A 65,505-nucleotide genomic window follows, 5' to 3' on the forward strand; every position below is an offset into this window, starting at 1 on the left:
TTGAAAAATTAGTTCAATAGTCTTTGCAAACTTTTAAAAACAAAAGACTTAATATTTAAATTGAACAAAAGTATTTAAAAATTGAACATAGATTTCTTTTGTCCTTACTTTAGACTTACCTTCAAACATTTACATGACATAAAGTCTCTTATTTTTTATTATTTGTTGAATTTTATTTAAATTTCAGATTTTGATAATTTCTTGAAATCCAACTTAGTTATAGCATATATGTGATTAACAACATCCATTATGAACTATAATGTTTTCTTCCAAAAAGAAGAAAAATAATTTGGTTCTAGAGACATAAGTCATATGAAAAATAATTTGGTTCTAGAGACATCAGTTATATGCTACATTTATTCTTTACCGAGATTTTGATGAGGTTACTTATAAAACAAAGATAACTTTTAAAGAAAATTTTATACTTTACAATATTTGTAGATGTCAATTCATTTAAATTATACAAAGTATGTTGAAAATAGGAAGAAAATTAATTCTTTTTCTCAATATAATTAAACTTTCCTTTTACTTTCTAAAGTTATGTAATGAGAAAATGACATTTTTTTCCTTTTGGTAGTTTAAGTGGAACATTATTTTATAAAATATATAATTTGATTATTTTCTCAAACACAAATGAAGCTTCAATGCGGAATGATCCATTTAACCATGTTTCACTATGCTAACAAATACTGCCTAACATTTTTTTACCCCCTCCCCTTCCCCCTTCCCCCCCCAAAAAAATGATACTCAAAATCACAAAAAAAAACTTACTCTCTTTTATCACAAGTTGTTTGACATTACTACTACTTAACTAAAAAATTATTTCATTAGCTACATATTTTTAAAGCTGTCCTCAACATTTTTAACTACTGCATTAAGTTTGGATTATAGTTTCTTTTTATGTAATTTTTAAAGTGTAAATTTATATTAAGAAATATATTTATGAATTCATACCGCGAATTTAGAAACGAAGGGAGGAAGGGTCAAGGGGGTTCATCCGAACCCCTTTCGGTTGAAAATTACACTATTTATATATGGTTAAAATTATTTTTTATGTATATATATTAGATGTTAAACCTCCTTTGGCTTCTTTGTGTGCTTACTTTTTCATATTTGAACCCCTTAGTGAAAATCCTGGATTCACCAATGCGCGTAGTACGCCAGACACTATTTTTTTGTAGGTGAATGGAGTATAAGCTACATACATTGTTCATTATGTTATCATTTTAGAAACTATGTAATATTTAAGTACGCATGAACGATATAGCTAATCAACGTACAAACCAAATAATATCCGAAAAAAGTTAATTTTGTTAAACATGAACAATATAGCTAATCAACGTACAAACCAACACAACACGGTGATGAAAAGATTCAAATTTCAATATTGTTAACAAATAATTTAGATAAAAATAAACAAATTATGTAACAACATCTAATTCAAACGAAGATCAATTTTATCTGTTAAATTTTTAAAGTTTCTCATTGGACAATTAAATTCAATTCTTGTGTGCAATACATGTTTAAATTAAGGTAACTGCAAATGTGGTGCATTTTCCCATTCAAGTTACACGTACTGGTGTTTTTGTTTTTTAATTAACATCATCGCAGTTCACAATTTCTTATAAGTGTTTCAAGAGGAGCTTGAAATTTTTTAAATTTGGGTGTGGCACCCTAAGTAATAAAGAAATATAGTAGGAGTAAAAATATGGCATATGAAAAAGCTAAAGTACATGTCACATCATCTTTAAAAAGTTAGTCTAAGGGATTTTGAATTACCAAAAAAGACTTGAAAGTGTTTAATTTTTATATAATACCTTATAGTAGATGAACTAATAAAAGACAAATAGGGGGGCAAATTTGGAAGAAGGAACCTCTTAGTTGGTAAGGCTTAGTTGTAATGTAACTAAAGTCCCCAACTAAGTACTAAAAAAAAGTTGGATTGACCCTTATATAATATAGTAAAGTAAAGTAATATGTTGAATTTTCTTGGCTTTTTTTTATAGTTACTTAATTTCTTTATGTTTTTTATCTCTTAGTGAAAAATTAACACTAGCTTAACTACAATGAAAGATTAGGCTGACTCACTAATCAAAGTCGTAAGAGCCATGCACAGATCGACGCCTCATGTCTGTCCAATGGCAAAAGGTCAAGAAAAGTTGGTGACCTGATGATATGAGAGGAATCCTTGTACCTATATTATTATATTCAATTAATGAACATGAAGAGGGAACATGGTATTTTAGCTCTATTTTGATTTTCATAATAAATGTGTGTAATAATTTTCATTGTATGATCATCTTTTCATGTAGGAGATCCTCATTGTCATCATTATTTTCAGCCTTTTGGGAGATTTCCTAACCTAAATCAGCCTTTTTGTCTTGCTCCTAATTGGCATCGTACCATGTTCTTTTGCCACCTTACAAATCAAGCTAAAATAACAACATATATACCTTTAACTTTTTCAAAAGGTTGTCGATGTTGACTAGGAATGACGAGGATCTTTCTTTTTTCATTTTATGCTATACCAAATGTGATGGTAAAAAAAATTTAGTTGTACCCGGTGTTTATAACATATCGATAGATGTATGATATATGTTTAATAATGAATTACGATCATTTAATCATGATAAGGTAATATGATTTGATATAAATATTATCGTGTGCGCCCTGCGGATAAATATTTATCCAATATAACTGACAATATATTTTAATTCCTCAAGATCCAACGTCCTCCAATTAATAATCACCCTATTTTAATTTCTTGTCTTTTTTCTGTTTTTTATTAAATCAATTTTTTTTCTCATCATGCTGTTGATGCATCACATAATAGTGACTCGTGCACATGGAGAAAAATAATGAGAGGAAGCATTAGATTGAAAGGCCTTTTTCTATAATATTTTGTCAAACATATTAAGGCTATATATATCGTACTAAAAAATTAAAAAGCAATAAGCAAGATGAAATGGATGGTAATGAGTCATTGTTGCAGTGGGGGTATCATATTTGTCTCAAATTCTTTCAACACTGATGGAAGTGGGGTTCACTGACTTGATTTGTTTTGCTGATTTGCTGGCATAGTCAACTTACTTTTTCCGGTTAGGTATTTGGCATTTGAAATATGTATTAATCCGATTAATTTAAATTCACGTTAAGTAATATTATCAAGGGACAAAGCGCTATCTACCAAAGAAGTTCTCCATTTCTATTATAAACTATTAGATTACATTACCAGATTTTTGTTTTCCAAGAGAACATCTATTTCTCTATATATTTAAGTATAGTCATGTCTTTGATAACTTTCAAGTCTAATGTGAAGGAACAAGTTGAGTAATATCCCATCGAACTGAGTTTTGGAGGCTCATTTTATAGATAACGAGCGAGGTACAAGCACCTACTCCTATCAAAGTGAAAAGCCGCTAGTAGAACGAGTCGAATTGAAAATACAAGATGGAGCTTCACATGTTTGAACTTCCAAAAACCACTGCAATTATAGTTAGAAAGCTAATGAGCTTCTATGGAAACATTATGGCTACTTATAAGAAGAGAGAATGATAGAAGAACTAATAAAAACGGCAGCGCAGTGCAAGATCCATCTGTATAGATATTATCATCTACATCCAAAAAGTCATATGCTTTGAAAGAAATTTGTACAGTCTGAGAAAGGGTTCTGATTGATCAAAAGAAAAATCTATTTCAACCGACATGCCCTTAACCACAGCCATACATAATGTAGAAGTCGCACTTGAATTGGATCGACAATTAGCTAGAGCAACGGGTGAGATGGGAACAGAGTCGTGGAAAAAGCTAAAAGCATTCTTTACATACGAAAGCACCAAGTACATTTGCTTATGAATGAAGATCAACTTATTATGTAATAGATTTTCAACCTCCTCGCGGTAAGTAAGAGCAATTTTGCCCTGCCTTGAGCCAGTTGCCACAACCATAGTGATGATTCCGCGGCTTGAACCCGTAACTTATAGTTCACACAAAGAACTAATAATATGACAAAATTTGCTCAATTATTTCCAAGAAATAGATTAAAGAATGATGCTAGTTTATTCACAAGCATTAGTCTCCTCTACCAATTTAAAGGACCTAAGGTGAACCAGCATCCTAGCCCAGCTACTAAATGAACAAAGACTGCTCTGCACATCAGCTGTTGGTACACAACAAGCTTCCAGCCTGCATTACAAAATTGTTGTCTTCAAGCTACAACTTTATCCGCCTCAGACGCCTGATTCTCGACCTTGTCAAAATTGAAGCTTTTAGCAACATCAAAGAAGTGAGCAACGGCTTCTTCAGGCGTACCGACGAGCACACCGTGGCCAAGATTGAGGATGTGACCCGTGGTCCCCGCACTCTCGACAACCCTGTCCAAGAAAAGTAGTCAGATCTTTTTTCCAGAACTAGAAGAGACGTTGAATGCCCGGCGGGCCCCTTTAATTTCTGAATGAAGCCTTACAAACAACTATCTAAAACCGACCCCCTCCCTCCAATTTTCGTATTTTTGGGTATGGAGAAAAAGATAGAAGATTTACTTGTCATGAAGTCTAAAAATCATTAAACCGCATGGACCATTAGCGTCAAGATGAAGTGGTACATGAAGAAGGCATTAACAACTTGACATGTCATACCTCTAAAAATCATTACACCAAAGAAAAATATTTTTCTCAAAAAATATTCAGGAGTCTACAACATGAAACCATGATCAAAACTTTCTACACTGCAGATTAATATCATTGTTCTAAATTATTCTAATTAGCATACAGTTCTAAACATATTTTATAAGTAAATTAGTGTTTAACTATTAACCATAGCGATGACTATAGCATAAGGTTCAGTTATGCAACAAACCTTTCAATTTCATGAGTCAATGCAGGAAGAGGACAAAACAAGGTAGCAGGATCCACATTCCCCTGAATACCAATATCCGTTCCCAGTCGCTTCCTTCCATCCGCCATATCCACTGTCCAGTCAAGTCCAATTACATCAACTCCAGTTGTTTTCATCCGTTCAAGAAGTCCACCATTTCCATTAATGTAGAGCACAAGAGGTGTTTGTGGGCACTTTCTCTTAATTAAACTAACTATCTGCATTCAAAAATCTGAGAGGTGTTCAAAAAGGAAATAGAATGAGAGAAAGTTTATGTAATGACTAATAAAGGAATGACATTTCGACACAACCGACTACTAAAGCACTCAAAGAATCTCCCTCTAGTCCAAACATCCTCCATGATATGTAACACTTATTGACCATAATCTGTGAACACTTCCATGCCTAATCCACCAAATACTATAAGGACTCATCAGTTATATATAAGGCATCAGATATCGGATGCAACAGTTACTTCCTAAATCACATAACTTTTAACTGAATACCAAGACATGTCTTGAAAGCATTATTGAGCAACTCAAACCTTCAGGATGTTTCAATGTTATACAAATAGCCTGTTTGGCCAAGCCACTCCAAGGCCAAAAGTGTTTTTACATTAAAAAAATGTGTTTTTTTCAAAATTGAGGTGTTCGGCCAAAGCTTTTAGGAGAAGAAAAGGTGTTTTTGAGTAGAAGCAGAAGCTGTTTTTGAGAAGCCGAAAAAAGTAGCTTCTCCTCAACGTACTTTTGTGAAAAGCCCTTTTGAGAAAATACACTTAGAAGCACTTTCTAAAAGCTTGGTCAAACTCTAATTTCTGCTCAAAAGTGCTTTTCAAATTAATTAGCCAAACACTTAAACCGTTTCTCAGCAGAAGTGCTTTTTGGAAAGCAGTTTTCAAAATAAGTTGCTTTTAGAAGCTTGGCCAAACAAGCTAAAAGTTGAAAATCCAGTGAACTTTCGCTATTGACCTCCCCATCCAGCCTACGCCCCCAATTTTTTTTTGACAAAAAGGTGCTATTTGAGCAGAAGGACATTTGGTAATTTCCCTGACTAACAAAAAAAAGTTTCTAGCTTACCTCATCAATATAAGGCTTTGACCAGAGGTCCCACATATGAGGTGGGAGTTGTCCACCCCATGAATCAAATATCTGGATGCAATGAGCTCCAGACTCCACTTGATAAACAATATACTCGGCAATTGCTTTTGACAAATGAGATAATAGAGCTCTCAAAACATGTGGAGCGGTATGGCACATGTCCTTAATTGTAGTATATGTGCGAGTTGTACCTCCTTCAACTATGTAGGTAGCAATTGTCCAAGGAGCTCCAACAAAACCCAAAACTGCAGCTTGCTCTCCAACCTGACATTTTGTCGGAGGGAAATAAATCCTTTAGCTTTTATTTCTTTTTCTGAGAAAATGACAAAAATGGTCCCTTATGTTTCAGGTCAGGTCCAAAATAGTCCCTAAGTATGCATAGAGCAATTTTGTTCTTTTAAATTTGCCAAAAGTTAGTTTATGCTATTTTTGATTTATTTCTATAATCTGGTGCAACATTTTGAGGTATAAGTCTTGCTACTTTTTTTTAATATCTTTTTAGTGTCTAATGTTGCATATTTTAGGATTTGATGTGACTTTCTTGGTGTTTATGGTTAAAAAGGGTTTCGGTTGTTTCCGTCAAATCTAACAAACATAAATTGTTAAATATTTGACGGAGACTAATAGTGTTAACTTTTGACAGACTTAAAGGTCCAAAACTGTTTAGTACATACTTAAAGGACTATTTTGGACTTACCCTCAAATGTAAGGGACCATTTTTGTCATTTTCTCTACTTTGTCCCATTAAATTTTACATGAAGAGACATCATAGTAAGAATCCTATAAGTAAGAAAACAGCATACCTCTTTCCGCAAAATCCTAAGTGAGTCTCCCACAAATTGTAGTTTCTCCAAGTCAAGGGAGTGCAATGATTTCAATCCCTCTTCGGAACGAATGGGAGACTGAATGACTGGGCCTCTCACGTCCTCAATGTCGAATTGGACACCAAATGCGGGTAGAGGGGTAAGTATGTCCGAAAAGATGATTACTCCATCTGGACGAAAAGCTTCCCAGGGCTGCAAGGAAATTTCCACGATGAGATCAGTTGTCTCTGATCTCTCTCTGAAGGATGGATGTTTCTCTGCAAGCTTTCTGTAAACAGCCATATACCTTCCCGCTTGACGCATCATCCATGCAGGCGGACGACTCACCCGTTCTCTTCTTGCAGCCTTCACCAAAAGTGGATCTGAAAAACATTTGGAAGCACAAAGTTGAGTCACCCACAAAGAATCTAGATGATGAACTGAAGTGAAGTGCCACATAAACCTGATAGCTTGACCTAACCCCCATCCTACCCCCATCGCCGGCACAAAGCGACGAAAGAGCTTATATGCATATAAAAAACACGCAGTCTTACAACGAGAGAGCTTTTGCATTATCAGGGAAAAATTAATCGATCTACTAAACACAACATTGATTTCTTCCCATCTGTCTAGCCAGCCTTGGTCGACAGAGTTACCTGGTACCTGTTGTTGTTGCTGGTGGGGGATAGCAGGTATCCCGCAGAATTTATCGAGGTACGTGCAAGCTATCCTGGACACCACGGTTATTAAAAAAAAAAAAAGGACGATCTAGTATGCAGTTTTTGGACCTGATTAGACCAAGTAAATCAATAGCAACATGGTTCCACTATGAGTGGTTAACACCTTGAATCGGTGACTAGTGAATCCTTCTGAGTTTATCTCGGTATTTGCTTATTATGAAAAGAGGGGGTAAATTGAAACTCTGAGGACACTTTCTTCAACACTACGAGGTCAACAAAATTTAACCTAATATTCTACCAGAGGCACAATCATAAGCTAGTATCCAGAGGGATAAAGTATGTTATACTTATACCATCGTCTTCTCGAAAGTGTCTGCAAATATATTACCTATTTGATAAGAAGGTACTAATATGAAATAATCAATACACATGTCATAGTGATCAAGATATAACTGTAAAGGTACTCTATTTTTTACACCAAGTTTTAAGAGTGCTAATGTAATGCTACACAGCAATGATCAAATTGATATTTGCTAAGATGGTATATCTTACACAATAGAGACAATACCCCACAAACCCCAGCTGCAAGCACACAAAGGAACATAATACAAAAGAGACAGTATCCATACGTTCCATTCTGAATCCTGACTAAAAAAATCGCAGCTTGCTTGCAACTACAATCTTAGGACAACTGAACAAAGTGATCAATCTTCTAACAACTTCTCTAGCATGTCACTTTTTTCACAGATACCATAATTAAGCACTACAGTCCATCTTCGTAAAAGTATCCACTTGTACTTCTCTCTCTCTCTCTCTCTCTCTGTGATTTCTTGAGCTTGAGGAAGCTTGATTCTGTAAGAAGCTCCTTCTTCCTTTCCATCACTAAACATGATACATAATTCCATCCACCTCAAAGTACATTTGCTAAGGTGTAAGATCCTGATTTACACTACGTCACTATAGCAAACCAGAACCATAGTTTACTAGGTCTAAGGATCTTAGCAAAATTTATACGAAAAGGTCAACGGATTCTACTCCCTCCGCTTTTACACGACTGAATTACTATTACATAGACAAGCAGAATTTTCTTTGACTATGGTTTTTCGATATTATTTAAACATCATTTCACAATAGTACCATGATCTAGTTCCTAAAATTTAAACTTCATCCAAAAATTACGGAATCATGACCAAATGCACACAAAAAGTTACGTACTTCGACCCCCTCCTACACCTACTATACCAACACCAACAACAACAATTACGCCCAGAGGCGGAGCCAGGATTTGAGGTTTGGGGGTTTGGAATTTTAAGACAGGACAATGACCTCAAGTTAATGTATAACAACCGCCAAACTAATGAACAAGTACCGGTAATTAATATATTGAAATAAATATATTAAACAGTCGGATGTTTTGTTTTAGAGCAGACGTTGCTTTTTTGATTTTTTTCAATTATTAATTTTATGTTTTGTTTTTTAAAAATAAAAACCTACACATAGGAAAAAGAAAAAAAAAAAGCTTACGATTTAAGCCTAGGGAAAAACTAATACAGGAGTGAGCCATATTATTTTATTGTTTAAAAAAGAGAGCATATATATAGCAAAATAGGAACTAGCGTAAAAAATGAAACATGTGGGTCTCGAACCCACATCTCGGGGAAACAAAGGGCCTTACAAGCCGCGCCTCAAACCACTGAATCATCAGCTTGCATTTGTGTGTGGGTTCGGATGCAAATAAATATATAAGCTTACTAGATTTTCTAGTACAACTATAGGGTCTACGCAAAAGTTACTGAGTTCAGCCGAACCCCCCAGTTACACTGTAGCTCCGCCCCTGATTACGCCTTAGTCCCGGACACGTTGGGGTCGGCTATATGCAGGGGCGGAGCTACAGCCCACCAAGGGTGTTCAGGCGAACACCCTTCGCCGGAAAATTATACGGTGTATGTAGGTGAAACACTGTCTTATATCATGATATATGATATTCTGAACACCCTTGAATCAATTAGAGAAGTTGGTTTAGCGGTAAAGGCTGTTCAGAAGGTCTTGGAGGGCCCAAGTTCAATTCTCAGCAGCAGCCAGCGGCTTTACTCTTTTAAAGAGCAAAATTACCTGTACCAATTCACAACATCTCTATTTGACTTTTCTTTTTTACTTTTTAGTTAATCTTATTTCAAGTAAACAAATCTTAAAAGTCATTTTTGAACTAAATATATCATAGTTTGATTTAAAAATTTTGGTGCACCTATTTATTCTTTTTAAAGAAAATTTACTTGGCTAAGTTTGAACACCCTTGACAAAGTTTCTGGCTCCGCCATTGACTATATGAATCCTCACTTCTTCATTCATGCTCATTTCATATGATCATACCAAATAACATTTTAAAGTAAATAATCAAGTAACTATAAGCAACAAAAACATTCGAGCAACGTGAAAAAATATACAAGTATATACAGAATCAAAAAAAAAAAAAAAAAAAAAAAAAAAAGTCAACTATATGGGCCTGTAGATATATACCCAAAGAAGAGGAGCAGGCCCTTAAAACTTTAGTAGCATTGAGCTTTGTAGGTTTAGCAGAAACCTCATTGGAATGAAACCCTAATTGCACAAACAAACTTGATGATTTCCAGCTTAATCCAAGATTGCAATAACTACTACTACACCCACTGCACAATTAAAAAAAAAAAACATTACTTTAACAAATAATGTACAAATCAAGAATTGGCAAAAACATAAAACTACTTACAGAGAAATGGGAAAGTGCAAAAAGTGAAAAATTTTGTGTAAAAAAAAAAAAAAGCTTAAATCTTGTTTTTAAAAATACATTACTTTAAAAATTTTGTACATATAAAGAATTGGGGAAAAAAATGACTTATTATAATAGAGAAATGGAAATATGCAAAAAGTGAAAATTTGTGTGTAAAAAAAAAAAAAAAAAAAGAAGCTTAAATCTTGTTGTTAATGGAGAAAAAACCATAAAATGCATTACTTTAAAAAATTATTTAGAAGAAAAAGAATTCACTAATAAATGAGAAATGGAAAGGTGAAAAAAGGAAAGCAGAGACCTTGTTGTTGTTAAGGGAGAAAAACCCATGGCTATAAAGAGAGAATTTTTTGAGGGAGAAATTCTGATATCCTTATCTTTCTTTATTTCCCTTTACTATTAACTGGCTAACTGCCAAAAATGGGAGAAAGATGAAATGGTTATAAGTGCAATGGTTAAAGTAGTTAATTTTTGGTAAAAATTGGTTTTCTTTTTAAAGTAGGCGTTTGGCTATCGAAATCAAAAACTTAAAAAAAAAAAAAAACTTTTTCATTTTTTTTGGAGTTGGAGTTGTGTTTGGCTATAATTTTCGAAATTATATTTTTATTGTTGAAATGTACTTGTTTTGGTTGTGAAAAAAGAGAAAAAACTTGAAAATCAGTTTTTTTTTTTGTTTTTCAAATTTCAAATACAACTTCAAGTTGTATTTGGAATTTTCATGGCTAAACGTTGATTCTGGAAAAAAGTGAAAAAAAAATATGGAAAAAAGTGAATAATTCTTATGGCCAAACGGTCCTGTCCTAAGTTTCTTAAGAATTACTAATTACTAACACATAAAAAATACTAATCACAATATTTTATCCGTATTTGAAAATGGTTGAAAAACAATAATTAAACAAACAAAAGATTGGTTAATTTTGTCATGTATACTAAATTAAGCAACTTTGTCATCTGTTAGATTTTTGGTTAAAAAAAGTCTTGGTTTTGCCCTTGGCCCTAACAAGGTGAGGGCTAAAGTTAAGGGAAAATGACCTAATAATACTACTTTAGACTCTATATTACAAAACATAAGGATACTTTTCCTTATTTACAAAACATAACAACTTAATTACAAAACATATCAAATCTGAAAAAATTAAAAGCCCACCCTTCCTTCTCCTTTTCCCAGCCGCACACGTCCTTTCCCTTCCCTTGCCCTTTTCTCAGCTGCCACCCTTCCCTTCCCTTTTTCGCTGTTTTCATTCCATGTTTTTACAAAATAGTAGTTGTAGATCTGTGTTTATGGTGAGATTTTCATATTATATCTCTCGTTTTCGACACCTGGCGCCATTCATGGATCTGTGGAAAGCTTTTCTCAATTGGATATATGAGTTGTATTCTCCATTTGTTTTGATTGAGAAGTTTAGAATTTGAACGAAACAGAGCTTTCTTGAAATATCAGAACAATGAAGATTGGATTACCACTTGACGACGGTGTACTGCGACGATGACAAAGTCTCTCCCTTTTGCCTTGATTTTAATTTCCGGTTTTACCTCATGGATTACAAAAGAAAATCTATTTTTTCTGATTTTGTTAGATCTGTATTAGTATTATATGAAAGTTGTATATAATGTTGTTGTAGTTGTATTCAATTTCATTAGAATTTCAAAGCGAGATTCAAAATTGCATTAAATTTGTACGAATATTGTATGAAAGTTTTATACAACGTTGTTGTAGTTGTATTAATTTTCCAAAAACCTAACATGGACTTTTTATAAATTTTATACAGTTATATACATATTTCATACCGTTTCTATACAATTTTTATACACGAAAAATGTAAAAATTCTAAGCCTTGGGTGAAATATACGTATTTCATACACAAAATATTGAGTGAAATTTTAAGCCTTGAAGCGAGATATACATATTTCATACACAAAATTTTGAGCGAATTTTTTAAGCCTTGAGCGAGATATACACATTTCATACAATTTTCATATATAAAATTTTGAGCTAAAATTTAAAGCCTTAGACTGAAAATTTCATATATATTTTGTAAGAAATCTATCATTATTTTTTATAAACTAAAAAATATCATCATATTTTGTAAATATACCCTATTTTTATGTATATGTACGTCATTCTCCCTAAAGTTAAACCATAATCAAAAGTTGATTGCTAAATTTGGACTTATTCTCTTGCATAATTTGGGCGAGTGAAGTCCACCTAGTTCACTTTAGAGCTTTAATATTTAAGGGCAAATACACGATGAATTGCTAACAACATGAGTATGAATGAATCAAAAGTGTAACTATGAATGAATCAAAAGTGTAACGGAGGATAAAAGTGAGTAATTCCGATAGCCTTGGAAAATTAACCATTTTATTTAATAGTAAAACTGTTTAATTGAAAAAAGCACATATAAACTACAACAAAAAAATACTATAGCCATATTTATTTAAGTACTTATCCTTTCTTAATTAAAGGCTTTTGATTTGAACCCAGAGTATGAAGTCACTATTAGTTGAAACTTGAAAGTGTTTTATCCTCAAAGTGGGACAATCAATCATAAGATTAGTAAGGTTACAAAGCAGGTATCAAATACCGAGTAAAAACCAGAAAAAAAAATAGAGATTGTTTAACTCTTTTATTTCTACCTATTGTAATTCTATACATACCCTTCCATTATTTTTAGATGGAGGTACTTACCCTTCCTTTTTTTTTTTTTGCACTTCCATTTTTGTGACAAGGTGATAAGCCAACATTGAAATAGTCTAACTATAATGAATCATCTAAATAGTAAATTCGAATTTAAATAGAGCTGAATAGATACATTAGATTTATATAGTCGACCTCAATTAGTTTGAGATTAAGTCATGATCAAAATGCAATGACATATAATAACAACAGAAGTAATCTGAGTATCAAGTAGTACTTATTAAAGGAAGGCCTTTTCAATCTCAAGTTCTCAACACAAATTTAGACCATATCTGATCAAAGTTGATCCAGGAAACAACGGATTCTCCCATTCGGAACATAGGATTACAGATCAATAAGATCATACTTGCTCCCTCTAGATCAAGATTTAGCAAGTTTTAAAAACAATACCTTAGAATATAGCTCGAGCTAAAGAGAAGATAAAGTTCCAAAATATAGCTTTTGTTGCTTCTCAACAATATAGCTTTTGTTGCTTCTCAACCAGAAACATTTCCCTTTGAACCAATAGGAAGAGAAACATATTATACTTTTCTCAAATACCAGAACTGCAAATGAAACTACGCTGGAAATGCCAAGTCATTGGAAGGCGAACACACATTCCTCATTGTTAGGGTCGGGAGTCCGGAATAGTGTGGAATTAGACAAAGCAAATAATTAGAGACAATAACAAAGATAATAGGAGACAAAGATTTAACGTGGCTCGGTCAACTTGACCTACATCCACAATCAAAAGAGGAGCAAATTTACTAACACCAACAGATACAAAAGAGAGTACAAAACAACAAAAGAGAGTACAAAATTAGAGTAATTAAATACTCTAATATCCCAAAACCCCAAGAGAATAACCTCACAAGATCACTCCAATAAAGGGTTCACACAAGTGTTTCCTAACACAACTCTCTTACAAGTACTCTCTATAGAAGAACACAAACTCAACGAAGTTCTTCTCAAATTGGTGTGTTCTTGGAATGAAGAAATAACACTCCTTTTATAGGAGCAAAACTTGGAGCCCAAGTTCTATAATAAAGAAACTAATAAATGGTCAAATTTTCTCCAACAAACTTGGAGCCATAACCATGCTTTGGCTCCAACAAATATTTGTGACCAACTAAATTGGCACATGCCAAATAAGGCCACATCTTACACTCATGAACATGTAGCTAGGGTGAACAAAATATAGAAATGATACTGAAGCAGGAGCAAAGAGAAGCCACCAAGAAAGAAGGCATCTAACAAGCTCTCCAGGATGGTACGCCTGTAAACTTTGACAAAGATGCAAAATTTCCTCGTGTTTGAAGAAAGATACACAAGAAAAGATAAATACGCAAAGTCAAATTTTCGAGACATATTTTTAGCAAAACAGCATATATTAACGAAGTTACAAAGTTTACAAGTGCAAGAAAAAAGAGGCATTGCAGTAGTGCATTTGCATCATAATTAGAAGACCATGACACAGTTGCCTACTCCAACCACATAGAGAAACTTCATCAGCAAGGAGAGAAAGACAATGGAATTGAGAAAAGTCAGATATAATCATTATCATCAATAAGATGAGATTGCAAAAAGACCCTTCAACCAGGAAGAGACCACCGTTTGCCAATCCTCAAAGGCCAATGAGACCTACTACTTTTTCCGCAGTTATTCCTCATTTTATCATAAAGTATAGTGTAATTTGAGCTGCTTATGTTCCTGGAGTAGCAGCACGAATCTTCGTTATATTTATATACTTGTTGGGTACTCCCAAGTCCTTTGACTACTAACTGGCCCTTTACAAGCATATAGCCCTGCGCTTTTTGTAAATTTTTAACAGAACTAACCAAAGATCCAGACTTGGAAGCCTTTACCCTCTTCTCATCTAATCCCAATGTCAGATTCGATATCGAGGCATAGCTTTGGTTTCCTTGATCGACATTATCAGAGTACCACCGAAACAGATACTTTTTGAAGGACTTAAGCGAGTGAACAGAAGAAGAAACAGTATCATTGAATTCAATTATCTGATCCACTATTTGCAAGTTCCCTTCATTTCCCATGACCATATAGTTTCTATAACTTAAACCTTGAGACGACTTTGTAGTGATCGTTCCATAGGACGACTTTACCCTTCCGGTCAATTTGACCGACCTACTAGCATTTGTGATAAAGGATCCATCAAGTCTGGTAAAATTGGTCCGCAGCGAAAAGGAAAGGGTCGAGCAACTGTATTTCAACAACTGTCCTTCCGTTTTCTTACTTTTTCCATCCAACCAAAGATGCAAATTTGCATCAACGTACCACACGTTCAGAGCATCCGCGACCCTAAATGAAATCTTATGAGCATTCCCGTCTAAAATATTTCCTAACAATGGCGTAATTTCAATGTCATAAGAAGGAAGATCAAACGAGCCAATTCCACTAATCGGTCTCCAAAAGAGGGGATTGGCTCCGCCGGTATAAATCACAGTAAACGGCCAAACTACACCAACTACCATTTCATCCAAACTAACCACCACTTCCCTAAAAGCTCCATTCCCCGGGATGGTGAGATTATTTGAACTTATATACTCATTAGGCGGATTTGCATACCAAGACTCATCATTCTCATGAAATGAAACATAAACTTCCAATACTGCTCTATACACATTTTGGGGAATCTTGAAATCTTTCAACTGTACATCAGTCGAATTTTCAATCTCAAACCACAGCCCATCATTCAACTGCGAATTTCTTGAAATGGGTATAATCAAATCAGCCCCAGAATCAAGATCACCCAATTTTTCTTCAGCAGGATAGAAGTGAACAAAAACTTTCACATGGTAAACCCCGGTATAGGTACTATCAACAATGTTCCCAAGATAAACAGCAAGAGTCTGATCTTTCATAAGCAAAGAAGAGTACCTATAAACACCAAAGAAAGTCCCATCAAATCATAAAAGATGCAGCACAAAAAGCTACACCGACAGTAAAAAGATGTAAAAGAGCAGAAATGACACCTCAAAAAGCTGCACCAGCCTCTAGAATTAAATTAAAAATAGCAAAAACTACAAATATTGTAACTCTAAATGTGAGTTCCCGCTAATTTTTTTTTCATAGTTCCACTCAAATCTAAAACAGAGTTTGGAAAATATTTGACGGAGACTAAAAGCGTTAACTTTTGACTAACTTAAAGGACCAAAACATTAAGGGGTTGTTTGGTTGCTAAGTTAGAGTTATGCAGCTATTAGTAATGCAGGGATTAGTTATGAGAGAATCTATGTATTATTTAATGCAGGGATTAGTTATGCAGGGTTTGTTATTCATGTATTAGTTATTCCATCTTCTATACTGCATAAAATAATACATAGATTCTCTCATAACTTATACATGTATTAGTTATGCGAGTTTCTAAATTGCAAACCAAAAACCATATTAGATGTGTTGAATTTTATATATAGCAAAAGAATGCTACCAAACATGGTATTACTTATGCAAGATTTAATACACGAATAACTTAGCTCCTAACCGGCAACCAAACGACCCCTAAGTGCATACTTAAGGGACTATTTTGAACCTATCCTCAAACTTAAGGGACCATTTTTGTCATTTTCTCTAATCAAATCAGCCCCATGATCAAAATCACCTAATTTCAGCTCATTATAGAACTGAACAAAAAATTTCACATGGTACACACAAATATAGGTACTATCAACAATGTTCTCTAAATAAACAGCAAGACTTTGATTTTGATTTTTCATAAGCAAAGAAAGATACCTAGTAATGTCCTTTTTAACAGTCCAAACAATCCCATTTGCAGTTGGTTCAGCAGTACAACTTCTAAAAATCTCAACCCCACTAAGCCAAACACCAAAAATTCTATCAAATTGCCTTCCTTTACAAGTTGCCCTCCATTCCAACACAATCTTGGAAAATTTCTGAGATGAGCAGTTTAAAGGGGGTGTATAATTTGCAAGAACTGGTGGTTTTCCATAAGTAAACCCAAAGTCATGTTCAAGAATTAGGTGTGAACAAGGTTTGGTTTTTGGTAGTTTTATAGGCTTTGTGACTTCAAAAAAAGTTGTTGGAGTGGCATTATTTGATAAGGAATCTAGTTGATTGATGAATTGGTGTCTAAGAGTTGCTGTGGAAAATAAGGGTAGCAAGAAATAAACTAAGAAATGAAAAGAGATAGCCATTGATGAAGAACTTTGAGTATCAGCTGGTTAATATATGGATTTTTTAGAGTGAAGAATGAAGTATTGTGATAATTAGTGAAGTCATTTTCTGGTTTGCTCTGTTTAGTACTAGTGCTTGTTCCAAAATAACTCATTTGTTATGAAATAAAAACTATGAAGTAAATAGACAGAAGAAATATGTAGAGAGAATATGTAGAGAGATATAAGATTATTTTTCTTCTTATTTCAATTCTACATAAGACCACTATTTATAGAGGAAAATATATGCTTAATGGCTAAGTAGCTTAATGGTTAAGTAACTTAATGGCTAAGCCATTTAGGTGGCTAAGTAACTTAATGGACAAACATACTCATAACACTCCCCATTGGATGTCCATTAATTAGATGATGTGCCTCGTTAAAACCTTATTAGGATAAACCTTATTAAGAAAAAAGAGTGCACATATCTAGTAATACGCTGTGAGAGCTGTCTCATTAAAAACCTTACCAAGAAAACCCAATGGGACAAAACTTGTTTAAGGAAAAAAAGAGTACAACGCGTATTTCACTCCCCTGACAAAGACCAAGATTCAGATGTCGGAGTCTTCGCATTCCAATCTTGAATATCATCTTCTCAAGAGTTGAAGTTGGCAAAGATTTGGTGAACAAATCTGCAGGATTGTCACTTGAACGAATTTGTTGCACATCAATATCACCATTTTTCTGGAGATCATGTGTGAAAAATAACTTTGGTGAAATGTGCTTCGTTCTATCTCCTTTTATGAAACCTCCTTGTAATTGAGCTATGCATGCAGAATTATCTTCATCTAATACTGTGGATATTTTTGTATCACACTTCAAGCCACATCTTTCTCTGATGAAATGTATCACTGATCTCAACCACACACATTCTCTACTTGCTTCATGAATAGCGATTATCTCAGCATGATTTGAAGAAGTAGCAACAATGGACTGCTTGGTCGATCGCCATGATATAGCAGTACCTCCGCATGTAAACAGATAGCCCGTTTGAGACCGAGCTTTATGTCGATCAGATAAATAACCTGCATCTGCATAACCAACAAGATCTGTACTACCTTTGTTAGTATAAAACAGACCCATATCGCTAGTTCCCTTCAGATATCGCAATATATGTTTAATCCCGTTTCAATGTCTCCGTGTAGGAGAAGAGCTATATCTTGCTAGCAAATTAACAGAAAATGCTATGTCAGGTCTTGTAGCATTAGCAAGATACATAAGTGCACCTATTGCACTAAGATATGGTACTTCAGGACCAAGTAGCTCTTCGTTTTCTTCCTGGGGTCGGAACGGATCTTTGCTCACTTCAAGTGAGCGAACAACCATATGAGTACTTAAAGGATGCGCATTGTCCATGTAAAATCGTTTTAAAACTTTCTCAGTATAGGCAGATTGATGGATAAAGTTCCCTTTAGCGAAATGTTCAATTTGCAGACCAAGACAGAGTTTTGTCTTTCCGAGATCTTTCATCTCAAATTCTTCCTTCAAATATTCAATCGCTTTTTGGAGCTCTTCTGGAGTTCCAATGAGATTTATGTCATCAACATAAACAGCAAGTATAATGAATCCTGATTCTGTTTTCTTAATAAAAACACATGGACAAATGACATCATTTATATATCCTTCATTTATCAAGTACTCACTTAGGCGATTATACCACATGCGCCCTGATTGTTTTAAACCATATAATGATTTTTGTAATCTGATTGAATACATTTCCCGAGACTTTAAACCAAATGCTTCAGGCATTTTATATCCTTCAGGAATTTTCATATAAATTTCATTATCAAGTGAACCATAAAGATAAGCTGTAACCACATCCATCAGATGTATTTCAAGGGTTTCATAGACAGCTAAACCCATGAGGTATCGAAAAGTTATAACATCCATAACTGGTGAATATGTTTCTTCATAGTCGACGCCGGGTCTTTGAGAGAATCCTTGTGCAACAAGGCGTGCTTTGTATCGCACAATTTCATTTCTCTCATTTCTTTTCCGTACAAAGACCCATTTGTGACCAACTGGTTTTACACCATTAGGCGTTTGGACTACAGGTCCAAAAACCTCACGCTTAGCAAGTGAATTCAATTCTGATTGAATTGCTTCTTGCCATTTTGGCCAATCATATCTTCGTCGACATTCTTCGACAGATTGAGATTCCTGATCCTCACTGCCTTTCATAATATTTAGTGCAACATTATATGCAAAAACATTATTCACCACAATTTTCGAACGATTCAAGTTGCCCTCATCACCAGTAAAACTTAATGATAGTTCTTTACTCACTGGAGTCTCGGGTTTGCTGATTTCTTCAGGAATATCAGAATTAATCAGATTTTGAATCTCTTCATGAGATCCTTTCATAATGTCATTCGGATCATTGTTTGTATTTCTTTTTCTAGGATTTTTATCCTTGGAGCCCAATGGCCTACCACGCTTCAGGCGTGGATGAGATTCAGAGGCTATGACACTAGTAGATTGTCCCTTTGGAACATCAATTCGAATAGGCACATTCTCTGCAGGGATATGCGACTTAGTTATTCTTTTCAAATCAGTAAATCCGTTTGGCATTTGATTTGCTATTTTCTGTAAGTGGATGATCTTCTGGATCTCCTGCTCACAGATAGGGGTACGTGGATCAAAATGAGATAGTGATGGAACTCTCCACGCAATTTCTCTTTTGATTTCTTTTCTCTCTCCCCCTAATTGTGGAAAATTTGTTTCATCAAATCGACAATCTGCAAGTCGGGCAGTGAATAAATCTCCCGTCAATGGCTCAAGATAGCGAATAATGGAGGGTGATTCAAACCCAACATATATTCCTAACCTTCTTTGGGGGCCCATCTTAGTGCGCTGTGGTGGTGCTACAGGCACATATACAACACAGCCAAAGATTCGGAGATGAGCAATATTTGGTTCATGACCAAATACTAATTGTGACGGGGAGTATTTATTATAATGAGTCGGTCTGAGACGAATAAGAGATGATGCATGTAAGATAGCATGACCCTAGACGGTTGTAGGCAACCGTGTTTTCATAAGTAATGGTCTTGCTATCAATTGAACACGCTTAATAAATGACTCAGCAAGGCCATTTTGGGTATGAACATGTGCTACAGGATGTTCAACCTTTATCCCAACTGATAAACAATAATCATCAAAAGCTTGGGATGTAAATTCTCCAGCATTATCAGGACGTATAGCCTTTATAGGATAATCTGGGAACTGTGCCCTTAAGCGTATTATTTGTGCCAATAATTTCGCAAACGCCAGGTTGCGAGACGATATGAGGCACACATGAGACCATCTCGAAGACGCATCTATTAGAACCATAAAATATCTAAATGACCCACAAGATGGGTGAATAGGTCCACATATATCCCCATGTATACGATCTAGAAAAGCAGGGGATTCAATGTCAACTTTCATTGATGATGGCCTGGATATCAATTTGCCCTGATGACAAGCGACACATGAAATTCACTACTTTAAAGAATCTTCAGGTTCTTAAGTGGATGCCCATTTGAATTTTCAATAATTCGTCTCATCATTATTGATCCAGGATGACCCATTCGGTCATGCCAAAGCACAAAAGTTCCTGAATCGTTAAACTTCTGGTTTACGATTGAGTGCGCTTCAATTGTACTAATTTCTGCATAGTACAGGCCAGAAGACAAAGTTGATAATTTCTCCAAAACATATTTTTGGCCGGAGACATTCTTTGTAATAATGAGATATTCATCATTTGTTTCATTTAATGTCTCGACATAATACCCATTACGGCGGATATCTTTGAAACTCAACAAGTTTCTTGGGGATCTAGAAGAGAATAATGCATCTTCTATAACAAGTTTCGTCCCCTTAGGTAGAAATATAGTAGCTCTTCCGGAGCCTTCAATTAATTTCGAATTGCCAGAAATTGTATTAATATTTCCCCTTTTTCTACGCAAGTAAGAAAAGTATTTCTCATCTTTGAATATAGCATGCGTTGTTCCACTATCAATCACACAAATATCTTCATGATTGGTCATTGATCCAAATAATATTTGAGGATTTTCCATATATTCTTCAAAACGAAAGAATAGGCAAAGTAAACATCGAAGTAGATATTATGATTAGACAAAGTATTACACACACTTTATTTCATATATTAGTATGGAAACATAACCACATTAGCTAATACAAACGACATGTATGAAATATCTAAGCTAATACAGATCCATCACCGATCAGATGATCTATTTTCCCTTCAGGGAGTTCAAAGAAATCTGCCACATCTAGATGCATGGGCTCAACATTATCTTCAGAAATAAAATTTGCTTCGACATCATTTTCTGCCCTTTTGGGGGAGGCTTGATATAGCTCAACTAGGTGTTTTGGCGTACGACAGGTACGTGAACAGTGCCCTTTTCCTCCACATCGGAAGCATTTATTTTCTGAATTTTTCTTTTGCACAGCTTCATGCTTTTCATCCTTCCTTTTACACTGCTGGTGGTGAAGGGTATTATTTGGTTCAAGACGAGAATCATGATTAAAGTTCCTTCCTCGACCACGACCATGACCACGACTGGGGCCACGACCTCTTCCACGCCTAGAATGGCGAAAATTTGCCTCATTCACTTCAGGGAATGGGGCAGTACCAGTGGGTCGGCTTTCATGATTTTTCATTAATAATTCATTATGTTGTTCAGCCACTAGAAGATGTGAGATTAGATCAGAATATTTCTTGAATTTCATCTCTCGGTATTGCTGCTGCAGGAGCATACTCGAGGCAGGAAAAGTGGAGAATGTTTTCTCCAGCATATCAAGATCAGTAATATTTTCACCACATAATTTCAATTGAGAAATAATTTTAAACATTGTAGAATTATATGCCTTAACAGATTTAAAATCTTGGAACCTTAAATGGAGCCAATCAAAACGTGCTTGTGGAAGTATGACCATCTTCAGGTGATCATATCTATCTTTCAGATCATTCCACAGCGTAAGAGGATCTTTAACCGTGAGATATTCCATTTTCAAATTCTCATCAAGATGATGGCGGAGGAATAGCATTGCCTTAGCACGGTTTTGGCTTGATGCCTCATTTTTATCTTTGATGGTGTCTTCCAGACTCATCGCATTAAGGTGAATCTCGGCATCAAGAATCCAAGACATATAGCTATTACCGGATATATCTAAGGCTACAAATTCACGTCTAGAAAGATTTGCCATTAGTAAAGGAAAACAAAGAAATCAATACCTTCGAGGCTTTTAAAGTATTTGCTCGAGATGACAGAGTCTCGTGCTAATAACGTGTTATGAAATAAAAACTACGAAGTAAATGTTGACACCTAATTTTGGCTCGACGTGCTTAAAATTAACGTTTTGGGGGGCCCTGATTCGTTAAAGAGCACGAAATACATTTTTTACACATTTTTACATTTTTTCAACAATTTATTGATGATTATCCTTATTTTAGGAATTTTCTCAATTTATTGTCATTTTTTTCAAGAATCATTATTTTGCACATGTACAACGTAATACTACCATTTTTTGTGCAATTAATAATTGTTTCTTAATTTTATAGCAATACATTTTCATATCATGGACATTAATGTTTATATTTTATACTTGCGTTATTATTTATACATGTATTAATTAACTATATTTTAGTACAGTCTGGCAGTGCAGAGAAAATCAGGGTAATTAATTTTTAAACGCAGAGTAAAATTTGGTCAAGTCAAGATCTCATTACTTCTTTTTTTTTAAAAAAAAAGAGTTAATTGAGATGATGGGTTGGGGACAAAGGGGTATGGCTTCATTATTTTTGGGCATAAAAGGGGGTGTTTGTTTATATTATAAGAAAAGGGGGGGGGGGGGGGTTAATTTAATGATGGGATCCAACACATATTTACACACACCACAACACTTGAACACTCAGATTTTTTTCCATCTCTTCTGAAAACCCTAAACATTTTTCTCCCCCCCCCCCCCACTTAAAACAGCCGCCGCCGCCACACCACGCCGGAGCTCGGAGCTCCGGCAACGCACCCAACTACACCACCATTTTCCTCCGTCCTCGCCAACCCAGTACCGCCAATGATGCCACTGCCCCATTTCTCTCCTCCCCTCACCCCTCTTTCCAGCCGCCTCTCCGCCACCTTCTCCGGCGAACTCACGTCGCCGGAGCAACCCAAAATAGTCCCCCCCTTCTCGCCTCCTTATCCTTCACCTCCACCACCAGGCGGAGCAGCCAACCGAACCCCGTCACACCCCTCTCCACCACCAGCCATGAACCTCCACTGCCCCACAAATTCCCCTTCCTCCTCTTCACCCACAGCCGCCGACCACCACCTCACTCCGCCGGCTGTGAACTCCGTCAACAACAACAACAAACCACCACACTGCAACCAACCAGCAGTCCTTTTAACTCTTTCCCTCTTCTCTATCACTGTTTCGATGGGCTGCAACCAGCCACCGGTAAACTGGGCAAAATCTTCCTCCAACCAAACAACCTCCAAACACGAACCAAACGACACCAATTAGCCCCCTTCATCTTCTTCGCTGCTCCAATGAACTGGAGCAGCAAGCAACCACGTCCCCCCCCCCCCCCCAGTTGTTGCTCCCACTCGCTCCTTTCCTCTCATATTTTCATTTTTTGCGTTTCTGATTTTTAAGATTTTCCACCAGAAAACGTATAAATCTAGACGGAATCACGACATAGCATGTGACCTCTTTTTAGTTCTGTGTATTTTGTGTATATATGTGTTTGTATTGTCATATCATTTTCTCCATTGATTTACACTGGAAATATGGAGCTGGCTGAGGAAAACAAAGCTCCGACGACAACATTTCTACTATGTTATTGTTTTTCCGTTCTCACTCGTACAATCTCTTATTGGTGTGCTTGATTCTGGATGTTTGGCCTGATCTTAATCTCCGGCGAATTCCCGTTATCGTTGAAGCTACTGTGTTCATTATTATGTTCTCGTCAGAGCTTCGACTTTGGCTCTTGCTCGCTGCATTGTTCTAAGTTTGTTTTGGACCTTTTCATGCTAGTTTAATGGCTTAATTTTGCCGATGAACTGCATCTCATCTTTGCGTTTTTGTTGCTAAGTTAGTGTGCATTTTCAGACTACTTTTAGCATTCTTTTTTTTCTTTTTCTTTTTCTAAAATAAATGTTTGTTTTGTGCCCGGAAAATACTCCCTGCGGCCAACGACACTTTTATCCTTTTTTGCATTTATTTAAATTCATTTGGGTGAATACTAAACCCAAATGGCCGATGAAGAAATTTCCGTCGATTTCTAAGGCCTTCCATGTACAAAGACGGGTTTTTTTTTTATTTTAAGTTTATTCATTATTTCTTTAATTCATCCGATAGTTATTTATTTTCTTACTAACATTTTTTATTAAGTCTCATGCAGGTATCCGGAGTTACTTTTTGAAGATGACACTCAAAAGAAGTTCAAATAGCTTCTTAAATTCTCTGTTTATATATATATATATATATATATATTTTTTTTTTTTTTTTACATTATTAAATTATACAAGCATAAAATATAGTGAAACTTTACTTTTGTTAGGGTGCAGGTTGATGGTATTTATTTATGATCTGCTTAGGTGATTTAAATTTTATGTGTTTTAGATAAATCAATATTAGGCAGTTATTATTTTCGTAGCTAATATTTTTATAGTTATCATGTTTCGCTAGAATTTTAATTCAATAGCTTAGCACACTTAAGTAAATAAATAGGGTGATTTGCCTCAATATTTAGGCTTTAGAATGTACTCTCATAATTAATTGATTAGGCGTACATACTTCGCTAGTTAAATTAGTTAACTCACCTTGAGTGCAAAATAATTTCATGTCCATTCCTTATACCCTTTTCACATACCCAAGCTTCTAAGTTGCAAATAACTTTTTTTTTTAAAATAATTATTATATCACATATGTATAAAATACGTATTGCACGATTATTTATGTGAATAGTCATATTAGTTATTCTTCAGTCTAAATTCTACTAATTTTTGTAAATAATAATCAAGCCTTTTTACACATCCCTCGTATAGTTAAATTGGTCCAGCCGGGAACCACATTTGTGGATTCTGAAGGATGCCTAACACCTTCCCTTCGGAATAATTTGAACCCTTACCTAGAATCTCACTTATTTTCGTAGACCATGTTAAGCTGCATATATTAATAATTTATAGGTACCCTAGTATACCTTAAATGCTAGGTGGCGACTCTGTACATAATTAATTATTTCAGAGCTCCATAAGTTGTGCTTTGTTTAGCCTTCGGTAAAAATGAGGTGCAACAACATGGCGACTCCGCTGGGGACACTTAGGTTCTAACCATATGGACTCAATTTGTTATTCGAGGTATGTTGTCTTTATTTGAATTTTTCTTTATTTTACTTGCCTGTATTTATTCGTCATGTATATCCTTTCCCTTGTTCCCTTATTTGTTTACGTACATATCTGCTTTTAATTTCATACACTGTATTATTGCCTTTTTTACTAGCAAGTTTTATTTACCATACTCATTTTTTACTTTATTGTAAATTATGCATCTTGCTTTTACTGTTTCTCTTTGATTGCTATCTTTTGGTGGTTTTATATTAATATTCATATGTGTTATCGGTTTATATAAAATGGCATGCCGTTCATATTTCCTCCACTTCTGGAAAACTCACACTATCACACGTACACGCGAGGTGTGTTTTGCGCACCCGCGATTTGTTTTTTCGTAGAATTCAAATTTTAGGAGAGTTGGCGTATGCGCGGGGTGCCCGAGTAACGGGGACCGCGTAGCCTTCTCACTCGAGTAGTCCGCTCGGGAGCCTTGTGTCATAGGAAAACCAACTCTTAGAATTCCTAGGTTACTGTACATCCCATTTTGCAGTTATTTTTAGCTAGGTTGAATTTTATCTTTTATTTCGAACATTTTTTTCATTTTTCACATACTCTTTATTTGTTACATGTTTTGTTTTTAAATAAATATTGTTGTTATTTGCTTTGCACTACCTTAGCACTTTATCTAACTATTTTTTAGTTGACTTGCGTTGAACCCTGCATTTTGTAAAATGTTTTTTTCTTCAATCATGCATTTTATACCCTATTTGCAAGAACTACACACACCTGATTATCTTCTTTGATGAGATACGTAGGCAGCCCTTTTGGGTTCGGTATTCATTATTTAAAAAATCACAAAAAAAAAATCCTTTATTTTGAAAAATCACAATTTTTTTTTATTTCTTTCTATCCTATCTGCAAGAACTACGCACACCTGATTCTCTTCTTTGATGAGATACGTAGGCAGCCCTTTTGGGTTCGGTATTCATTATTAAAAAAATCACAAAAAAAAATCCTTTATTTTGAAAAATCACAAAAATATTTTATTTCTTTCTATCCTATCTGCAAGAACTACGCACACCTGATTCTCTTCTTTGATGAGATACGTAGGCAGCCCTTTTGGGTTCGGTATTCATTATTCATTATTCATAAAAAAAAAAAAAAACTTTATTTTGAAAAAAAATCACAAAAATATTTTATTTCTTTCTATCCTATCTGGAAGAACTACGCACACCTGATTCTCTTCTTTGATGAGATACGTAGGCAGCCCTTTTGGGTTCAATATTCATTATTCATTATTAAAAAAAAATCACAAAAAAAAATCCTTTATTTTGAAAAATCACAAAAACATTTTATTTCTTTCTATCCTATTTAAACGAACTACGCGCACCTGATTCTCATCAAAGATGAGATACGTAGGCAACCCTTTTTGGGTTCGGTACCCCTATTCAAAAAATAAAAAAATATTTTTTAGATTCATATCTTTGACTTGGTTGGTACCAACACAGTTAGAATGTGCATAGGAAAGAAACAAGTAACAATCAATATGATGGAGAGGACTGACTTCGTGGTAAACTATAGATTCTTTTGGTACCTCTCATTCACACTTTAAGTGACACTTGAAAAATTCTCTTGCATGCTTGTAAGACAAGAACAAAACAAACCTCATTGTTTCATGTGCATTGTGTGGTGAGCTTTAGATATCGTTCAATTGCATTGCATTGTGATCTAGAACTTGGCCTGAATGTCTGTTGAGGCGAAATTATGAGTAACACTAAGCATAGAAAAGGATCGTAGGCCTTCTTTGACCCGTTTGAGCCTTTCTAGCCTACCAAATGACATTATCCCTAGTATTCCCCCTTTGAGCCTAAAGCCTTTTTTTGACCACCACATCATAAGCCTATACCATTTCTGAGTGCTTACATGCACTATCTCTCTCTTGGCCCAACCTCCCTGAGCGCACTAAAAACGTGCAACCGCGGATAGAGATCTGAGCTGAAGCTTCCAAAAAAAAAGGGATTCAACCGTCCCAGAAAAACAAAGGCTAAGAACGACCCCCAAAGCAAGAAGGAGCCCACACAAAAAAAAAACTCAGTCATTTGGGATCTCGGACATACAACCCGTTATTTCTTTTTATTTTTCACACTCAGGCATACAACCCGGAATTATTATCAAGACCTCGGGCATACAACCCAGGTCAATTCTCTTAATCCCCACAGAGTCTTGGGCATGCAACCCTAAACTCAAAAAAAGAAAAAAGAGGAAAAAAGGGCTTTAACTTGCAAAAGATGTCGCACAAGTACAAAAGAAAGGGACAATAAAACAAAGTAGATCAGCGTCAGAGCACAGAAATACTAAGCACAGACATAGTGCAATGCTTAGGGAAGGATTAGTCACTCCTTACCCAAATAATATCCTACCCTTTTCCCAAGCCTACATTACAACCCCATAACAAGCCCTACGTGATCCTATGCTAAGGTTTCTCTCATTAGTGGATACTTACATGACGGCCAAGCTTATGGTATCACAATTGCAAGCATTGAACATCTTTCTCAGTTTGAGTGTACTTCTCTAGACGTCCCAAAGTTCAAAATACTGAATACGTGTGAAAAAGGACTTTCTTTCTGGTGAGGGCACTTGAAACATGAGGATAGGTATAGTTCAAAGTCTTTGTTTGAAACAAAATGAACCAATCTTGTCGATCCTTAGGTATGTCTGAGGTACCACTTGAAGTTGTAGAAATTACCAATAAGTCGATCTTGGTTTGTTGGACGATAAATAATGGCGAATTCTTATGCACAATACTAATTGTTCGTACCAATTGAAGTCGAGGCATGTTATATAAATCATTGTTATTTAAAAAAAAAATATAAAAAAAAAATAAATCATTTTTGCTAGATTTTGCTCTCATGATTTTGCTATTTTTCTTAATTTTGTTTTTTATCGTTGCAGAGTAAATATAGTTCAATGTTGTTGTGTTGTTACTAACTCTACGAGGTATCGACATCTGGTCTTACCATGAAAGATCCTCGTATTTTTTTTCGCTGAAGCATGAAATTGGGAGAACATTTTTGAGTAGCTTAAAAAAAAAAAAAAAAACCCCGCAAGTGAACATCGCATTTCGCGGGAAGTATGCAAATCTTTGTTTGTTTTCTAAACTGGGACAGAATTTTTGAGGGGGCCCTAAAAAATTCCACCAATGGCGCATTTCGAGAGAAAAGGCACGGGCTCGGCCAGCCCCACAGTAGGACACTGCATTGGCTCGTCCAGCCCCACAATAGGACACCGAGGGCGTCATAGTCTAAAGGCATCATTCTCATCGCCTAAAGGCACCATTTCATGGCCCAAGGACCTTACCTTCTGCACTTCATTCGCGCCGAAGCAAAGGCATTACCCTCCACACCTGCATTGCTTTATTGTTTTCAAATGCCCCTGCGTATGCTCGCAGCCGCATTGCACTGCACCTGCATTACTTTATTTATTTTTCAAATTCCCCTGCGTATGCTCGCGGCCGCATTGCACTGCATCTGCATAAGGCTGAGCACCGCCTTCATATGTTTCATGGGCTGCGCACCGCCCTTTGTAATTTCTGCATAAGGCTGAGCACCGCCTTTCATATGTTGCATGGGCTGTGCACCGCCCTTTTGAAAATTTCTGCATAAGGCTGAGCACCGCCTTTCATATGTTGCATGGGCTATGCACTGCCCTTTAAAATTTCTGCATAAGGCTGAGCACCGCCTTTCATATATTTCATGGGCTGCGCACCGCCCTTGGAAATCTCTGCATAAGGCCGCGCACCGCCTTTCATGTTGCATGGGCCATGCACCGCCCTTTTGAAAATTTCTGCATAAGGCTGCGCACCGCCTTTCATATGATGCATGGGCTGCGCACCGCCCTTTGCATCGCTTTCATATATTTCATGGGCTGCGCACCGCCCTTGGAAATCTCTGCATAAGGCTGCGCACCGCCTTTCATGTTGCATGGGCCATGCACCGCCCTTTTGAAAATTTCTGCATAAGGCTGCGCACCGCCTTTCATATGATGCATGGGCTGCGCACCGACCTTTGCATCGCTTTCATATGTTTCATGGGCTGCGCACCGCCCTTGGAAATCTCTGCATAAAGCCGCGCACCGCCTCTCATGTTGCATGGGCCATGCACCGCCCTTTTGAAAATTTCTGCACAAGGCTGCGCACCGCCTTTCATATGACGCATGGGCTGCGCACCGCCCTTTGCATCACTTTCATATATTTCATGGGCTGCGCACCGCCCTTGGAAATCTCTGCATAAGGCCGTGCACCGCCTTTCATGTTGCATGGGCTGCGCACCGCCCCCTTGAAAATTTCTGCATAAGGCATCGCACTGCACCTGCATTGCTTTATTATTTTCAAATGCCCCTGCGTATGCTCGCAGCCGCATTGCACCGCACCTGCATTGCTTAATTATTTTCAAATGCCCCTGCGTATGCTCGCAGCCGCATTGCACTGCACCTGCATTCTTCGCCGAAGCAAAGGCGTTACATAGCACGACCGTTCTTCATCCTACACTTGCTAGGACCATTCTAACAACACTGGGGCAAAATTTTGATTGGACGATCAAAATTTGCCACAGCATCCATTAGTTATCACCTTTCGAACTACATTGACCTGATTCTCGTGATTGACGAGATATGTAGGAAGTTCTATGCAGAGTTCGGTCACATCGGGGCGAGAATCATTCTTTCCCCAGCAAGTATACAATCCTTCCCTTTTTATCATTTTTCTTTTTATCGCAACCCTGCCAACAAACTGAGAGTATTGTCAAAGCTCTACCAACGTCTGGCCTCTTTCTCCGTACATATCCTTTTAGCAATTCTTTGTCGAGCCAAAATAGGCTAAATGTCAACGTCTTCGTCCGAAAACTCTTTCATCGTCTCCGGTCGAAGAGGGACAAGTTGTTGACACCTAATTTTGGCTCGACGTGCTTAAAATTAACGTTTTGGGGGGCCCTGATTCGTTAAAGAGCACGAAATACATTTTTTTTACACATTTTTACATTTTTTCAACAATTTATTGATGATTATCCTTATTTTAGGAATTTTCTCAATTTATTGTCATTTTTTTCAAGAATCATTATTTTGCACATGTACAGCGTAATACTACCATTTTTTGTGCAATTAATAATTGTTTCTTAATTTTATAGCAATACATTTTCATATCATAGACATTAATGTTTATATTTTATACTTGCGTTATTATTTATACATGTATTAATTAACTATATTTTAGTACAGTCTGACAGTGCAGAGAAAATCAGAGTAATTAATTTTTAAACGCAGAGTAAAATTTGGTCAAGTCAAGATCTCATCACTTCTTTTTTTTTTAAAAAAAGAGTTAATTGAGATGATGGGTTGGGGACAAAGGGGTATGGCTTCATTATTTTTGGGCATAAAAAGGGGTGTTTGTTTATATTATAAGAAAAGGGGGGGTTAATTTAATGATGGGATCCAACACATATTTACACACACCACAACACTTGAACACTCAGATTTTTTTCCCTCTCTTCTGAAAACCCTAAACATTTTTCTCCCTCCCCCCACTTCCAACAGCCGCCGCCGCCACACCACGCCGGAGCTCGGAGCTCCGGCAACGCACCCAACTACACCACCATTTTCCTCCGTCCTCGCCAACCCAGTACCGCCAATGACGCCACTGCCCCATTTCTCTCCTCCCCTCACCCCTCTTTCCAGCCGCCTCTCCGCCACCTTCTCCGGCGAACTCACGTCGCCGGAGCAACCCAAAATAGTCCCCCCCTTCTCGCCTCCTTATCCTTCACCTCCACCACCAGGAGGAGCAGCCAACCGAACCCCGTCACACCCCTCTCCACCACCAGCCATGAACCTCCACTGCCCCACAACTTCCCCTTCCTCCTCTTCACCCACAGCCGCCGACCACCACCTCACTCCGCCGGCTGTGAACTCCGTCAACAACAACAACAAACCATCACACTGCAACCAACCAGCAGTCCTTTTAACTCTTTCCCTCTTCCCTATCACTGTTTCGATGGGCTGCAACCAGCCACCGGTAAACTGGGCAAAATCTTCCTCCAACCAAACAACCTCCAAACACGAACCAAACGACACCAATTAGCCCCCTTCATCTTCTTCGCTGCTCCAATGAACTGGAGCAGCAAGCAACCACGTCCCCCCCCCCCCCCCCCCCAGTTGTTGCTCCCACTCGCTCCTTTCCTCTCATATTTTCATTTTTTGCGTTTCTGATTTTTAAGATTTTCCACCAGAAAACGTACAAATCTAGACGGAATCACGACATAGCCTGTGACCTCTTTTTAGTTCTGTGTATTTTGTGTATATATGTGTTTGTATTGTCATATCATTTTCTCCATTGATTTACACTGGAAATATGGAGCTGGCTGAGGAAAACAAAGCTCCGACGACAACATTTATACTATGTTATTGTTTTTCCGTTCTCACTCGTACAATCTCTTATTGGTGTGCTTGATTCTGGATGTTTGGCCTGATCTTAATCTCCGGCGAATTCCCGTTATCGTTGAAGCTACTGTGTTCATTATTATGTTCTCGTCAGAGCTTCGACTTTGGCTCTTGCTCGCTGCATTGTTCTAAGTTTGTTTTGGACCTTTTCATGCTAGTTTAATGGCTTAATTTTGCCGATGAACTGCATCTCATCTTTGTGTTTTTGTTGCTATGTTACTGTGCATTTTCAGACTACTTTTAGCATTCTTTTTTTTCTTTTTCTTTTTCTAAAATAAATGTTTGTTTTGTGCCCGGAAAATATTCCCTGCGGCCAACGACACTTTTATCCTTTTTTGCATTTATTTAAATTCATTTGGGTGAATACTAAACCCAAATGGCCGATGAAGAAATTTCCGTCGATTTCTAAGGCCTTCCATGTACAAAGACGGGTTTTTTTTATTTATTTTAAGTTTATTCATTATTTCTTTAATTCATCTGATAGTTATTTATTTTCTTACTAACATTTTTTATTAAGTCTCATGCAGGTATCCGGAGTTACTTTTTGAAGATGACACTCAAAAGAAGTTCAAATAGCTTCTTAAATTCTCTGTTTATATATATATATATATATATTTTTTTTTACATTATTAAATTATACAAGCATAAAATATAGTGAAACTTTACTTTTTTTAGGGTGCAGGTTGATGGTATTTATTTATGATCTGCTTAGGTGATTTAAATTTTATGTGTTTTAGATAAATCAATATTAGGCAGTTATTATTTTCGTAGCTAATATTTTTATAGTTATCATGTTTCGCTAGAGTTTTAATTCAATAGCTTAGCACACTTAAGTAAATAAATAGGGTGATTTGCCTCAATATTTAGGCTTTAGAATGTACTCTCATAATTAATTGATTAGGCGTACATATTTCGCTAGTTAAATTAGTTAACTCACCTTGAGTGCAAAATAATTTCATGTCCATTCCTTATACCCTTTTCACATACCCAAGCTTCTAAGTTGCAAATAACTTTTTTTTTTTAAAAATAATTATTATATCACATATGTATAAAATACGTATTGCACGATTATTTATGTGAATAGTCATATTAGTTATTCTTCAGTCTAAATTCTACTAATTTTTGTAAATAATAATCAAGCCTTTTTACACATCCCTCGTATAGTTAAATTGGTCCAGCCGGGAACCACATTTGTGGATTCTGAAGGATGCCTAACACCTTCCCTTCGGAATAATTTGAACCCTTACCTAGAATCTCACTTATTTTCGTAGACCATGTTAAGCTGCATATATTAATAATTTATAGGTACCCTAGTATACCTTAAATGCTAGGTGGCGACTCTGTACATAATTAATTATTTCAGAGCTCCATAAGTTGTGCTTTGTTTAGCCTTCGGTAAAAATGAGGTGCAACAGTAAATACACAGAAAAAATATGTAGAGAGAATATGTAGAGAGATATCAAATTATTTTTCTTCTTATTTCAATTCTACATAAGGCCACTATTTATAGAGGAAAATATATGCTTAATGGCCAAGTAACTTAATGGCCAAGTAGCTTAATGGCTAAGCCATTTAGGTGGCTAAGTAACTTAATGGACAAACATATTCATAACATCATTAACTTATTAGATGAAATGGTCAAATAATGTGACATGATGGGTCAAATGTAATCCAAACTTAAAACACATAAAATTTAATCTAGGACCATGTCGAGACAGGTGAGATTATAACTCATTTTCTTATTCATTTTTCATTTTGATTCAAGCAAACTTTGAGAGTTTTGTGTAAATTGGATCATGACTCATTTATTGATTAAGGGAAAATGTCTAAAAATTTACAGTTGAATTTTGCGAAATAGTCCAAATATGTCATCCGTTGATAGTTGAGGTTAAATATAGCTCTATTATTAAATTTCAACCTCTACTGGAACTTCATCACTAATCCTTTTCGGATCATCAATAGCGATGTCATAGCTCCACATCAACCTCCTATTTAGCTTCTAAATCATTTGCAACAGATTATGAGCCCGTTTGGATTGGCTTGTTTTAGGTGCTTTTAAGCTAAAATTGTTTTAAGTCATTTTGTAGTGTTTGGGTAAAATAAAGAAGTGTTTTTAACCCAAAATGACAAAAATAAGTCAAACGCCAAAAGCTAGAATTCCTAACTTATGGTTTGCGATTAAAAGTCACTTAAAAATAAGTAAATTCAAACGGGCTCTATGGCTGTCAAGGTGGAGTTATAATAGTTGCGGGTCTGTGATATCATGCATAGGTGACACCGTGACAAGGAAAAATGACAAAAATAAAGGGTTGGAACTGATGTTTCAAAATGGGTTGTCTTGTGTGAATTGTATTTATGTTCTTCCGTGAGTATCATCGGATGGAAATGACAATGGAGTAATGATGATTTTCAAGTGGTGTTTTGGAGAGGGAAGAGAATCAATTATTATAATAATGAATTATTATAATAATGATTGATCGATGGATGGTGGCTTAAAAAATAAAATCTGCATAATTTCGCTAAGTACATAAACAAATTTGGACCATATTGTATAATTAAGGACAAATTTAAACCTTTTCCCAACTTTGAAGCTCCTGTAGTCGTTAGTGAATAAGTATATATATGGATCATTTGATAATGATAGGGGTATATTTGATCTCAATTACTAATAAAAGATAAATTAGAATTATTTTATAAAGTTAAAGGTCAAATTTGAACCTAAATTTTTCCCTTTTTTTGCTTAATTAACCACGCTTTGTTCATTTCATTGCTCGCAACCCAAAGCAAGTAGTACTAAATACTTGTCCCTCAATAGTCTACGACACAGCACAAATCCTTTTTTCAGTTGCCACTTTCAAGAACATAATTTTCTTCAACACAACTGATGATTTCACTCCATAACCCTTAAAGTTTCCATCAATTCTCTAACTTTTCAACAATATAATCCCAAAACCTTTTGCCCAAATACTTCAAAAAAAAAAATGTCCCCTTTTCCAATGAATCCATATGATGAACAAAGATTAATTCAAGCAGTTCATTATCTTCATTCTCTGTGGCATCAAGGTCCCCCACGCTCCTTCGTATATATTACGTAACTGAAATAGTCCTTGATGTATGCGAAAAGTGATCACTTCCGTCCTTTATATATACACCGGATAATCGAAATAATCCTTACTGTATAATAAATGATCATTTTAGCTCTTCATATATATATATATATATATATATATATATATATATATAATAAATATATATATATATATATATAATAAATATCCATATAGTCCTTAATGTATGAAAAAGTGAGCTGAAATTGGGTCAATTTGATTAGAGAAAATAACCAAAATGGTCCCTTCATTTTAAGAGTTGGTTAAAAGTAATCCCTTAAGTATGCATTTAACAGTTTTGGTCCTGTAAGTTTGCTAAAAGTTAACACTTTTAGAGCCCGTTTGGATTGGCTTATAAGTTGCATATAAGTTGCTTATAAGCTGTTTTCAGTTTTTTTGAGTGTTTGGCTGACCAGCTTAAAGTCATTTTGTGCTTAAAATAAGCTCAAAAAAATAATTAGGCCCATTTGACTTAGATTATCTAAAGCAGCTTATAAGCTGAAAACAGCTTATAAGCCAAAAAAAATAAGTTAGGCTACCCAACTTATTTTTTTTAGCTTATAAGCTGTTTGCAGCTTATAGGCATAAGCCCATCCAAACAGGCTCTTAGTCTTTTTAAATATCTATCGAACTCAATGTGTTATTTTTGACAGCAACTGTGAAAAAAAGAAAAAAAAAATAACAAAACTCACATTTGAAAGTTTAATTTATAGTATAGCGAACAAGTAAGAGTGAACGAACTGAGTATTTTATAAAGCTTAATGTCAAATTTGGACCTCAATTTTTCCTTTTCTTGCTTAATGACTCTTTGGTTATTTCATTGCCAGCAACCCAAAGCAAGGAGTACTGATACTAGTCACTCCAGTAGTCTACAAACACAACACAAATCCCCTTTTCAGTTCTTCAAGAACCCATTTTTCTTCAACAGTACAACTGATGATTTTTGCTTCACAACCCTTAAACTTTCCATCAATTCTCTAACTTTTCAACAATATAATCCCAAACCCTTTTGCCAAAATAGTTCAAGAATGTCACGTTTTCCAATGAATCGATATGATGAGCAAAGATTAATTCAAGAAGTTCATTACCTCCATTCTTTATGGCATCAAGGTCCCCCTAGACCCCACCCCCACCCCCACCTCCCTATACCCACCCACCCAACTCCAATTCCTCTACAGCCCTCAAGTTCAACAAAATTCAAGAAAAGGAAAATCAAGAACCCGAAAAAGCTCAATAAGGAAGCTATAATAGATTCAGGTATTGAATGGCCTTGCCCGAAACCTGTCGAATCTCCACCTGTAACGGAATCAGGGTGGGGCAGCTTTAAACCACAACCAATTTTGCAACCCCATTTGCCCACTGATCAAGAATTGGCTAATTTCGCGTCGAACAGGGCCCACCAAGGGGCGTTAAAGGCGGTATCGGACTATTTTGAGTACTCGATCGATGCTGAGGAGGATGACGAGGAGGATGATGATGATGAGGAAAAGGGGGAGAAAAGTTATGGTTTTTTCGCGAAGTTGTTTGAGGAGGATGGTGTGTTGAGGGAGTATTATGAGAAGAATGGGGAGAGTGGTGGGGAATTTAGTTGTCTTGTGTGTTGTGGGGTTGGTAAAAAAGGGTGGAAAAAGAGGTTTAAGGATTGCGTGGCGCTTGTTCAGCATTCGATTACTATAGCTAATACGAGGCAGACTCATAGGGCATATGGTCAGGTCATTTGTAAGATTCTTGGATGGGATATTAGTAGGCTTCCATCCATTGTTTTAACTGCAGGTTATAAGGCAAGTGAATCTTCTGATAAACCGGCGGAGGGTCAGGTAATTTACTGTTATTCCATTGGGTTTATCAAGGCATAATCATTGTTGTTAGGGGTCGTTTGGTAGGGTGTAAAAGAATATTACTGAATGGTAGGGTGTAAAAGAATATTACTGAATAGGGAGTATTATTAATGCTGAGATTAGTTATGCCAGCATTATTTTTTATCGACTGATTGGTTTGTTGAATTGAATAACCTGCCTTGCATAATTTTTAAATAGTACTAATTAGGGTGTATTAGAATGGGGAATAGTATTGGTATTGTTAATGCCATGGTTTCGCGAAGTTGTTTGATGAGGATGGTGCATTGAGGGAGTATTATGAGAAGAATGGGGAGAATGGTGGGGAATTTAGTTGTCTTGTGTGTTGTGGGGTTGGTAAAAAGGGGTGGAAAAAGAGGTTTAAGGATTGCGTGGTGCTTGTTCAGCATTCGATTACTATAGCTAACACGAGGCAAACACATAGGGCATATGATCAGGTCATTTGTAAGATTCTTGGATGGGATATTAGTAGGCTTCTATCCATTGTTTTAACTGCAGGTTATAAGGCTAGTAAATCTTCGGATAAACCGGTGGAGGCTCAGGTAATTAACTGTTATTTGAGATTCAAGGCATAATCGTTGTTGTTATAGTTTACATTATGTATTATAGAGATTAGTGTGCATAGAGAATCTTAAGTTTAGTGAACCTGTAATTTGTCTTTATACGTATTGGAATGAGATGTGCTTTAAAAGAGTGGAACATATAGAGAATTCGTATTGTCCACCAGTGTAGTTTGGGTTAACTGCTTGAATAAGTTGCACCAAGGATGTGGCATAGATGTCAATGAAGTGGTTTCAGAACCATGAGGTCTTAGGTTCAATTCCCCGTGGAGGCAAAAATACTAGGTGATTTCTTTTCATTGAGGGAGTATTATGAGAAGAATTGTGAGAGTGGTGGGGAATTTAGTTGTCTTGTGTGTTGTGGGGTTGGTAAAAAAGGGTCAAAGAAGAGGTTTAAGGATTGTGTGGCATTTATTCAGCATTCGATTACTATAGATAATATGAGGCAGGCGCATAGGGCATTTGGTCAGGTCATTTGTAAGATTCTTGGATGGGATATTAGTAGGATTCCGTCTATCGTTTTAACTGCAGGTGATAATAAGCCTAGTGAATGTTCTGATAAACCGGTGGAGGGTCAGGTAATTTGATGTTTTTTCATTGGGTTTATCAAGGTGTAATCTTTGTTTGTTATAGTTTGCATTATGTATGATAGGGATTACTGTGGATAGAGAATCTTTAGTTTAGAGAATATGTTATTTGTCTTTATACGTATTGGAATTAAACACGGCCCAACAAAGTGGTGTATATAGAGGATTTGTAGTATCAACCCAGATAGTTTGGGTTAATTGATTGAATGATAGTCATAAGCTTAGTGTATATATACTGTTGTTCCATTGGTTTTATCAAGGTGTAATCTTTGTTATTATAGTTTGTATTATGTATTTTAGAGATTAGTGTGGATAGAGAGTCTTTAGTTTAGTGAACACCTAACTTGTCTTTATATGTACTGGAATGAAATGCGGCCCAAGAAAGTGGAATATGTAGAGAATTCATATTCTCGACCCGGGTAGTTTCCGTTAATTGATTGAATAATGGTCATTACCATTTGTCAGTGAAGAATTTATCATCTTTTGAGTCCGGATGTCAAGATGCTGGCAATGTTGAGAAGTTTAGATCACTTTCAGAATGAGAGATCTTTTGTGGTTCTTTTTTTTTTCGGGCGGGATTTTTGTGTGTTGGGGGGGGGGGGTGGTGCGAGAAGAAGAAAATAGAATTATACTCCCCCTGTTACAAGTTATTTGTCTTAGTTTGACTGGGCACAGAGTAAGAAATTAAAGGCGACATTTGAATCTTGTGGTTTTAAACATAAGATGTGTGTAATGTACCAAAATGCCGTGTACATCTTGTGGTCTTTAATTTGCCAATAGGATCTTAGATTTAAAGAATTAGTACTACATATATAAAGTGGCATTATTTTTAAACCAGGCCAACAAGGAAAGTAAAACATATGAATTGAAACGGAGGCAGTAATATATTTCCTTTATTGTCCCCGTTTACAAGAAAATAAGTTAATATCACCATGGTCAAGTTTCCATTATGATTAATCCATGAAGGTATAAACTCAACTATTCTAGTTTGCATTGATTTGGCCGAGCAGAGTGACATAGTGGCTGTTCACGTATTGCATTGCCTCATAAATTGAATGTGTGAACATTTTGAATTTTGAATTATGAAAGCACCAAGTATCAAACAGGAAATGAGAGAGAATGGGGGAAAGCCCTAGAAAGTAGACAAAACTGATTATCTGTCAATTCTAGGACAGTCCAAGACTTTGTATTTACGCAAAATTATCATAATCAGAAATAATATTCTGCTTGAACTCGGGTCTCTCTTCAGGTATTAGGCTGCGAACTTCAGACTTCAAATTTGGCTAATTCGAATGACGGCTCCAATATAACATTGCAGGGGAATGAGGATGACGGTGGTAAAGACGGTTTAAGCAATACAACAGATACTGTAAATATTGGCAGTGATGAATTATCTCAGCAAAAACAATCTTTTAGTAATGAAAACCAACAAGAAAATGGTGGTGGCTCCACAGCGTTAGAGGTTAGTTTTATGCAGCTTCTATATGCTTTGGTTTTTGAAAGTATTGGATGAGATTATGTCTGTGGTGTAGCTGACTTGTATTCTTTCTTTAGCACAACTCCGCTATTGAAGCCAGTGTCAGCAATGCTATTCCCGAAACAGCAAAAGAGAACACAAAGAATGCATCCAATTGTCCTGTAAGGCTTTTGGTCTGATATTTTTTATAGAAAGTTGGTCCCACGAAAATCTACTTCTGGATTATTTATCTTATGTAGTTTGTGCTTCTGAGATTAATTATATGTGAACTACTACTTCCTTATAAAAAAGAATAAAATTGTGAACTACTCCAGTACCCCTACCACTTTGTTGTGAGCATTTCTTCCAGTAACTCCTGTATAAAAAGCAATAGCCATCTGTTTTTGCACTGCCCTGTCACTGACAAAAAATGGCAACTATTCCTGAATATGAAAGGTCTGAATAGACTATGCCTAGAACAACTAGAGGGAGAGAAACTCAAGATGTTTTGAATATATTATCAGCACTGAGCAGAAGATTAAGATGAACTGTATTTTGTTTATTTTCAGTATTGGTGTCAAGAAGGTTTCTCAGATGATGCAGTTTCTATTTTAGACACCATAGGGTCCTTGTGATGGGCTACAAGACTTTTTTGTTCTTGGTCTTATAAATGTTTTTCCTACTCTTGGCACTCCCTTTCTTCTAATGATTTATAATATGTTACCTTTACTTAAAAAAATTATTCTGGCATTGTGTAGTAAAAAATTATATTGCATTGTGAAGTTAGGACAATAGTGTTTTTTGGCTAGCTGGATGTTGTTTGTGGTTTATTTGTGCTTCATTTTGTATATTAGCATCGACGTCCTGTACGCTGATAACTTTACCTTTTTTTTTTTTTTTTTTGAGAATGGTAACAATTAATCTATATATCCACAGGTATAACTACATCCAAATGTGTATTACAGCTTACATTGCCTTCCTATTTCCACTAAATTACAACCAGTCAATAGCTGTTAAAATATCTTCTGTTTGATCTAACATTTCCTGTTTACACCAAAAATAGTAAATAGCTAAACAATTCATCTTCATTTTCTGCATGCTGCTCTGCTTATCTTCAAACATCACTGATGTCTCTCCTTCCAAACTGTCCACCATATGCTTGCTGGGACATCTTCCATCTCTCCTCCTCCTTTGCTGCATTGCCATCTCTGTTCCAACACTTCATTACTTCTTTTATACTTCCTGATTTCACCCAGTTGATTTTTTTCATCTTGAGAATGAACTGCCTCAACTGGTCTGTCACTTTTCAATGCAAAAAAAGATGGTTGACTGTCTCTGCTTGTTCCCCACATAAGTAACATCTAGAGCTAGGTGAAATCCTCTTTTGTTCAGGTTCTCAAAATGAAATATAAAAAAAGGGCAGCCCAGTGCACTAAGCTCCCGTTGTGCGCGGGGTCCGGGGAAGGGCCAGACCACAAGGGTCTATTGTACGCAGGCTGCAACCTTACCCTGCATTTATGCAAGAGGCTATTTCCACGGCTTGAACCCGTGACTTCCTGGTCACATGGTAGCAACTTTACCAGTTACTCCAAGGCTCCCCTTAAAAAAATGAAATATAAAATCAGGGCAAATTGCATTTTGCAAATTTACTTTTAAAGATCTGATTAATGGTCTTGAAGTACTTAAAATATCAATTCTCTCTGTCAGGGCCGTAGTAGATGTGCCAGGAGAAAAACTTATAAAAGGCGATGGTTGAAAGAGATGGCCAAACTTAAGGAGAAGAACATAGTTGCTGAATCAGAAGGACTGGTAAGTAATCAAGGGCACAGATATGCCAACTATTACTGACATACAATGAAACTAAAACTGCTCAATTGATACTTAAGGGACTATTTTTGAACCTACCACCAAATATAAGGGACCATTTTTGTCATTTTCTCTCAAATCAGCCCCTGAATCAAAATCACCTACTTCAGCAGGACAAAAATTCACATGTGAACCCCTGTTTAGGTACTGTCACCAATGTTCCCTAAATAAATAGCAAGGGTTTGATTGTTCGTAAGCAAAGAAGAATACCTAGAAATGTTCTTCTTGACAGTCCAAAAAATCCCATTTGTAGTATCTAATTGCATTGCCTCCCGTTACAAGTTGCTTTCCATTCAAGCACAATCTTGGCAAAATTCTGAGATGGGCAATTTAAAGGTGGTGTGTAATCTGCAAGAACTGGTGGTTTTCCGTAAGTGAACCCAAAATCATGTCGAAGGATTAGATGTGCACAAGGTTTGGTTTTGGGTAATTTTATTGGTTTTGTGACTTCAAAAAATATTGTTGGAGTGGCCTTATTGGGTAAAGATTCTGGCTGAGTGATGAATTGCTATCTAAAGAGAGAAGCGTGGAGGGTTGCTGTGGAGAATAAATTTGTTGGAGTAGCAAGAAATAAAGTAAGAAAATGAAAGAGGCAGCCATTGATGACGAGTTTTGAGAATCATTTTTTTTTTTGGATAACCGTGGTGTCTGGGCCAGCTTTCGCGCACCTCGGCTAATTTCACGGGATACCTCCCACCTCTCACCTCCCACTAGCAACGTGTACCAGGTAACTCTGTCCACCAAGGCTAGAACAGATGGGAAGAAATCACCTAATGTTTTGTCTCTGCTGGAATTGAACCTGAGACCTCATGGTGCTCAACCCACTTCATTGACCACTAGGCCACACCCTTGGGTGCGGCATCAGCTGGTTAATATACTGTAGACTTAGTACTGTTTGGCCATAGATCTAAATATTATTCACTTTATTTGAAATTGATGAAGTTGGAGTTGTGTTTGGTTATACTTTTTGCAAAGGAGAGAAGAGAGCACCTTATTTGAAATTTATGAATATAAAAAAACAAGTTTGGAGCACTTCTCCAAATTTGGAATCCAGCTCCAAATTGAATTTGGAAATTTTATAACAAAATACTGATTTTAAAACAAAATAAAGAACTATTCCAAAAACGATAAACTCTCTGAACAACGACTTCTTAGAGTAAAGTATGAAGTATTCTGATAATGAAGTCATTTTATGGGTTGCTTTGTTTACTGCATTGCCTTGTTGATTTAAGGGGTTGAATCCAAAATAACTCGAATAACTCAACTTATTAGATGAAAATGGTCAAATAATGTGACTCAATGGATCAAATACAATCCAAAAACATATAAAATTAATCTTGGAGCTTGAGAGGTATACAAATTTGGAAGAATTTAGACTAATAATTGAAGAAAATTGCATTTTTCATAATTTTTCACCAAGCAAAATAAAAAAGAGGAGAGATTCGACCATGTCAAGACATGTTAAATCAAATGTGTAAACAGTTTAAAATATGAGAACACCAAGAATCAAACAGGAGATTTAGAGAGAACAGGGGAAAGCCATAGCAAGTACATGAGAGAGAACCATAAGGTATTTCGTAAAATGAACAGACAAAAGTTATTATCTGTGTTTTCTAGAAAAGTCCAGGACTGTTTGTATTTACACACAAATCATAAACAGAAATAATTTTGTTTTCGGACTCCAATAAAACATTGCAGGGGACTGAGGAAGATGGTGATAAAGACGGTTTGAGTGGTCTAAGCAATACAACTGATACTGTAAATATCGGCAGTGATGAATTATCTCAGCAAAAACAGTCTTTTAGTAATGAAAACCAACAAGAAGATGGTGGTGGCTCCACAGCATTAGAGGTTAGTTTTTGCAGCTTCTATATGCTTGGTCTTTGAAAGTATTTGAGATTATGCAAGTGTTAGCTGACTTTTATTCTTTCTTTAGCACAACTCTCCACTTGAAGCCACTGTCAGCAATAGTATTCCTGAAATGGCTAAAGAGAACACACAGGGTGCATCCAATGGTCCGGTAAGGCTTTTGGTCTGGTATTTTTCGTAGAAAGTCGGTTCCAACGAAAATCTACTTCTGGGTTATTTACCTTATTTAGCTTGTGTTTCTGAGATTAATAATTTGTGAACTACCACTTCCTTATCAAAAAAATAAAGAAAATTGTGAACTACTCCTACCACTTTGTTGTGAGCATCTCTTCCAAAAAATCCTGTATAAAAAGCAATAGCCATCTAGAGGGAGAGAAACTCAAGATGTTTTGAATATATTATCAGCACTGAGCAGAAGATTAAGATGAACTGTATTTTTTTTAATTTCAGTTTTGGTGTAAAGAAGGTTCTCAGATGATGTAGTTTCAATTTTAGATACCATAGGATCATTGTGTCGGGCTACAAGACTTTTTGTTCTATGCCTGTTAATGTTTTTCCTACTCTTGGCACTCCTTTTCTGATAATGATTTATAATATTGTTACCTTTACCCTTATCAAAAAAATAATAATATTGTTGCCTTTACTTAAAAAAATTATGCTGCCATTGTGTAGTGAAAAACTATATTGCATTGTGAAGCTAGTACAATAGTGTTTTTTGGCTAGCTGGATGTTGTTTCTGGTTTAATTTGCTTTGGTTAGTACATTAGCATCGACGTCCTGTACGCTGGTAACTTTACCTTCATTTATCCAAAATGAAATATAAAATCAGGGCAAATTGCATTTCTTAAATTTACTCTTAAAGATCTGGTTAATTGTCTTCAAGTAACTAAAATGTCAATTCTCTCTGTCAGGGCCGTAGTAAAGCTGCCAGGAGAAGAGCTGCTAAAAGGCAATGTCTGCGAGAGACGGCCAAAATTAAGAAGGACACAGTTGCTGGATCAGAAGGACTGGTAAGTAATCAATGGCGCAGATGCCAACTATTACTGCCATACAATGTAACTAAAACTGCTCAGTTGATACTTAAGGGACTATTTTGAACCTACCACCAAATATAAGGGACCATTTTTGTCATTTTGTCTCAAATCAGCCCCAGAATCAAAATCACATTTTCTTCAATAAAACATTGCAGGGGAATGAAGATGGTGGTAGAGATGGTTTGAGTGGTCTAAGCAATACAACAGAGACTGTAAATATTGGCAGTGATGAATTATCGCAGCAAAAACAGTTTTTTAGTAATGAAAACCAACAAGAAAATAACGGGGGCTCCACAGCGTTAGGGGTTAGTTTTATGCAGTTTCTATATGCTTGGTCTTTGAAAGTATTTGATATGATTATGTAAGTGTTGGCTGACTTGTATTCTTTCTTTAGCATAACTGCCCAATTGAAGCCAGTATCAACACTGATATTTCTGAATCAGCAAAAGAGAACACAGAGGGTGCATCCAATTGTCCGGTAAGGCTTTTGGTCTGGTATGTATTTTTCGTAGAAAGTTGGTTCCATGAATCTACTTTTAAGAAAAGCTTGGGGAAAGCAAAAGGTAATACTGTCATATGACCCGTTGATTAGTGTAATCAATTAACTGTCTTAAGGGGTGTGCCACACCCCAAAAATTCACTTATTTTGGACCAGAGGGAGTAATAGTTTGTGAACTATCACTTTGTTGTGAGCATCTCTTCCATGAAACTCCTGTATAATATTTTATAAAATGTAAGTAACTACTTATATTTTAAAAGTTAAATATAAGTTAGATTTATGGATTAATAGCTCGTCACAAATAGGAGTTTATCCTAGACAATATTGTGAAGGTAGGTTACCCGTGGCCCGTGGGTATGGTTGTGAGAAAGGCGGTAGGTTCTCCGACCTGCTTAGGTGTCCAAAAATCTATTGCTGTCCACAAACCCCCCTGCTGAAGAATTGGCCCGTTTTGTCGTGAACTTGGCCCAGGCTCTGAAGGCTATATCTTTTTGTTTTTGATAAGGTAAACATTAGGCTCTGAAGGCTGTATCTGAATATTTGAGTACTCAAATAATGCTGAGGGGTGTTATTTCTATCAATACAGATAAAAAAATGCTCTCAGGCACTTCTCCCAAGGTAGAATTCCAAAGGCCCCTTGGGGCCTGAGGGACCCTTTCCGGTGGCTCTCTACCATCGGAATCTTCCACCATGGGTGACAAAATGTTCTTTATTTCTGGTGATAAATCTTTTGAGCTTAAAAATTTAGGAGACAGACAGTTCAGATGGTATTCGTTGATCGAAAGGGGCAGGAGATACATAAGCAAAGTTACAATGGACGCCTACAAGCTCAGATGGGTGTGTGAAGCCCTCAAACAAGCATCAAAAGGATCGGGGAAGCTATACAGAAAGTGGGGAAGGAAACAACAACAAAGCCTATACAGGGTCTATCAAACTACAATGTTCATGGCAGATTTGTGAGAGTAGAAGTTTGGCATGGTTCCTTCAAAGCGGCAGTGATCATCCCAGAGTTGAGCTCCAACAGTGGCTGGTCTGATATTGCGGAGAAAATTCTTCGATTTCTCGGTAACAACATTTCGGCTCGATTTCCACCACCGGCCCCAATGACTAAATCCTATAAAGCTGCTGCTAACATTGAAAGCTGGCCAGATTTAAACCAGAAACTAGGTAACACTCTCGAAAGCCATCCACTCCACAGAAGTCTGGTAGGCACCTTCAACGATCCTTTCCACCATAGCCCAAACCACGAAATCATCCATAAATGGTTTCAAATCAGGTGGGGAATCACTGCTGGATTCAAAGTCATCCCCATGGACCACAATCGATTCCTCTTTGAACTTCCTTCCAGACATGAAGCAGCGAGAGTAAAGGCGGGGGACTGGTTCTGGAATGGCAGGCACCTCTCCCTTGACTGGTGGTCGCCGGGTATCAGTTCTATCCAACAAGAAAGATCGGAAAATACCTGTGTTAAAGTTTTTGGGATTCCATTGAATGCTTGGTCACTGGATACGTTTCAACAAATTGGGAATCAACGTGGAGGCTTCATCGGTGTTGACGAAGATACGAAGGAAATAACCCATTTTTTCTGGGCTCGTGTCTGCATCAAGAATACCGGCAAGCAGATTCCGGCGAGTTTGAGTATTGATTTGCAAGATTGGAAATTTGAATTATCGATTCTCCTGGAGATCCGGTCTCCTCCATTATCCACTGGGTCTTTGAATGGGTCAGAAAATACTGTACGACAGAAGGAGCCAGAGTCCTCTTTACACACTATCGCACGTGAAGGGCACAGGGGCTGTTAAAACAAATAACAAATTAAGGGTTTTACCTCTTAATGGCCCGGCCCAAAACAGGGGAAATAAAATCAGCAGCAACAAAGGAAAAGCCCACAAAGGGAAAGCCACAAGAGATCTAAACAACGGCTTTTATTCCAAGGGCCCAACCAGAAGCAGACAAACGAAATTACAGAGCAACGCAAATATGGAGAGCCACTGCCTCCAAAATTGATCCTTGCATTCTCAGACCTCCCTCTTCTTCTCAGGCAGCGGTCTCTTTTGATCACTTCGAATTGGAAATTCAAGCATCCAAACTTAGAGATTGGGAGCCTTCTGATGGAGCAATTTCACAATTAGAGGCAGACGATGAAGCAGACATGTACAGTATGCCCGTCACACCATGCAAAACCGAATCCATCCTTCATTCAGATTCTCCTTGTGAGGAGTCAGATTCGGGTATCACTGCTCACTCTTTCAACAGTTTCTTACCACTTCCTTGGCATTGGGGTGGTGAGCAGTTGCCAATTGTTGATACACCTGTGGTGGTGGAAACTTCTAAATGGTCGAAATTGACAATGATGAAAGCTTGCAAGTTGCAAGGCTTTGGGGGTGAATGTAATAGGTTTCAAACATGAAATTTTTGACATTATTCTTAGAATGGAGGAAAGGAGAAAACTACAAATGCAAGAGCAAAAGTTGAAAAATGGGGATTCTAGGAAAGGGAAGAACAAAGCAGATGCTGAACTAAAAAAATTGGCTTGGGACTTCAAGAGGGCAGTAGAAAGAAGGAAAGGGGCAGGTCTCTCAAGGTTCTTTCTAGATGAAAGTCAAAACAATCATCTGGAATGTGCAGGGGCTTAACAATAAAAATAAGAGAAGCACCTTGAAATCTCTTATCCATAAATGGGGGGCAAACATCATCTGTTTACAGGAAACCAAAATAGATGAATGGAATACTACTTTAATCAGACAAATTTGGGGAAATAGGTGGATAGCTTGGGCTGAACTTAAGGCAATTGGTACCAAAGGGGGAATCCTGATAATGTGGGACAAAAGATTATGGAATTGTGTTGACTCTGAAGCTGGTATCTTTTCCCTTTCTTGCAGATTTGAGAGTCTTACTGAAGATTTTAAATGGGTTCTTTCAGGGGTTTATGGGCCTCACACAAACCCAGAAAGAGATGAACTTTGGATTGAACTAGCAGCTATTAGGGGTCTGTGGTCTGATTTGTGGGTAATTGGAGGTGATTTCAATGTATGTAGGTTTGAGGAGGAAAGAATGAATTGCACCACAAGATCAAGAGCTATGTTGGGCTTCTCTGACACCATTCAAGACTTAGAATTGATTGATCCTCCTCTCCAAGGAGCGTCAAGAGGGGAGGAACCTATCCAAGCCTTAAGAATTGACAGGTTTTTAATCTCACCCGAGTGGAGTGAAATGTTCAATGCTATTAAACAGTTTCCATTGCCTAGAGTGTTCTCTGACCACAAGCCTTTTGTCTTGGAAAGTGGGGACTGGGATGCTTCATCCTCTTACTTCAAATTTGAGAACATGTGGCTTCAATCAGATGGATTCCTAGACATGGTAAGAGATTGGTGGAATTCGTACATTATTTTGGGCACTCCTGACTATGTCCTGATCCAGAGGCTTAGACATCTAAAGAGGGATATCACTAAATGGAACAAAGAGGTTTTTGGTAAGATTGATTCTCAAAGACACAAAGCCCTCACGGAATTGGGAAGGCTAGACCAAATTGCTGAACAAAGACCTCATACTACGGAGGAGAATTTGAAGTCAGTTAATCTCAAAATTGAGATTCAACAGATTGCCATTGCTGAAGAGATCTCATGGAGGCAAAAATCCAGATGTTTATGGCTGAGAGAAGGAGATAAGAATACTAAGTTCTTCCAAAGAATGGCCAACTCACATAGAAGAGGTAACTGCATTGACAGATTGAAGATAGAAGATGTTTTAATTGAAGACAAGGGGCTGATAAAGGCGGGTATTCTTGATTATTATCAGAAGCTGTACCAGGAGAATGAATCATGGAGACCCTCAGCTGTTTTCGAGGGACTCTCCACTATCAGTGCTGAAGAAAAAGAGGTGCTTGAATTACCCTTCAATGAACAGGAAGTTTCAGAGGCCCTAAAGTCACGTGCTCCAGACAAAGCTCCAGGACCAGATGGCTTCACCATGGCATTTTTTCAGAGTTCATGGAACTTCATGAAATGTGACATAATGGGAGCACTCAACTTCTTTCATCAGAACTGTCAAATGGTGAGGTCTTGTAATGCTTCTTTCATTGCCCTCATCCCAAAGAAGAAAGGAGCTTTGGAGCTAAGATATTTCAGACCTATAAGTCTTATAGGTAGTGTATACAAGATACTGGCAAAGACCCTAGCTGAGAGGATTAAAAAGGTGGTGTGCTCTCTAATCTCTGGCCAACAGAGTGCATTTATGAAGAATTTGCCTGATGCTTCCATGATTGCAAATGAAGTATTAGACTGGAAATTCAAAAGTGGAGAATTTGGGATCCTATGTAAACTGGACATAGAAAAGGCTTTTGATCAACTAAATTGGGCTTACTTGATCAACATTTTGAAGCAAATGGGGTTTGGAGATAGGTGGATTAGGTAGATCTTTTTTTGCATATCAACAGTGAAATTCTCAGTATTAGTAAACAGGAGCCCTGTTGGATTTTTCTCTTCTAAAAAAGGGCTAAGGCAGGGAGACCCACTCTCCCATTTCCTCTTTATTTTGGCCATGGAGGGACTCTCTCAAATGCTAGCAAAGGCCAAAGAGCTACAGTGGATTCAAGGATTCCAGGTGGGTAGAGACCCTGCTACCACAGCCAATGTTTCTCATCTACTTTATGCAGATGACACGTTGATTTTTTGTGGAGCAGACAGTCAACAAAGTCACAACCTCAACATTACCCTTATGGTCTTTGAATCCATTTCTGGTCTACACATCAACATGCTCAAGAGCATTATTTATCCTGTTAATGAGGTTCCCAATCTAGAGGAACTAGCTGATATTCTAAGTTGCAACGTAGGCTCCTTTCCCATCACTTATCTGGGCCTACCATTAGGTGCTAACTTCAAATCCACTGTGATTTGGAATGGAGTAATTGAAAAGATGGAGAAGCGACTAGCTACATGGCAACTACAGTACCTATCTATGGGGGGGCAGACTCACTCTAATCAATAGTGTATTGGATAGTATTCCCACATATTTTATGTCTTTATTTCCTTTGCCAGGTTCAGTCCTGAAGCAGATAGACAGGTTAAGGAGAAAATTCTTGTGGGAAGGTAACAGCCAAAGTCATAAGTTCTCTCTGGTGAAATGGCAGAAAGTTATGCTATCCAAGGCTTAAGGGGGGTTGGGAATTAGAGACCTAAAGCTGCATAGCAAAAGCTTGCTTATGAAGTGGCTTTGGAGATATAGGCAGAATGAGGCAGGGTATTGGAGGGGGTATTGGAGGGACATCATCAAAGCAAAGCATGGATCTCATGACCATTAGAGCCCAAAGAAGAGTACAGAACCTAATGGTGTAGGAGTCTGGAAACACATTAGCAGTTTTCAGGATGATTTTTTTTCTAGAAAGTCTTTTTCAAAGCTGGTAATGGAATCAAGATAAGATTCTGGTTAGACAAATGGATTGGGGACACTACTCTGAAGGAATCCTTTCCTAGGCTGTTCCAGATAGCTACCAACAAGGAAGCAACAGTTGCACAATACAGAGTTGACAATGCTTGGAGCCCAATCTTCAGAAGGAACCTGAATGATTGGGAAATTAATGAACTTCTTCTTCTACTACAGACACTTGAAGAATGCAACTTAGATGCACAAATCTCAGATAGATTACTTTGGGGCAGCACCAAGCAAGGGGTCTACACTGTGAAAGAATGTTACAAGTTTGGGTGTGCCCAGAATGGCATCCTTGAAGATTTTCCCTGGAAACATATTTGGAGGACAAGACAACCTCTTAGGGTCTCCTGTTTTACCTGGACAACCCTTCATAAGGCTTGCCTTACTCAAGACAATCTCAGGAAAAGGGGCATCATTCTCATCAATAGATGTTTTTTCTGCAAACAAGACAATGAGAGTGTCAATCATCTTTTTTTGCATTGCCCCATAACAGCTAACATATGGCATTTCTTCTCTCTTTGTTTGGCCTCCAATGGGTGATGCCCTTTTCCATCAAAGATGCTTATGTTAGCTGGATATGCTGGAGAGTTGACAAGACTATCAAAAGGATCTGGAGGATGATCCCAGCAACAATCTTTTGGAGTATTTGGAAAGAGAGAAATTGCAGATGTTTTGATGGAATATCAACTTCCATAAGTATCATTAAGGCTAGATGTTTAGTTACTCTTTTCAGTTGGCACTTTTTCTCCCCTGTAAACAGTGTGGATAATTTTTTGGATTTTGTTAGCTCCCTAACTCTAGCATAGTAGGGTCTTAGGGGATATCTTTTTGGATCTTTTGACTGGTTTACAGATTTTTGCTTAGCCAGCTTCATGTTAATTCTTGTTTGAAGCAGCTCTATGCTTAGTTGTAACCTCTGCATCTTCTTGATGCCATTCTAATACATTTTAATTACTTCACCAAAAAAATAATAATGCTGAGTATGAAGATGGTACTGAAAATGATGATGATGATGTCACGGAGGTGGAACAGGGGGTGTCAAGATTATAACTTTTTTGTGAAATCGTTTGCGGTGGATGCTGCATTGGGATAGAACTATGATAAGAACCGTGATATTGGGGAATTTAGTTGGCTTGGGTAAGAAAAGGATGGAAGAAGAGGTTTAAGATTTTGTTTTGCAGCTCTTGTTCTGCATTCAATTGCTATAGCCAACTGAACAAAGGCGGGCACATAGGGCTTATGGTCAGGTCATTTGTGAAATTCTTGTACGTGACATTAATAGGCTTCTATCCATTGTGTTGTCTGCAGGCGATAATTGGTGAATCTTCTAATAAACTCTGAAGGCTCATGTTATTTACTGATCTTCCATTGGGTTTAATTGGACATAGTCCCCACCCATTAGGATTGAACACAACTGTTGTCATAGTCCCATTAGGTCTTGCAGCGGTAAGTGGGAGTAGAGAAGATTTAGTGTAGAGAACCCCAATTTGTCTTTATACTAATTGGAATGAAAAATATCCCCAGTAGAATGGAAAATATAGAGAATTCATATTGTCGACCTCGACCCAAGTAGTTTGGGTTGAGGTGAGGTTGATTAATTGATTCAATGGTAGTCATCACCAAATTGACAGTGGAGAGGGTGGCTAGAACTAGGAGATAGATTTATAACAAATTTCTTTTGTTGTCCCCTTTTACATTAACAAGTTAACATTAGTGTGGTCAAGTTTCCAACATGATTGACGATGAAGGTATAAGCTCAAAACCGATATTAGTTTGCACTGATTCGGCGAAGCGAAGTGGAACACTGGCTGTTCAAGTTATTATATTTAGTGCCATATAAATTGAATCTGTAAACCTTTTGAAATATTGCAGGGGAATGAGGGTGATGGTGGTAAGAACAGTTTGAGTGGTCAAAGCCATACCACAGATAATGTAAATATTGGCAGCAATGAAGTATCTCAGCAAAAAGAGCCTTCCGGTAATGAAAACCAGCAAGATAATGGCGGTGGCTCCACAGTGTTAGAGGTTAGTTCTATGCAAGCTTCTATATGCTTGGTTAGATACCTTATAAATTTGACATTATTGGAGGAGATTATGTTGTGGTAGCTGACTTGGTATTATTCTGTCTTTAGCAAAACTCCACGAGTGAAGTCAATGCAAATAGAAGCTGGGAAGATGTTAGCAATGATAAACCGGAAACAGCAAAAGGGAATGCAGAGGGTACATCCAATTGTCCGGTAAGGCTTTTGGTCTAGCATTTCTTCATAGAAAGTTTGTTCCGTTAAAATCTGATTGTGGGTTGTTGCCTTATTTATGTTGCGTTTCTGAGATGATAATTTGTGAACTGCCACTTCTCTCGTATGTCTTCCAGAAACTCAGTGTATCCATCTTCTAATATTTGATTAACATATACTTAACTAATAATAAAAATTTCTAAATGTAAGATCTGTAGATCAGAGACACTAATAACAAAATGGAGTCAATCCTAGACAAAATTTCTATGTTCCTTCTTATTCTGTTAGACTTACAACAATTTCCCAGAGAACCAGTTGTATCATAGTTTAGCTACTAGTTCCTTCTTATTCTGTTAGACTTACAACAATTTCTATGTTCGATTTCGTTACTTTTGATCTGAAAAATGGATAATATTTGTCATCCAGGAACCGTCGCCAGATGATATGATTGTTGCAAATGAAGAAAACAATCGTCAGAAGCATGCAGTTTTGACAGAGACAACAATCGTTAGTGACAAAAGTTGAACGTTAATGGCCGTGTTATTTAAGAACTATGACAATGAAAGGTGAAATGGTTTATGCTATCGAGGATATCTTGTTCCAGGAGATCATCTCTTTCATGATAAAGATGCTTGTTAGATGAATTAGGAAAAAAGTTTAGATTAATGAGCTAGGTTAGGCGAACCAGTTTGTCTATGAAGACATTACTGTTATTCTGATGATACCTTGGTTATTTCTCTTTCTTGTGGAAGTAAAAATTAAGAAGAATACTCATCAGTGGCTATACTGTGTTTAGGAACTTTCTGTACTTGGGAGGCCCTATGCTTTAGTGGTTCTCTCTTCCCCCATGTTCAATGGTAGCACTATTATAATGGATGAATCAATCAATTACCCTTTACAACGACAACTATAACAATAACTACGTCTCAGTCCCATACAAGTTGACGTCTTGATTTCTTATTTTCCTTTGTATTCGAGTTCATTTTGTTTTAATACTAAATAGATGTACTCCCTTTTCATTTCGTGGGAGATGCAATACCAAAGGAATATGTCAAGAGCTGTATCCATGCATGCTAGAAGATCTAGGTTGGATGACCAATGTTTTGAAGTTAAATAAAACCATATCCACCAAAGGTCGCTACTACTACCAATCCCCTCGATCACTAGTCACCATTGCCAACTTTATACAACATTATATAAATCAATACCGCTGCGAATATTTTTAATTATTTTATTTTCTCATATTTTGCCTTCTATATCAGACTTCCATTGTATAATAACTACAAATACGATTTTTCTGGATATATGCTAGTATTACTTTATCTGAATTATATATCAAATATTTAGCAGTTTGGATCTAGGTACAATATTTTAATAATCGACTATGTATTCAGAATCAAACATATTAATTTTAATAAAAATAAACAGATTCTAAATTTGTTCAACTAATCAAATTTTTTAGTGTTTGATTTTTCTCTTTTAATCTAATTTCTACTATAACCATCTTAATTTTCCTATGATTATATCAATGGTGAGGTCACGTGAAATTACAGGGTCGGGGTTTGAAAGGAAAAATACGCGACCGAACTCTCCGTACAATCTCATATTGAACTCTCTCTGAAAAGTTGAAAAATCAATTTTACCATCCCTAGCTCGATTTGTGTTGCTTGTTTCTCTTCTTTTATGTGGTATTTACCTCAACTAGTTCGAGATTCCATTTGCCGCTGAAGGTGTTTGACTAGGCACGGATTTTTGTGGTTAGAAATCATTTTATAGAGTTAAAATGAGAATTTTAGAGTAAGTTTGTTGCTAAATATAAAAATGTGTTATTCTTTTTAGATTGATTAAAAAAAAAAAGTGTGGTATAAACAGGGATGGAGGGAATTAATATTTTCACTAATATTTTGTGGATATAGTGTCACTATTAATTTATTAGATTTTGTATTCCCCAGGTTTTAAATAAAGAAATTTATTTCTTCTACTAGTAAAGTCGTCTTAACATAATTTCCTCCATGTGATTTATACAAATGGTGGTGTCACGTGAAATTATAGGGTCGGGTCGCAACCCAAAAATACCCAAAGGCCCCTCCTATATATAAGTAGCAAATGAACCTTTTTCTTTAACAGTAGTCGCCAAAAAAAAAAAATTTGTTTGTTGAGCTGTTTTTTGTGAAGTAGGATTATTGAACTCAGTTTTTTCAATTGATATCTATATATATATATATATATGTCACGCCCCAAACCTAGGGAGGCATGGCCGGCACCCAGTGCCTTATTTCACCCGAGCGTACCACTCTGTAACTGTGAACTCTGAGAGTAAACCTCTACTTAGGCCGACAAGGGTAAACACACCCACAATATATATACACATAACTGTGCAAGCCGACGAGGCTGCCATGAACGTCTACAAACAGAAATACCAAGCTGATATATATATATATATATATATATATATATATTTTGGCCTTCCTTTCAGTTTTGATAATCTGTGTATAACGGATGGATTTAGACAGTTTATGTAGCTACCTCTGCGAGTTTAGGATTGAAGCATAATTGTAGTTGTAGTAATTAGTCTGTGCATCCTTAGCTCAGTTGCTGGTTTTGCATTTCTAGCTCCTCTTTTTGTTGCTTTATTATCTCTCCTTTTTTCTCATAGAATGTGCATAACATAATGGACATGGAGGATTCATATACCCGACTAGTTTGGGGTTGAGGCGAAATTGTAGTTGTTGTTAGATGCTGTGCATCTATTGCTTGGAATTTTGTTACTTTAATTTCTCTCTCTGTATAATCTGTGTGCTTGTGTGTATGCTACATCCCTTTATGTTTAGAACGGGATGGAGACGGAGAAGTTATGTAGCTATCTCAGCGTGTTTGGGATTGAGGCATAGTTGTAGTTGTAGTCATTAGGCCGTTTCATTGTTTGCTCAATTAGTTGTTTTCATCTCTAGGTCCTATATTGTATTGCTTGATCTTCTCTGCTCTCTCTCTCTCTCTTTTTTTTTTGGTTTTTTTTTTTGGTTTTTTGGTGACAGTATGTGCATAACATAATGGACATGGAGGATTCCTATACCCGACTTCGATTAGTTTGGATTGAGTCGAAACTGGAGTTGCTGCTTAGCTATTGCTTTCAATCTATGTTGCTCGGACTATCCAAAAATGCTGCTGCACCCGAATCGGATCTTCCAAAAATACACCACTTTTGGAGGATCCGACACCTACCCGACCACATTTTTGAAGAGTCCAAGCAACATAGCTTGCAATTTTGTTACTTTAATTTGTCTACCTGTATAATTTGTGTGCTTTGTATGAATGCTACTTCTCTTTCAGCTAGGATTCATCCTTCGTATCTGTTAGATTATCAGCTAATTTCCATATGTCAGTTTTCTGTGATCAATTTTTTGTATGTGCTTATGATTTCTAATGGACCTAAATCTATTTAATAAATATGTTCAATTATGCTAATCATGGCTGTACTTTAGAATTATTGCTCAGCTGTAGCTGTATTTTATGCGTAACGGGGTCGATTTTTTTGAAGTCAGTCAGTCATACTACCTTTGCAAATACTGAACATGCAAATTTGCTGCTTAAGTGTATGTTGATTGATCTTGTATCATTATCCTGGTGTGCTGGTAGAGTAATTTCTATATTCCTGCAGTTTATTGTTTCACCAATATTTGCTAAGCACCAGCAAAGGAGAAACCAGGGGAAATTAGAAAATAGTACTTAATATCTTAAATTCCTCTCAAATTATACTGAAGCTGGATAACTTGTAATTTTGAATTTGTCCTTCTCTCTTCATCAGTTCATGTTGTTTCTTATTAGTAGAGTTATAAAACCAGAATTTCACCTATTAAAATTTTTGTTTTATTTGGCCTAGTTTCATGTATATTCTGAGATTGGCGACTTGCTAAAGGATAAAACCTTCATTGTTACTAAGGAAACTTCTGTAAACATGGGTTCATTCAAGTGTGAACATAATTGACTGTTTGGAGTGTTCTCTTTCTGGCTTAGTTCTTTTTTCTGCCACGTTTTCTTTATCTGTTGAAGTATTCAGATACTTTGTGCCTTATACTGCTGCCATGTCACCTGTTCTTACTTTTGTAAGCTCATGTAATTTGCTTGTAGTAATAAGCTGTTCTGATAATACCTATCATCTAATGCAGCTAATGCAGGATCAAACAAGGCTGCCTCTAGTAGTACATCTCTGAACACCAGGAAACTTGATGAAGATACTGAGAATTTATCTCGTAAGTTTGAGCCACACCTTTGACAACATATTAGAGAAACTGCTAGGGGACAATTACCTTTGCTTAATCTCTGTTATGTCTGTGAGTAGAAATCATAGTTACCCCTTGATTGCTTTGATGTCTTCAGTTTTTACTTTATGCTGCCTACTTCATATGCTGGATGGGTATGCATTATCTTCCTTTTGAAATACTTAAGGACCATACGTTTCCCAAAACACGTGTACTACTTGTGCATTTGAATTTGCAATGGTGTTTATGGTCTTAATGTGGGGTCCAGTCCTCTATCCCATATTTTAAGAAAGGAAGATTTTTCTTCCTTTGACAAAATCACATTGGTAGCAATTGTGGAATTGGCCAACAAGTCAATTCTTTTGTTCACATAGCCGTGATGTAAGCGCTTACCTCATCTTAGTCGTGATGTAAGCGCTTACCTCATCATAATCGTGATGTAAGCGCTTAGCTCATCATAGTCGTGATGTAAGCGTTTACCTCATCATAGGAAATTCATTCCTATAAATAGGCGGCTTATGGTTCATTTGTATCATCACCAAGATCATTTGCTATACACACCAAAATCTCAGACAATACATCTGAGTGAGAGCAAAGTGAGGTATTCCATAGACTGTAAGAAAATAGTCTGTGAAGAAAAATAGAGTGTGAGTGATATTGTAGTGAGGTGGGAAAATCAAAAGAGTGTTATTTCTTTTGAGGGTGTAGTGGTCTTAGGAGTATTTGTACTCGTTACTACACAGTGTAAAATTCCTTACTATAGTGATATCAGCTGCTCCTCTTGGCCGTGGTTTTTCCCTTATTCAGAAGGGTTTCCACGTAAAATCTTGGTGTCATTATTGCTGCATTTTATTCTTGCTGATTTAACCATAACTGAGTGTTCCGCGTTTATCACTAATACCGTGAATATTATTTTGCGGGTCTATTTTATTCTCAACAAGTGGTATCAGAGCCAAGGTTCTGTCTGAGTATGCTCTGTGGTTGCAGCACAGTCTGAACTTCCACATCAGAAAAGAATTACTTTGGTATTCGAATAAAATAGTATTTGTATTTGTGATAAATGATGGAAGCCAACACTAGTAGAATGGTTACTTTGAGTGGCGTAAATTATGTCATTTGGAAGGGCAAAATGGAAGATTTGCTCTATGTCAAGAATTTTCATCAACCTGTCTTTGCCAATAAAAAGCCTGATAATAAATCAGATGAAGAGTGGAATTTGGTGCATCGGCAGGTTTGCGGCTTTATTAGACAGTGGGTTGACGATAATGTGTTGAAACATATTTCTGGGGAGACACATGCTCGGACCCTATGGAAGCATCTTGAAAGTTTGTATGCTCGAAAAACTCGTACCAACAAGATGTATGCAATGGTATGCACTCGACCAGATATTTCTCATGCAGTCGGTGTTGTTAGCAGATTTCTCAAAAATCCAGGGAAAGAGCATTGGGAAGCTATGAAGTGGATACTCAGGTATCTAAGAGGAAGCTCGGGGGGAGCTATACCATGGCAGTCGAAGTTGCAGAAGTGTGTCGCACTATCAGATATGCTGACCAAGGTGGTACCGAGAGACAAGTTCGAATCGTGCAAAGAACTTGTCGGCATGCACTCAAATTAGAAGCCAGTGTACCCTCCTTCAGGTGAATGGGACTGGAGGGGGAGATTTGTGGGGTCCAGTCCTCTATCCCATATTTTAAGAAAGGAAGATTTTTCTTCCTTTGACAAAATCACATTGGTAGCAATTGTGGAATTGGCCAACAAGTCAATTCTTTTGTTCACATAGCCGTGATGTAAGCGCTTACCTCATCTTAGTCGTGATGTAAGCGCTTACCTCATCATAATCGTGATGTAAGCGCTTAGCTCATCATAGTCGTGATGTAAGCGTTTACCTCATCATAGGAAATTCATTCCTATAAATAGGCGGCTTATGGTTCATTTGTATCATCACCAAGATCATTTGCTATACACACCAAAATCTCAGACAATACATCTGAGTGAGAGCAAAGTGAGGTATTCCATAGACTGTAAGAAAATAGTCTGTGAAGAAAAATAGAGTGTGAGTGATATTGTAGTGAGGTGGGAAAATCAAAAGAGTGTTATTTCTTTTGAGGGTGTAGTGGTCTTAGGAGTATTTGTACTCGTTACTACACAGTGTAAAATTCCTTACTATAGTGATATCAGCTGCTCCTCTTGGCCGTGGTTTTTCCCTTATTCAGAAGGGTTTCCACGTAAAATCTTGGTGTCATTATTGCTGCATTTTATTCTTGCTGATTTAACCATAACTGAGTGTTCCGCGTTTATCACTAATACCGTGAATATTATTTTGCGGGTCTATTTTATTCCCAACACTTAAGTCAGTCATAATGCATTCTTTCTTGTGACATGATCAAGTTTAAATTGACATCCATTTGGTTGCTCTCTCTCTGCATCAATTACACTTTAGAGACAGGATGAATTCACAATCTATAAATTAGAAAAGAAAAAGAATTTAATTCACTAGTCGTCTCTATAAAGTTTCTCCTGGGCATGGTGTTTCTCAGCGTCTTTGTTTCCCCTGTTCTGTTTTTTATTTCCCTTGTTTCCTTAAATCTATTCTTTCTTTCTTTTGTTTCCCCTAATCATTGTCTTGATAATTTATTACCTAAGATGTTTGAGCAGTTCCGATTTGTTCTAGTGTTATTTTGCGCTTATTTTGTCAGTATGTCACAATATCATTCTCCTTTGAAAGCGTCCTATGTTACTTTGATTTACTTTTTCAGATGAAAAGGTACCAACTGAACTGAAGAAAGCTATCATGCAAGCACGACAAGACAAGAAGCTAACTCAGGCTCAACTTGCTCAAGTATATACCTCTTCCTCTCACTTTGCACTACCCCACGCCCCACGGCCCACGCCCAAGTGAAAAAGAGAAATGTTATTACACAGACAGAGAAGATGGTTAATTTGTAACGAAGTAAATTTTATGAGGGCCTTTGTTGTTTTGCAGTTGATAAATGAGAAGCCACAAATCATCCAAGAATACGAGTCCGGAAAGGCAATTCCAAACCAACAGATTATCTCTAAACTGGAGAGAGCTCTTGGTGCAAAGCTTCGTGGAAAGAAATAAAATCTTGTGGCACAAGTGAGACTTATGGGTTCTCATTGTGTGTTTGAATCCAAAACATGGACATGAACATGAAGTTCTCCTTAAAACAGTGTGGTCCTTATCGTTTATGCCTGGATTCATGAATATGGTTTTCTTCGTTGAATTAGCTTTTGCTTCTGTGGAAATTTTGAAGTTTCTCTTGTACGGATTCCCCTCCTGCTTATATTCGTACTGCTTTTCATAACATTGCTCTATCATTTTCCCATCAGCAAGTGTAATTTCTAAACCAAGGAACTTAGTTATAGGTGTTATGTGAACTTAATGCAGTATATCTGTGTAACAATGAGTTAACGTGCGAGGAATAATTCGTTATCTCCTCTTAGTTGACAATTTGATCAATTCTTTTCTTATATCTTCTGCACCATTTTTGTCCTTCCTCTAAAGTCTGAAGTGTAATTCTTTTTAATTCAGTTGATCAAACTGAGTACATCTACTCGTTATTGGTTCTCATATTCATAGATCTCTTACTATGGGCAGTTGGTTTTCTAGTTGCATATCCGAAAATCGTGCTCTTGTTGCCAATCATAACCAGCCACATCCTCTTCAAAACCCCGCCTTTGTTGTCAAGCAAGAACGGCCACGTTTTAAAAGCCACACAATTGTTTTAAATGAAAACTATCAACGTCCTTTCAGAATAAACTGCGCCTTTGCTGACAATCAGAGTCATCAACATCCTCTTCAAATGAGCCGTACCATTGCTTTAAATCTAGATCAACCAAGTCCTGTTAGAAATCGCGCCATTGTCTTAAATAAAAACTAGCACTTCGAGCCGCGCCATTGTTTTAAATGAGGACATGAGATCTCTTGCCCCCTTATAAATTGAATAGAAGAAAATGTTTTTTTTTTTCCAGATTTTTTATGTGTTTTTTTTTTCTTTTCCAGATATCTTATGAGTACAAAATGAAGGGTAAATTGATTAAATGACCTTCTACAAAATATAACAGATCGCCTCTGTGTTATATCAGAATCGCCCATACATATAGAGGGTCATATGAGGGACATATACCTCCTTTCATTTTGTAAAGACCCCTTTTAACTAATTTCCTTACACAGTGAAGATCTATCGTAAAAGGATTATAAATTTTTTTTTTTTTTTGTCATGGGCCAAAAACTATTGCTCCCGTTTTAAATCAAAACTAGTCACGTCCTCTTAAAACAACAATAAAAACATACCCAACGTAATTCTACAAGTGGGGCATGGTCAAGCTCTCTTAGAACCCAGCCACTACTTTAAATTCAGAATCATTATTGTTGTAAATTAAAACCAGCCACCTCTTAGAAATTGTTTAGGCTAAGTCAACCTAAAGACACAGTCAATATAGTATGATATTGTTGGTTTTGAATTAAAATCTCATTATTTTACTCAAATGGATTTAGATAAATTCAGCCTTATAGATTCGTTGTTTGTATTTGAATCCCAAACGTGTGGTCTTGTGGTTGCACCTTTGTCAATCTCCCGCAGGCATCCACCATGTTCAGAGCTGACATAATTCATATTAGCTTAGTTGAGTCAATATCTTTACAACAACAACAATAACATAACCAGTATAGTCCCACAAGTGGGGTCTGGGGCAGAGGTGGAGTCAGGATTTAAAACTTATGGATTCGGAATTCTAATTCTTTAAAATTAAGTTTAATACAAATATATGGTTCGGATCAAAGCTACTGGATTCGGCCGAACCCAAACCCGAAGGGCTAGCTCCGCCCCTGCTGGAAAGGGCAGTGGCGAATTCAGTATTTTCACTCAGGGGGTTTGAAAAATAACAAAAGCTAAATATAAAATATAATGTTGTCGACGGAAATCGAACCTAGACGCTAGAGACAATTTTGAACACCCTTGACCACTTAAGCTAACCTTTTACATTTATTCAGGGTATTCAAAAGTTAATATATATATATATATATATATATATATATATATATATATATATATATACTCTATATATATACTGTAAATTTTTGTGTGATGTAAATCTGCCCATGGGGAGGGTAGAGCGTACGCAGATCTTACCTCTCTCAATATAGAGAGGTTGTACGTCAATATCTGTACAATCACTTCTATTTGATAGGATATAGTTTAGGAGCCCGTTTGAATTGGCTTATAAACTATTTTCAGTTTTTTTTAGTGTTTGACTGGCCAGCTTAAAGTCATTTTGTGCTTAAAATAAGCTCAAAAAAATAATTGGGCCAATTTGACTTAACTTATCTAAAGCAACTTATAAGCTGAAAACAGCTTATAAGTCAAAAAAAATAAGTTAGACTACCCTAACTTATTTTTTTTAGCTTATAAGCTGCAAACAACTTATAGGCATAAGTTCATCCAAACAGGCTCTAGAAATTGAAGGTGAGAAATCATCAATTAAAGTAGATGCAACTTCCCTACCTTAAAGATTAAATGCTTAATTAGTTCATGCTATTTCAATTTCTTTCATGTTGTAATTATTGATTTAAATCAAGATGCATTATAAAATAAATTGTAGTACTTCCATTTTCGTCATTATTATTTATGGCTTATATCTGATTACTCAATTGAAGAGAAATCTAATTACTCCTACTAGTTTACTCAAGAAATCGTTGATCATATATTGAAAACTTTTGTAAAAAATTAAAAAAAAGAAAAAAAACTAGGGATACATAATCTTCAAAGGCGAATTACATATTCATATCCGCAATAAACAAAATTTTAAACTCCATGCCTTTTGATATACCCAATCTTGTTAAAATTTTGTAGTCACCTCATTCACCGGCTAGGTAATTAAAATGGATAAACTACAATGGGTAATTCATATGGATTTCGCTAAAACGAAAAACAGATATATTTCTTTATCACTAGATAATGGGAAGCCTGTGCTTGCACGGGCCCAACAGGAAAAATGAGTCGGTCTGATAACAAAATTATGAAAGTTTTATTATATAAACACAATTACAATTCAAATAGCATCTGTTATAATCCTATATTTACACGTACAAACTAGCAGGTTGAGTGTTAGCTGTCACACCTCTTTTTTCCCATAAAAATGATTTATTATGTTAAAGCTCAAAAGGGTTTTCAAATCGAAAGTGACGAAAATTTGTGTTTCAAAAAGGGATTTTATTTAGAGAAAAAGAGTCGCCACCTGGCATCGAGTTTTGGCGTGCCAAGTCACCGTAAAATCAATATCCCTTTCAAAACAAGTTTAACTCTAAAAACTGATCAGCGACAGAGATTCTAGTTAAGGAATTCTATTGACCGAGGGGAAGGTGTGAGGCATCCCTCGAGTCCCGTGATTTTAGCACGGTTGCTTTAATTAACTCGTATTGGTTTAAATAGAAACTCAATCAGATAAACTCACACAAAACAAACAAGCACACACACGAGAAGAGCTCAAGAATTAAAAGTCCAAATTATTACAACCCAAAATAAAAGAAAACTGCGATAAAAGAAAACTATACTATTCTATGCTAACCTATTCTAAGCTATCCCCGACAGCTCGGGGTCTTCTCCACGAGCAGCCACCATTTTTACATTTGTTTTCTTCCAAGACATCCCACCCGAAAATGAATACATAATATTCAAAAAGCGAGTAAACGAAAACACACACATATACGAACCCAAAATTTTGCCTACCAACCACGGTGATTGTCCAATTTTGCCTAAGCTTTAAATCGCGTATAGCACGTATCAAAGAACAAATAAGATATCATACGAAGTCCAAAATTCAATTTTAAATGGTCAATCCTTCTTTAACGACCCAAAACCAACTTAATCTTTCATTCATTCTCAAATTAAAACCATCCTAATGTTTAAATACTCACTTGAATTTTGATTACAATAGCGCATTAATTCTACAACCACTTGTCCGGTGGTTAAGGGTGGTGACGATAGGATGATGATTTTTGTTTTTGTTTTTGTTGTTCTCCCTCTATGGTCCCTTTGTCTGTTTCTCTATCTGTCTCTTTCTATTAAAATCATGGACAACACCCCCCCCCCCCCCCCGGGTCCTCTTTTGCGTGTATGAAAAAATTATGGGGACTACCCAATTAAATACCCCCCCTCCCATTTTTTGTCAAGTGTCCTATCCTCTTCTAATATCTGTTTTTGACTTTCTTGTACCTTTTTGTGTGATGTGTATATTGTGTACGTGTATGAAAATGTGTATTGTAAAATAGAGTGGGAGAAATTAGTTTGTTGGAAGAAATCTTATGAGGTGGAAATTTTTGCTTGGTCCTCTTTTTTTTTTTTTTTTTTTTTTTTTTTTTTTTTGTCTTTTCTGCGTTTTAATAAAAATCTAAATACACTTATAAGTATATTAACCACCTAATTTTAGGCTAAGAAAAATACAAACTTATACATTTAAACTCAGTTAAATAGAAAAGAATATTTTTTGTAATTTTCTCTTTATCTTAAATACGACTCTAGTTTTCTATTATATTTTTTTTTTGTTTTCACAAAAAAACAACTAAAATGAGATAAATTCCGAAATAGCAAGATTAAGCCGAAAAGAAATATTTAATGTTAAAAATCGTGTAAAACAACTCAGGGAGGATAAAAAAATTACCTGTCTACAACCTGTCCCTCTTCGGTTGGGTGCACGAAGAGTTTTCAGACAAAGACGTAGATGACGAGATAAATTTCTGACCCGACCATTATTTGGAGGAAGAGAATGGAGCAGAACAAAAAAGTGTGATCGAGCCCTGGTCTTGGGCATCCTACATATCCCGGGTTATAAGGGAGTCAGATCTCGTGTAGTTCAAGAGTAAGAAGGGTGATGGAATATGCTGAGTTGGAGAGTCGATTGAGATCCTGTCGAGGTTCCGGTCCGCGGCTCCTGTTATTACATCAAAATGAAAACAAAAGTTAAAAAGGAAATACAAGTAACGAGATCCTATCTATGCAGCTTCTCTTGAAGTTTGACTTGAATCTTCACGCTTTCCCAAGTGGTGAGATAAGCATTCTGATCTCGAAAGTAACTTATTCTTCAGGCGGGGCTCCTGCTACTTCTGACTGAACTTGAAAATACACCCTGTTTTTCAGGCGGGCTCTTGAACTTTAAATTGAAAGTTGTCCCATTTTTCAAGCTGGTCTTAACTTGCTTTCCATTCTTCAAGCGGGTCCTGCAAATCATCAAAGACAAACAACACGAACAAAATTTTTCTGTCCCAGTTTGCACCAGAATATTTTTGTGTGTGTTAGCAAAATCATAAACTATATGTAATGTAATTCAAAGATGAAAGTACAATCAAATGTACTAACTAGGAAGTGCGTCTTCCAGGGATGAATATGAAAACTCAAACTAGGAAGTGCGTCTCCTAGGAATAATGAATCAAATTAGGAAGTGCGTCTTCTAAAAGCTAAACGTGAAAAACCCAGACTAAAAAGTGCGCCTCTTAAGGGTTAAACCGAAATATTCTGACTAGGAAGTGCGTCTCCTAGGTGTTATGGTTTAAATTAGGAAGTGCGTCTCCTAAAAGCAAGACTTAAAAAGACCCAACTAAGAAGTGCGTCTCTTAGGGGTTAAACTAAAATACTTTGACTAGGAAGTGCGTCTCCCAGGTGTTATGGTTTAAACTGGGAAGTGTATCTCCTAAAGCAAAACCTAAAAGATCCAAACTGGGAAGGGCGTCTCCTATGAGTTATGGATCAAATTAGGAAGGGTGTCTCCGAAACATAAAAACAGAAAGACCCAGACTAAGAAGTGCGTCTCTTACGAGTTAAACT

The 65,505-nt window shown here is 36.6% G+C and overlaps 4 protein-coding genes across 8 annotated transcripts; 2 read left to right on the forward strand and 2 right to left on the reverse strand.

Annotated features, from left to right (window-relative positions):
- Positions 1 to 3,798: 3,798 nt before the first annotated feature.
- On the reverse strand, positions 3,799 to 10,672 carry LOC132629085 (uroporphyrinogen decarboxylase 1, chloroplastic). Its single transcript, XM_060344825.1, has 6 exons — positions 10,521 to 10,672; positions 9,973 to 10,121; positions 6,776 to 7,158; positions 5,952 to 6,236; positions 4,858 to 5,093; positions 3,799 to 4,373 (listed from the first exon to the last, which is right to left on the reverse strand). The coding sequence occupies exons 1-6, from the start codon at positions 10,547 to 10,549 to the stop codon at positions 4,208 to 4,210; spliced, it is 1,248 nt and encodes a 415-aa protein (XP_060200808.1). The 5' UTR covers positions 10,550 to 10,672; the 3' UTR covers positions 3,799 to 4,207.
- Positions 10,673 to 14,238: 3,566 nt separating this feature from the next.
- LOC132629093 (peptide-N4-(N-acetyl-beta-glucosaminyl)asparagine amidase A-like) lies at positions 14,239 to 17,251 on the reverse strand. Its single transcript, XM_060344832.1, has 2 exons — positions 16,647 to 17,251; positions 14,239 to 15,794 (listed from the first exon to the last, which is right to left on the reverse strand). The coding sequence occupies exons 1-2, from the start codon at positions 17,066 to 17,068 to the stop codon at positions 14,489 to 14,491; spliced, it is 1,728 nt and encodes a 575-aa protein (XP_060200815.1). The 5' UTR covers positions 17,069 to 17,251; the 3' UTR covers positions 14,239 to 14,488.
- Positions 17,252 to 35,764: 18,513 nt separating this feature from the next.
- LOC132629101 (uncharacterized) lies at positions 35,765 to 53,307 on the forward strand. 5 transcript variants are annotated; one of them, XM_060344840.1, is made up of 12 exons: positions 35,772 to 36,835; positions 39,271 to 39,483; positions 39,576 to 39,659; positions 41,185 to 41,286; positions 43,042 to 43,194; positions 43,280 to 43,363; positions 44,124 to 44,222; positions 44,402 to 44,551; positions 44,641 to 44,724; positions 52,045 to 52,197; positions 52,305 to 52,409; positions 52,833 to 53,307. In XM_060344840.1, the coding sequence occupies exons 1-12, from the start codon at positions 35,780 to 35,782 to the stop codon at positions 52,929 to 52,931; spliced, it is 2,382 nt and encodes a 793-aa protein (XP_060200823.1). In that variant the 5' UTR covers positions 35,772 to 35,779; the 3' UTR covers positions 52,932 to 53,307. The 5 variants fall into 5 exon arrangements, with proteins under 5 accessions (XP_060200837.1, XP_060200834.1, XP_060200823.1 ...); XM_060344843.1 differs by having other exon boundaries at positions 39,340 to 39,483; XM_060344847.1 differs by lacking the exon at positions 41,185 to 41,286.
- Positions 53,308 to 55,873: 2,566 nt separating this feature from the next.
- LOC132627150 (multiprotein-bridging factor 1a-like) lies at positions 55,874 to 60,131 on the forward strand. The gene is made up of 6 exons (XM_060342314.1): positions 55,874 to 55,879; positions 55,999 to 56,128; positions 56,421 to 56,509; positions 56,554 to 56,656; positions 59,422 to 59,504; positions 59,649 to 60,131. Exons 1-6 carry the CDS (start codon positions 55,874 to 55,876, stop codon positions 59,766 to 59,768), a joined length of 531 nt encoding a protein of 176 aa, XP_060198297.1. The 3' UTR covers positions 59,769 to 60,131.
- Positions 60,132 to 65,505: the final 5,374 nt, after the last annotated feature.

The sequence above is a fragment of the Lycium barbarum genome, chromosome 1 (genome assembly GCF_019175385.1).
Source record: "Lycium barbarum isolate Lr01 chromosome 1, ASM1917538v2, whole genome shotgun sequence".
NCBI classification, from domain to species: Eukaryota; Viridiplantae; Streptophyta; class Magnoliopsida; order Solanales; family Solanaceae; genus Lycium; species Lycium barbarum.

Coding starts and splice junctions, on each gene's coding strand:
- LOC132629085 (XM_060344825.1), bottom strand. CDS start 10,549: ATGGGTTTTTCTCCCTTAACAACAACAAG. Junction 6,237..6,775: donor TTAGGATTTTGCGGAAAGAG/GTATGCTGTTTT, acceptor ACAAAATGTCAG/GTTGGAGAGCAAGCTGCAGT. Junction 5,094..5,951: donor CAAAGCCTTATATTGATGAG/GTAAGCTAGAAA, acceptor TTTTGAATGCAG/ATAGTTAGTTTAATTAAGAG.
- LOC132629093 (XM_060344832.1), bottom strand. CDS start 17,068: ATGGCTATCTCTTTTCATTTCTTAGTTTATTTCTTGCTACCCTTATTT. Junction 15,795..16,646: donor GTTAAAAAGGACATTACTAG/GTATCTTTCTTT, acceptor TGGTGTTTATAG/GTACTCTTCTTTGCTTATGA.
- LOC132629101 (XM_060344840.1), top strand. CDS start 35,780: ATGTCAAATTTGGACCTCAATTTTTCCTTTTCTTGCTTAATGACTCTT. Junction 39,660..41,184: donor AGAATGCATCCAATTGTCCT/GTAAGGCTTTTG, acceptor TCTCTCTGTCAG/GGCCGTAGTAGATGTGCCAG. Junction 44,223..44,401: donor TTGCTGGATCAGAAGGACTG/GTAAGTAATCAA, acceptor AAAACATTGCAG/GGGAATGAAGATGGTGGTAG.
- LOC132627150 (XM_060342314.1), top strand. Junction 56,657..59,421: donor AGATACTGAGAATTTATCTC/GTAAGTTTGAGC, acceptor TTACTTTTTCAG/ATGAAAAGGTACCAACTGAA. Junction 59,505..59,648: donor CTCAGGCTCAACTTGCTCAA/GTATATACCTCT, acceptor GTTGTTTTGCAG/TTGATAAATGAGAAGCCACA.